Consider the following 72089-nt stretch of genomic DNA (forward strand, 5'->3'; position numbering starts at 1 on the left):
AACCCGTGCTATGCACGGATTTACGTTTAATATAATTATAATAGTAAATGAATTATTTATATTAGTTACATGAAAAAAGGTTAAAAAAATTAAAAGAGTGCTATTTTAGTATCTAATTTATATTGTATTTATGTACTTTATTTAAAACCTTAACGTATATTAAAAAATATGAATAAAGGTCAAAAATATCTAAAGAAATATTGAAAGTACAGCAACCACAAATTGTTACCCCTCCCTTCCATGTTCTCATTTTCTGCGCCACTTCTTGTTTACATTCCTCTACTCTTCATTATTCTCTTTCTTACCTTGCTAATCCAAACTTCCCACATCCCTCCAGGCTGCAACTCTTCTCTCTCACACAAATTCTATCTTTTCTTCACCCTACCCTACTTTTATCAAATTATGCGATCTCTTATCCAATTTTACAACTTATTTACCTTCTGTCCTGTTACTCTCCATATATAGTTGTAAATAATGACCAAATTTTCAATTTGTTCTTTAACAAATGAGTATGGGTATACAATTTTATTGACTTCAAATGGGTAATCCAATTAAAATTCATTAATAAGTGGCTATTAAATAGATAGATTGAGACTACCTATTTAGACTTAATTAAATTAGATGTAGATTCAAATTCATTAGTAAGTAAATTTAAATAACTACAAATTCAATAATTATATTCTACCTTTTGCAAAGGCATATTTAACATTATTTTCTTATTCTTTATTTTTTTTAATTTTTGTTAAATTTTATCCTATTTTCTCCCTCCCTTCCATTAAAGTTTTAATTAACTCATTAAGTGTTAATTAATTTCTTGCATTCACACCTAAATTATTTTGAGATTCTTAAATAGCGACAAAATTGAAACTCCTTTTGATCACCACTATTGGTTCTTTTGTGTAACTTTTTTTTTATGTTTTAGGTAAAAAATTATTCATTAATGCAATGTGTTCTTATTTTTTTTTATTACAATGATATCTTATTTTGTTATTCAAAGCATATCGGACGAAAAAAAATAAAATTTTGTAGTGGATTGTAAATGGATAAGATAACCAAAATCATGTAAAACTAATATCTATTTGATCCACATAAATAACCCATTTTGATAATTTCATCAATTTACAACTACAGCTTCCTTGACTTTACTCTCCCCAATCCTATACTCCTATCTTTATGCTCCTTTTACTATTTAGGATTTAATATCTTCTTTTACCCTTTCCAACCCTATAATCCAGTCTTTTTGTTCCTTTTATTATTTAGGATTCATTATCTCACTTTTCAAGTGTTTTTTTTTTTTTCAAATAAAGAGTTAGAATTATAGTCATCAAGGAAAAGTAATTGGGTGTAACTTTGGTGAAATACTACTATTTTTTGTGATAATCACCCAGGATAATTGTTTTATCAAATATTTGTTTTAAAATTTTTGATAAACATTCCAAAAAAATAACCATTTAAATGCCCCTTTTATTAATTTAAAATTCATATAAAAATTTTGTTTTATGTGCACTTTCTGATGTACGCGTTATATGCAAAGTATCCAAATGAAAGTCTGAGCATGTCAAAAATTATTTAGATGACATTGTATGTCAAAATGTTTATTTCATTAGTTGGAATAATAGTCTAATAGGATAAGTTTAAGGCTAAAAAAATTTAATTTAGTTGCAATAGATAAAATGGTTGAAGAATGGTTATAATTGGATATGTTATTTGAAATATTTGACAAATCTATTTATATACCTGGAAGGAAAGTGCTAAAAATGTTACTATATAAATGATTAAAAAATGGGACTAATCAGATTATTCCTTAGATTTGACAAATCAATATTTATTAATCAAGGAATAAAATGGGCTAAAGTGATAAAATTGTAATGGGGTGAATTAATATGGGACTAGTCAAATTATCCAAATTTATTTTCTTTACTTATGAAAGGAAAAAGTGGTCAAAATCTAAAAACAAACTATAAATGATTTATTAAGCACTCATTTGAAGTGGGAAAGAAAGTTTTAAATTTTAAATTTGAATTGTCATAGGAGTAGTTGTAAATAACACTATTTCAAACTTTTTAATTGAATTTATGTATTAAAATAAATGAAAAATCTAGAAAAAAGTATGGGAGATTTGGAAGCCATCCATGAGGCCTCCACTAAAACCTCCCCTGCAATACATATAGATCCGATGACAATTCAAATTTAAAATTTAAAACTTTCTTTCCTACTTAAAATGATTGCTTAATAAATCATTTATAGTTTGTTTTCAAACTTTAACCCCTTTTTCCTTCCATAAGTAAAGGAAATAATTTTGGATAATTTGATTAGTTTCATGTTAAAATCATTCACCCCTTTGCAACTTTATCACTTTGGCCCATTTTATTCCATGATTAATAAGATTGATTTGTCAAATCTAAGGAATAATGTGATTAGTTTCATTTTTTAATCATTTATATAATAATATTTTTAGCACTGTTCTTCCAGATATATATATAGATTTGTCAAACATTTAGATAACATACCCAATTATAGCCATTCTTTAACCATTTTACCTTCTGCAACTAAATTAATTTTTTTTAGCTTTAAACTTATCCTATTAGATAATGATTCCAACCAATGAAATAAGCATTCTGACATACAACGTTACCTAGATAATTTTTTACATGCGCAAATTTTCATTTGGATAATTTCACATATAACGCGTACATCAGAAAGTGCACATAAAACAAAATTTTGATATGAATTATAAATTAATAAAAGGGGCATTTAGATGGTTGTTTTTTGGAGTGTTTATCAAAAATTTTAAAACAAATATTTGTTTAAACGATTATCTTGGGTGATCATCACAAAAAATAGTAGTATTTCACCAAAGTTATGCCCAATTATTTTCCTTCATGACTATAATTCTAACTCTTTGTTTGAAAAAAAAATTGAAAAATGAGATAATGAATCCTAAATGGTAAAAGGAATAGAAAGATTGAAGTATAGGGCCGGAAAGGGTAAACATAAGGTAATGAATCCTAAATAGTAAAAGGAGTATAAAGGTAGGAGTATAGGATTGGGGAGGGTAAGAAGCTACAGTTGTGGGTTGGGATGAAACTATCAAAATGTATGATTTATATGGGTTAAATGGATATAATTTTACGTGATTTTGGTTATCTTACCCATTTACAATCCATTGTAAAATTTTATTTATTTTTTCTCCCATATTCTTTGAGCAACAAAATAATACATCATTGTAATCAACAAAAATAAGAACACATTGCATTAATAAATAAATTTTTATCTAAAAAATTACATAGAAAAACCCATAGTGGTGATCATAAGGAGTTTTAATTTTGTCACTCTATAAGAATCTCAAAATAATTTAAGTGTGAATGCAAAAAATCAATTTATACTTAATCAGTTAATTAAAACTTTGAAAGAAGGGAGGGAGGAAATACGTAACGGATCTTCTGTCCCACACCCTGTGCCATTCTCTGTCCCATTTTTTATTATATTGTCATTTCTCCTACATAAACACCATGTTTTTGTTTTGTTTTGTTTCCTTAAGATCCAATAACTATTAACTGAATAATATACAAAATTTAACAAACTCAAAAAATCAAAATGCATAAAAAAATTAGATTTTTTATGAATTTTCTGTTGTATTTTTTAATTTTCTATTATATATTACTTTTTTTGAAATTGTTGTATTTATTCTTTATTCAGTTAATAATTATTGGATCTTAAAAAAACAAAAAAAAAAACTAAAACATGGTGTTTATGTAGGAGAAATAGCAATATAATAAAAAATGGGACAGAGAATGGCATAGGGTATGGGACAGAAGATCCGTTGCGAAAGAAATAGGATAAAATTTAACAAAAATTAAAGAATAGGAAAAGAACATTAAGTATCCTTTGCAAAAAGTAGAATATAATTATTGAATTTGTTACTAATGAATTTGAATCTAAGTCTAATTTAATTAGGTCCAAATAGGTAGTCACAATCTATCCATTTAATAGCTACTAATTAATGAGTTTAATTGGATTGCCCATTTAAAGTTAATAAAATTGCATACCCATACTTATTTGTTGAAGAGAAAGTTGAAAAATTGGTTATATTTACAACTATATATGGAGAGTAACAGGATATAAGGTAAATAGGGTGCAAAATTCGGTAAGAGATTACATAATTTGATAGAAGCAAGGTAGAGTGAAAAAAAATGTAAAGTTTGTAGGAGAAAAAAGAGTTGAAGGGATATGAAAAGTTTGGGTTAAAAAGGTGAGGATGAGGGTAATGAAAAGTAGGGAAAAGTTAATGAGAAGTGGCACAAAAAAATGAGAACATGGTAGGGAGGGATAACATTTTTGGAAGAAATTATAATCGAAGGAGGAATTTAAAAAGAGTAAGAAATGTACGTAATTGTTTGTATAATTTAGGGCACATGAAAGTATAGTTAAAAAAAATGAGATTTTGTAGCAATAGTTCAATATATGATAAAAACTTCCTCTTTATTTATAAACTACCACATTGATGGAAGTTAAATCCTAAAAAAAAAAGTAGAAATCTATATCATAAATTGAGCGACACAAGGGTTCAATTAAATGTAACTGAATATTTAACTTGATAAGTAAATGAAATACTTACAAATATTTTGCCTTCGATTTGATAATCTTCTATGAAGGTGAGAATATTCTTCAAACCAATCAACTCCAAGTCCGAATACTAGTATTGGGGGTTTAATTAATTTTGTTGAATTTTGTGGAGTTTGTACTATAAGTGAGAATGCACGATTTTTACATAAATTAATGTGTTGGTCGAGCAATGTACCACTATATTCCTAACAATTAAGAGCATACGGAATTTAGAATTATCATTTGTTTTACAAAGTTTGTAAATAATATTTTATAAAAATATATATGTATAAATAATTTATACTTTCCCTTTTAAATCTCTACAATAAGAAGCATCATAATGAAATATGAATCGTGTATGCCTGTTGTAGACACCAAATTTTTTAAGGTATTTTGCTTACTATTATTTTTATTTTTGATTAATTTAATTTACTTTTAGTCTTTTATTTTTAAGTCATTTTTATCATTTAATTAAACTTTAATCATTTAATCATTTAACTTTTATTTTTGTTTGTTTCGATTCTAGGTTTTTGGAAAAGAAAAGGGAAAAGAAAAAGAAAAAGGGAAAAGAAGAAAAAGTCAATCAAGGGGACAAGAATAAGACACATAAGCCTATTAGGAGGAGAAAATCTTGGCCTTTCATCTTAGGTTTAGTCTCTTTGGGTGCCTTTAAAATGAAAACAGCCATAAGATAGAAAAAGGGGGTCGGATGAGGGAAGAGCAGAAAAAGAAAAGAAACTGAAAAAAAGAGAAAAGAAACAGAGGAAGCCGAGAGAGGTTTCAGCAAAAAATAAAACCAAAGAAAGACTGGGAATTTGAGGGAGACGACGGGGAGAAGGAAACAAACGGAAAACAGAGGAGGAGGGAAGGATCTAATTTTTTTTAGGAGAGCAATAGAGGGAGCTTCGGTGAGAGAAAAAGCCAAGGAAAACAGAGAGGGCCGCAACTGCAGTCAAAAACAGGGGAAAAGGGAAAACCGAGCAACAAGAAAAGGAAAAGGGGCGGCAGACGGCCACTCCCTTTCCAATAGCTCTTGAACAGACCATTGCCACCACCAGTCTTCATCCACCACCGCTGCTCGCCGCCATCTCGCCGGAATTCACCATCGTCGCCTGCGGATGCTCACCGAACGAAAGCACTGTAAGTTTCATTTCTCTCAAAAATTTTTCAGTTCTTGTCTAGCTTTTGAAATGGAACTGCCATGGCTTCCTCTAGTGTAATCTTTCTGCTAATTGGCCTCAATTCTGGAATATGCATGCTGTATATGTTGATTGAGCTGAATGTCTTGGTTTCTGATCATTTTTGGGGCTGGTTATTACTTTAATTTGAGCAAGAATCTGGTAAAATTTTTATGCCCATTTGCTGTTTGGCAAAATGCCTGATTGAAAACTTTAGTTGAAGGGGTGATTTGTCTGCATATTTGCGCATGAAGAAACTGGCCTAGTCGGCCAGTTCACTTCCTCGCATTCGAGAATTTTTGATGTGTCTGTTCCTTATGCTTTCGGTCGAGTGAATTCGAATTGATGTTATGAGAGGAGTGTTGTGAGTTTCATTGTTTGTTGGAATGGTCAAAATCGAAACCAAATTTCTGGTATTGCTAATCGAAAAAAAGCTGAAAAATATTAATTTATATGGTATATAATATTTATATAAATATATAAAAATATATTTTAAATAAAATAAAATATTTATAATATGTTTAAATAAATATATAAATATATAATATATATAATAAATTTTTGAGGGTGAGGGACTCAAAAATTCAAAATTTTTTTTTGAGGTTACCGGCGGCGCCGGAATAAGTGACCGGCACCGGGAGAGGTGGTGGAGGCGGTGTCTGGTGTGGTGGGTTGGGTGAGGGAGGAAGAAAAGTTTTTAAGAAATTTTTTGTGTATAGATTTTTGAAATGTGTAGGTAAAAAACTTTGAAAAGTTTTTTGGGGTTCCTGTAGCAAAAGTTGTTAAAAAACTAGTAGCTAAAAAACTTGGTAAAAGACTAGGGTGCCAAACAGGCCCGATATTAGCTCGTTGGAGAAGATGATCACTTGACCAAAATTGTGATTTCAGTCCCTCCATTTTCTTTTTGTTTTGTGATTTGGTCTTGGATTTTTTCTGAGCTTCATAATTTGCCCCCAACACCTTCATAAGTACTTCAATTAGGCCCCTGCCTGCGTTGCATTTTAACCTCTCAAGTCTTCCCCTTGTTCACCGTGGCCTCAAAATTTGGAAAAATTAGATCCATTTTGCCTTTCTTGAGCTTAATCCTATGTTTGTCTACTTTATGTGATTTTTTTGAAAATTTAATTCTGGGATTTAGATCATAGTTGTGGCTTAATAATCTTAGTTGATTTACCAATCTTGTTGGGTTTAGTTTTGGTTTAGGATGGGTAATAACTTTTGCTTGGATTTGTAAAAGTGGTTTAGTTTATTTTTGTTGGGTTTCTGACTTGGGCTTAGGAAGATAGAGCCCAACACTTTTGCTTGGGTTTTATTTGGGGTTTTAAAATTGAGTTTAATTGGCAAAAACAATTAGGCTAGCCCATCAATTTTGCTTGGGTTTCGATTGGGCCAAATGACTTATGGCCCAACAAATAAAAGAAAGGGCCCAATGGCCTGTTAAGTCAAGAAGCCTGATGATGAAATTTCATTCCAGTCCCCTGACTTTCGGATATTTTCACTAAGGCCTTAAAAACTTTTAACTTCTTCCAATTGGGTCCCTAATTTAATTGTAAATAGGCCCCTAAACTTTATTTTTCTTTAATTTTGGCCCTAAAATTTTATCAATCTTTGCAATCAGGTCCTTTCTTCTCTTGACTTCTTGAATGTAGGTTGTTTATATGATTTAATTGACCCAATTTCATGATTCATTTTTATCTTTGTGATTGTTTGGTTAATTAAAGTGATGTCTTGACCTTTTCTTTGTATTTTGGAGGGTAAATAAGTGACTTTACTTCATTAGAGCCCCAACTCAAGGGAGGTACACTCTATCCTTTATTTTTGACTTTATTTGACCTTATGTGCCTTATGTGACTTTATGTGCTCAATTGCATGCCATCTGAATGCTTTCATTTTAATTTATTTATTCGCTTTATTTGTTTTAATTTAGTATTTTTATTTTATTTTAGTTCAATTTTTGATCATTTGAAAGGCACTTGAATGCCACAATTGTAATAGTTAGGCTATTATATCATTTCATTTAATTCCTTCCCTCTTAGATTGTAGTAGGCTTCCCCCCCGAATGTAATAGTTAGGGCTTTATTTGTTTTGCTTGTCTTATGTGTGTTGCATGCCTATGTGCTATGTGTTACCGCTTTCTTAGGACGTGCATCTAGATATCATGCCTATGTGTTATATGTGTTATATGATTTATGTGCTTATTTGTTTTATTATGCTTTATCTGATTTTCTTAGACCGTAATAAATGCATGTTATCACACTAGTCCAATGCTAGCTGTGATTCCTTTCCCGTCACCACACTAGTTCAACGCTAGTTGTGGCTCTTTGTTCTGATTTCCCACTAGTCCAATGCTAGTGAGGATTCATAGACATGGGCTAGTCCAATGTTAGACTCTTAGGGACCTTTCTCGTTAGATCATGTTTGTATGATTACACTTCATGCATATTTTTCTCAATTTTAGGATCTTTTTCACATAATATTTCCTCTAATAAAATATCCCTTACCCCTATGTATACATAACATTTAGATTTGCATCTCATTTAGGAAATTAGGGGGTAGATTAGTGCATTTTGCCTGATTAGACTAGGGATAACCCCTTGAATATGGGATATGGACGAGTTTGGCTTTTCTAGTCTTAGCACGCTCGTATTCCCTCTATCAAAGGGAAAATTGGGTCACGAGTATTAGTTTTCCCCGTACCCGATATGATGCATTCCTTTAAGACATGTATATTTCTATAATTATTTTTATTCTTTTCCTTTTCTTTGAGTCTCATATTTGTGCATCATTCGTGACCTCTCCAAAAAGTCATTATTGGGCGTCACAACTAATGTGATTGGCACCACTCAAGCTTTGAAGAGAAATTTTACCCCCGATGCCCCCCTAGGTCTAGGATTTGCATTCATATAGTACATCCAAATGTAATAAATTTTTTGGTTAAAAACAAGAAAATCTTTGACTAAATCGCGCAACTAGCCTTGGCTAGGTCGAAGGGGTGCTTTGGATTTTTATCCTTGCCTTCCCCTTCGTCAAATGTGACTCCCGAACCTTTTTCGTTGGTTTACGTAGACTAGGAGTCGTTTAAAAGGGGTTTTTCTTACTTCATTTTTCTTTAAAAATTCATTTTAGGTGACTTGGTACACCTTAACTCTATACCAAGTGGCGACTCCGATTTTTATTCAAAAACCCTTTTTAAACTATATTTTGGGTCAAATCGTCGCATTTTCAAGTCCCATTTAGACCCGTACTTTGTATTCATTTTTTTTCAAATAAAAAATTCACTATTTATTCATTTTATTTTTCAAAAAATGGGGCGCGACAGCTGTCTTGGAGTGCAAGGTACAGGTTACCACTGGAATCTCTAACTTGTATGTTAACATTGTATTTGTTAAGAAGAAATTGTGATATACAATAAAAAATGCAATTAAAATTAAAGATATATAAAAATAATTACCTAACAATAGTGTCGACTACGTCATTACAATGGATACACACCATTTTTGAAGAATGAAATTGACATGGTTGTCCACAATTTTTACATAACTTATGGAACATATTGTCTATATTAATGCTTTGAATTTAAGCAAGTATCAGAAAATATTTAACTTAAAACAATTCAAAAAATGTATAGATTACAATTATTAATTCAAAATAATATGTAGATAATTGTTCATTAATTAATTAATTGAGAGAATTTTTAGCATAGGTGTGACTACAAATGTTTCCTCCTTTGTAATCTGACGAGTTTGAAATTTAGGCGCTGTTGAAATATTTGTAGGTGGGCATGGTTCATGGTGAAATTAAGTTGAGAGCTAAGATTGATACTAGAAAGAAATTGAAAGAGATTGATACCAAAAAGAAGTTGAAAGAGATGGTAAATTACGATTTTTTGTAAAATTATGTGGTTATCTCGTATTAATGGGGTTGGAGGAGTTTTAAATGGAATTGCTAATTGGAGGAGTATTAATTGAAGTGGGAAGGTGTGTGAAGGGAGAAGTGTTAGTTGGAGTAAAATTCTTATTTGATGGAAATGTGATAGTGTGTTTCAAACGTGGACATAATGTATTTTAGGAAATAAATTAAATGTAAAATACAAGAAAAATGGAATTGATAGTGGGAAGGTTTGTGGAAGTTTGTTGCTAAAAAATCCTCCTCAAATTTATATAGATATAGATGATTAGTTGAGTTAATAAGCAATATGATTGGTTCACTTCATAATAAACATAGAAGAGTCATCTATAAGGACTAGTGTGCAGCTATGTATGGTATTTGTTCATTGGCCTATCTGCGAATGATATTCAATAGGCACTCGTTAAGATGTACTTCAAGTGTTAAAATATTAAAAAAATAAAATTAATTAGAAAAAAGTAAATAAATGGAAAAGAGGTTAATAATTATTAGTGTATACATAAACATGGTAGGTTGAATGTGATTTAGATGTGTTAAGAGTATTTATTGAACACCGTTAGAAAAACCCTTTGATCTTTCTTGTGACTGATTGTTAGGGTGGTTGTCTAAATTTAACCTTTGGTGAAAACTATCACCTATTAAACTCAAAATCTATATGACGATTATTAAGAAATAAATTAACAAGGAAAAATTGCAGAAGCGTACTTTGATCCATGTTGACAAACTTGATACTTGAATCCCTAGAGATTTTGGGGTGGCTTTCCAGGCAATATTTTTTGACCGGTCGAACTGCGAACCGGCCATGGACACCGTTCGGTTCATATCTTAGTTTGACCTATCTCAAGAACTGGTCAAACTCGGAAAAAACCGTTAAAACCGTTAAAATCGTGAACCACAGTTTTTTATTTTTAAAACATTTAACTTCCTATTTCGGTTAGCCACCAAGTAGTAGTACCAATAAGGCAATAACCAATGGCTCTAACCCTAAGGCATAAACTAAAGAGTTTTCTCTCCAATTTGCAAATACGCCGCCTGGCTCTCTCTGTTTCCTTGTCTTGGTCAACTATCAAGACAAAAGCCAATTTCAATTCTCTTCTTCAATCTCCAAGAACTCCAATTTTATTTTGTTTTCATTTCAAAAGTTGATGCACCAATTGTTCTTGCATTGAAGTGCACAGCTTAGTTAGCCTCTAAAATTTCAAGCCATTACCAATTTACCAGGTTAGTTTACCTTTTCTTTGTTTTTTTTGTTGCTCTTAGTTGGTTACTTGATGTGCATATGCTTTTTATGGTTCGTATTTTTCCTATTTAACTTAGAATTATGGGTTAAATTAAATATTTTGAGTTGATTTTAAAATATATCAATTGTTGTTATATAAACTTTAAAGAAAAAAATTCAATTTTTACTCTATTTCTTGTGAAATTTCAACAATTGATGATGTCTTTGTTGGGTCTCTAGCCAGAAGCATTACATTTATTTAGTGAAATGTGGGTGTCTGAAGTTAGCTTGCCAGTTGTTTGATGAATTGCTTGAGAGGGAAGCGTTTTGATTTTATTAATTGTAGCATTTTGATTTTTATTTGGTGGACGCTACTTGCTACTTGGATAATATGGCATTAATTGACAGGGTCCTGAACCAGAATGGCACTCTGGCTCAAAAATTTTTTTTTTTTTTTTTTATCATTTGGGTGGCCTGAGTTTCAAAGGTGGCAGGACCATAATCTTTGGTCTGTCTAGCTAAAAAGCACAGCTTTTGACCAAAGCAAGTTTCATATCCCCATATTCTCCATTCCGTAATTGAAAATGTCAACCAACTCGTTGCAGACTTGGTATACCAATTGATTATGACCACGTAGAAGATATGTACGCTTAAATTACGAAGAGCTGAAATTATGATGAGTTAGATGAAGAACTTGAAGAAATTCCAGTTCATGATCAAGGTTCAAATTCTCAACCATTTGAAGGTTAGTTTCATGTATTAGTAAAAGCTGAAATTATAATTTTTTTATCATTTCCAACTGAAATTGGTTATTAGTTTGATGCAAAAGTAAAGTTAATATTGTATTTAATTGTTCAATGTGTGTATAATTAACTATGTTGATTTCTTTAGATAACGAAGATGAAGGGGAAGATGTTGATTTAGAAGCATTTCAACGTAGAAACTTTTTTAATGATGATGAAGATGATGATTAGCATTAAAGATTCAAATGGTAATTTGTATGAAATTTATTTGTGTTCTTTTTTTTCTATTTTTAAGATTTGGACTAGTTGGTGTGATAAAACTAACATAAATTTTGTATTTTTGTCAGTGGATCATATATGCTCTTGGACGATGATGAAGACTTGTCAAGATGGCTTTTTTTAAATACTTGTTGTCCAAGAATGATGAAAAAGATGATAAAAGCCTCAGAAATTAGATTTGCTTGGATTTTTCAATTGTTTTCTAGAATTAAATGAGTTTTTATATTGTTCTTTGTTATTTCTAATATTTAGACTATTGGACATGGGATAATATTGCTCTTATGTTGGTTGTGATTTTAGCATCTATAGTTCTATTGGACTTTATTTAATTTCAGAAGTTTCAATGACTTTTATTTTATTTCAAAATATGGTAGTGGTTTGTGAAAGGTCTAAAATTTTTTTAATGATAGGTATAATTGAGATGAATTTGTTTGGTTAAATTTATAGTTCTAAAAATTCGTGTGTGTTTGGAAATATGTAACTTTTTATCATGTGATATCTATGGAATATCTTAACCTATGCATAGGTGTTTGTGTGTTTATATATATATATATATATATATATATATATATATATATATAATTCATTGAACCGAGGTTGAACCGGTCCGATCGGTTGAATCTCGACACTTTCATTTCACCGGTTCAATTGATAGTCCGGATTTTAAAACATTGTTTCCAGGTCAACACGTATTCGTCAGTCCTTGAGAGAGTTCTTTAGTTTCTTTCTGGTATCTTTCCTGACGATGGGAAAGAGCTATTTTGTCAGCACTAGAAAATACGACAATAAGAATAATACGTGTGATTTGGGGACCATAACCCTATTTATAGATAACAATTCTGTTACCTTTTGAATTTTTATTTCAGTCCATCATAGAAATAGAAAATACCTTTAAATCTCAACACATTAAAAACCCGCATCCTATTAGATACATTAAATTCAAACCATATTTGATCACTTTAATTGAACTTAACCTTTTATTTGACAGTTTGCATCACATAATTATTCACATGTAAGTCCATTGTTGGATTAAGGATCCAACAATCTCCCACTTGGATTACATGTGTAACCTTATAATTATGTTTTGCAATATACTTATGTTTCAACCCATCATAGAAATAGAAAATACCCTTAAATCTCAACACATTAAAGACCTACATCCTATTAGATACATTAAGTCCAAACTATATTTGATCACTTTAATTGGACTTAACCTTATTTGACAATTTGCATCACATAATTATTCACATGTAAGTCTAATGTTGAATTAAAGATCCAACAATCTCCCACTTGGACTACATGTGTAACCTTATAATTATATTTTACAATAAATCGTATGAACTCAATTTTACTGTCATTACTAAAATGTATCTGTAGCCAATTCGATCTATCAATCACACCAATATAGGATCAAAGCGGATTTTGTTACAATTTCGTAATTCGACTCATCAATGGTCACATATATCGATACAATTGAATGACATGAATTATGATATGAATGTGTAGTATGAAAATTTCATGTAATATGATCGTAACATGCTTATTTTCAACTAATCCAGCTTAAATTTTTAGATATCAAACCTTACCAAAATCAGATTATAAATAAATGCAAACTTTATTTATGCATAAAATATTCTTAAATAATTAATAACCGAAAAGTATCATCAGAGTATTTAAAATAACAAATTCTCACTAAAACTGTACATCATTTAATAACATGACACCCATACGAGCAGTATGCTCATGAAACATTTTGGGTGGTAATCCCTTAGTAAGCGGATCTGCAATCATGTAGTTTGTCCCGATATACTCTATCGATAACTGTCCATTCTGTACTTTTTCTTTAACAGTCAGGAACTTGATATCTATATGTTTAGATTTCGTCGAGCTCCTGTTATTATTGAAATATAGGACTGCTGACTTATTATCACAAAATAATTTGATTGGTCTTTCAATACTATCCACTACACATAATCCTGTAATGAAATTTTGCAGCCAAATTTTATGATTGGATGCCTCATAATAAGTTGTAAACTTTGCAACCTTAATAGAAAATGTTATGAGAGACTATTTAGCACTCTTCCAAGATATGACACCTCCAGCCAACAAGTAGTACAGCTTGACGTTGACTTTATAGTATCTTGACATCCAGTACAATCGGAATCAGTATACTCAATGATTTCTAACTTATCTGACCTCCGATACTTGAGCATGTAATCTTTTATTTTCTGTAAATACCGTAAGACCCGTTTGATTGCTTTCCAATGATCTAATTCAGGATTACTTAAATATCTACCCAACATCCCAATAATGCACGCAATATCCGGACGCGTACAAATTTGAGCATACGTCAAACTCCCTACTGCTGACACATAAAGAATCTTTTGCATCTCTTTTTTTCTCCAAAACATTTTTCGTACACTGCTCAAGACTAAATTTGTCTCTTTTACCCACAGAGATATCATCTGATTTACAATTTTGCATGCCATATTTTTTAAAAACTTTTTCGATATAACCCTTTTATGATAGTTCTAAAATATCTCGAGAGTGATTCCGGTGTATTTGTATGCCTAACATAAAAGATGCATCACCAAAATCTTTCATTTCAAAGTTTTTAGTTAGAAATTTCTTGATTTCATGTAATAGATCCATATCGTTGCTGGCAAGTAAAATGTCATCAACGTACAATACTAGGAAAATATATTTGCTCCCACAGAACTTATGATATATACAATCATCTACTAAATTTATCTCAAAACCAAATGAAATGATCATTTGATGAAATTTGAAATATCATTATCGAGACGCTTGTTTGAACCCATAGATGAATTTTTTAAATTCACAAATCATATTTTTTTGATCTCTTGATACAAAGTTTTCTGATTGCACCATATAAATCGTCTCATCAATGTCACCATTGAGAACGTTGTCTCTACATCCATCTGATATAATTCAAGATCGAAATGCGTTACTAATGTCATGATAATTCTAAAAGAGTCATTTGAAAAGATCGAAGAGAAGGTTTCTTTGTAATCGATACTTTCTTTTTGTGTAAATTTCTTGGCGACAAGACGAGTTTTGTATTTTTCTACATTGTCTTTCGAATCTCTTTTGATTTTAAATATCCATTTACAACCAATGGATTTTGCTCCTTCTGGTAGTGGGACAAGATCCCAAAAATCATTGTCTTTCATGGATCGATCCATTTTTGAGAATTTAAACTTTTTTTGGTTTAACGAAAGTTGATTGGATCATCTTCCATCAATTCAGTGTCATCCTCATGTTCTTGGAGAAAAATAATGTAATCATCTGGCACTACACTTCTCCTTTCTCTAGTGGATCTTCTTAATGGTACTGGTTCTTGGAGAGAGAGAGTTTGTTCTTCTATAACAGTTTGTTCATCGATGTTGTCTTGATTTGTCATGTCATGATCAAGTTCAGGAATAGGATCCTGAACAAGATCAATGACATCTGTGAGAATATTAATATATATATATTTTAAAGACAATGTCCCTTACTGTATTTTCTCTCCCAAACTCGACATCCTCAAAGAACCGAGCATTTTCTGTTTCAAAAATTGATTTAGTCGTGAGATCATAAAACTTTTAACCCCTGGATCTTTCAGAGTATCCAATAAAATAACAACTAACTATTTTTGAATCCAATTTCTTTTCATTTGGCCTATAAGATCTTACCTCAACTGGATACCCCTAAACATGCGGATGCTTTAAACTGGACTTTTTCTCTGTCCAAAACTCATAAGAGATTTTGATAGTTACTTTAGTTGAAACTCTGTTAAGAATATATGTTGCAGTCTTAAGTGCTTTTTTTTAGAGTGACTTTGGTAAGATATAATGACATATCATACTCCTTACCATATCTTTAAGCATTCTATTTCGTCTTTTAGTTACACCATTCATAGTGGGTGATCCCGGCATAGTGTACTGTGGGACGATACCGCATTTCTATAAATATTTAGCAAATGGTCCTGAACGTTGTTTACCTGAACCGTTATATCTATCATAGTATTCATCACCACGATCAGATTTGACGCTTTTAATTCTTTTGTTGAGTTGATTCTTAACTTCAGTTTTAAAATTTTTGAACACGTCCACTGACTGTGACTTTTCAGAAATGAAATATATGTAATCATATTTTGAAAAATCGTTTATGAACGTTATAAAATATTGTTGACCATTCCAACCAGATGTAGAAAACGGTCCACAAATATCCGTGCATATAAGTTCTAAGACGTCTAAGGACCTATTGATTTTAAATCTCCTTTTGTTGATTTATTTTCTCTTTATACAATTAATACAATCATTAAAATCTATAAAATTCAAGGGATCGAGAATTTCATTGACACAAGTCTTTCCATTCTCCGTTAGGAGATATGTCCCAATTTTTTGTGCTATAATGTAGCCAAATTTTCGTTGATTAATTTTTTCTTTACTCCTCTAGTACTCAAATGCAGAGATTCATTAAATGAACCAATTGTATCAATTAAATATAGATTATAGTAATCCATTAAAGACCCAGAACTAACTAATTTTGAATCATGAAACGATTTAAACTTTTCATTTTCAAATGAACAAAAATAACCAAATTTGTTCAAAACAAAAATAGAAATCAAATTCCGTCGAAAAGACGGTACAACAAATGCCTCATTGAGATTCAAAGAAAATTCGATTTTTAACAATAATCTAAAAACTCCTATTGCCTCAACTTGAACTATTTTACCATCGCCCACGTAGATATATCTTTCATTATCATTAGACTTTCGGTAATTCAGGCAACCCTGCATAGACACACTGATGTGGGTTGTTGCACCAAAATCTAATCACCGTGTGTGTTTAGGTACCGAAGTTAAATTAATCTCAGAACAAATCAAATTAAGAAGCATACCTTTTTTAGCGCGTCAAGCATGATAGTTGGTGCAATGCTTCTTTTTGCCCTTCAACTCCACAGAAGAAACAACTATTTTTTTTCCCTTATCAACTGATTTCTTTTGTTGTTTCTTTTGTGGCGCTGTACCTGCAACTTCTTTATTTTTTTTTTCTCTTAAGTCCCTTGCTTTTATTATTAGTGGTTGATACCAGATGAGTACTTTCTGTCCGATCTTGCTTCAACCTTTCCTCTTCCTCCACATAGTGTGAGATGAGTTCATTTAGAAATCAAATCTCCTTTTGACAGTTGTAACTTACCTTAAACTGGCTAAATTGTGTAGGAAGAGATATTAAAATCAAATGCACTAGTAACTCTTCAGAGAGGTTCAATTTAAGTGCATTCAATTTTGAAGCAATATGAGACATCTCCATAATGTACTCTCTAATATTACCTTTACCATTATATTTCATTGAAACTAGGCGTATCAAGAGCATACTAACTTCAACTTTTTCGTTCTTGACAAACCTTTTTTCAATGTCAAGAAAGAACTCTTTAGCAGTTATTGTCGTTTCTGACATTGTTCCACTGAATACTTTTGGAACGACCTTTTTAATGATTATCAGATACAAGCGATTCGATCTCTCCCACCTTTCGTTATTTCTCTTTTCATTATAGGTACTCTGATCTGTAAGAGGTGGGGGAGAATCATCCCTTAACGCAAGGTCGAGATCCATTACTCCAAATACTATCAAGAGATTTTCTTTTCAGAACTTGAAGTTTGTGTCATTCAACATAAGAATGTTATTGATATTGGTAATAATATTTGTAAGATCATTTACAACTGAACAGAAAACATAAAATAATTAAAACTATACTCACATAAACCAAATAATAATAAATTCAAATAATGGTAGGCCCATCCCAAAATATCGATGTTCCATTAATATTTTATCTTTGGACAAAAATATTAATTTCTAAGTGATATTTTGGCACAGTAATAAATACTGACAATAATAACATGTCAAACAATAAATTTTTCTTTGGACCAATTTATAATTTACATGTAAAAAAAAAAAAACCAAATAATCATCACATATTTATTATCACAAGTGCACATGCAATTTTATTAGATATTGACCTTCCTTTGGTCCGATCAATATTCACAAAATCACAAGTACCCAACTAGTTATATTTTAAAATAAATTAATTTTCACAATAGAGGTCACTTTGGTGGCATATTATTTCAATTAATTTATTCCAAAATATATATAATCATACTAATATTCAAATTTAAAATTACACAAATCAAACAAAAATTTTTGATCAAAGTCAAATTTGATCAACTCTGGTCAAAACGTGGTCAAACATAATCAAACCGGTCAATTGGATTAAGACTTATTGGACTAAAAGTCCATATCCATAATTGAACCAATTTTATCATTTAAGTCCAATATTTTCTTGAAATCCATAATTGCTTTATAAAACTTTATATTTGTGGGCCTAATATATGGACTTTATAGGGTTTAAATGAATTATTAACTTTATTAGGGTTCACTTAAATTAAAGAAATCATAATTTTCTTAATATAAATATAGGCACATTAGCTCTATTGTCCAAGAAAATAGGTCAAAGAATTCAAATATTAATCAAATTAATTTTATGGACAGAACATTGAAACTCAAAATATTTTCTTATCAATTTTAATCCTTAAAGTGGGGAAAAGGACGAATGACTTCCCAACCTAGAAAACAAATTAGCTTACATCATTAAAAGCATGCGGATCCCACCAAACATCATGCTATCCGATTAAGAGTTTCACAGAATTGCATTCATGCATTCTTTCTTATCAATTTTGATCCTTAAAAAGAGGGAAATTAAAAGAAACCCCATGTCTGCCAACTAAAGTTTGATTAAAATGGGATTCACTTAAATTATATGAAACCAAAACAATGAATCAACGGAACTGCAGCAATAACCGAAACATATGACTAAAGATTGAAACCATGTAACATGTGGGCCCTGCCATGACTTTTGCAACATAATATATGAATTACCATGTTAACCAAACAATGAATTAGAGGTGTGCATTGAATTCAAATTCGGTAATTCAGAATTTTTTGGAATTTTGGTATATGAATTACCGATCGATTTCGATTTCGAATTCACCAGTTCCGATTTCGATTTCGATTCCGAATTCAATTCAGAATTCGGTAAATTCCGAATTCACCGAATTCGGAAACCTTTTTTTCTTTTTCGTTAGAGGTATTGTTATATAATATAAATTTTATATTGCATATATTATAAAAAATATTTATATATATATAAATATATATTAATATACATATTATAAAAAGAAATTGAAATAAAAAATATTATTATTATATATAAATAAATATTAATATATATATATTATAAAACGAAATTGAAATCGAAAATTCCGATTTCGATTTTCGATTTCAAAAACTCCATTACCGAATTCAAACCAAATTCACATAATTCGAAATCGGAAATTCCGATTTCAGTGCCGAATTTCGAATTACTGATTTCGAAAATTTCGAATTCAGTCGATAAATCAAAATTTTTCGATTTTGTACACCTCTACAGTGAATCGTGCAATTCATGAATTGCCTACTGTCATGAAAACTAGATTATAACATATGCAAATAATCATGGTTTCAATAATTGGCCGATTCTTTACAAATATCATACATAATTATTCTTAAAGATAAAAATTACTAAATCCAAATTATTTCCTAATAATCAACCATATGGGCTCTGATACCACTTGTTAGGGTAATTGTCTAAATTTAACCTTTGGTGAAAATTATCATCTATTAAACCCAAAATCTATATGGCGATTATTAAGAAATAAATTAACAAGGAAAAATTGCAGAAGCGTACCTTGATCCATGTTGACAAACTTGATACTTGAATCTCTAGAGATTTGGGGTGGTCTTCTAGATCAATACATATTCGCCAGTTCTTGAGAGAGTCCTTTAGTTTCGCTCTCTGGTATCTTTCCTAACGATGGAATATCAGGAAAGAGCTATTTTGTCGACACTGGAAAATACGATAATAAGAATAATATGTGTGACTTGGGGATCATAACCCTATTTATAGATAACATTCTTGTTACCTTTTGGATTTCTATTTTATCCCATCATAGAAATAGAAAATACCCTTAAGTCTCTACACATTAAAGGCCCACATCCTATTAGATACATTAAATCCAAACCATATTTGATCACTTTAATTGGATTTAACCTTATTTGACAGTTTGTATCACATAATTATTCACATATAAGTCCAATGTTAGATTAAGGATCCAACACTGATAACTTAAAAGTTCAGCATCAAAAGGGCTTTAAACTAAGTGACTAGTTGGCAAGGCTTATAGAAGGTTTTTTCTAGTGAATTGATGACAAACTTATCAATAAAACAAGAAGGAACTTTTGGAAAGCTTGAGAATTGTATCTGATATGCTTAATGACTGTAAATAATTAAGGGAGTTGCAAATCACTCTATTAAGTGCGTGAAGATTGGTACTACCATATAAAGGTGCATGCGAGTGATTTAACCTTCATGAGAGAAAGCAAAAGCAAGTTTAGAAAACAGAAAAAGAGGGTGCTGTATGTTCGTGGCTCATGGAATAGGAATTTGAATATAAAGGAGAGAATCATGCATTTTTGTTTGTTCTATATTTTTTAGCATGTTAGGAAATTATAGAAATAGGACTCTAGATTTGATCATTTCCAAGTTTTCTTATGGAAGTTTCTAGCTTGCTAGACTCTAACTTGCTTACTTTCCTATTGCACGTGTATGTAATTGTAGATCTAAACTTATATGATCAAGTTTTTTGCTTTTTTATTTTTTTTTAGCAGGGGAAGGAAGGATGTAAAAAGCAGGGAAGAGAACAGATATCTTTACTCATTTGGATTGCTATTTTTAGAAATTTTTAGAGAAAAATGTACTGTAGCAATTTGATATATGTGAAGTAAAAAGGTGATTGAAAAATATGTTAATGAAAAGCATAAAAATTTTCTACAGAAAATCACAATCCAAAGAGGCTAGCTAATCTAAATATTGAGACCTCAACCTTATATGATGGAGTTAATTAAATGATCCATTGACTTATTAGTTTCAAAGATGATGTTCAATACAAGGAATGGATCTTGTTGTGATCCAGTGGCTAAAAGATTTTGTGGGTACTGATCATAAATACTTTCTTTTTAGGTACCATGAAATCTCATTTTCTTTTATCGACATTTAATAAGGTTCTTACGATTATTTGCAGCCTTGTCCCAGAGGATGTTTATTTGATGAACATTTGTTATCTTGACATACCACATAAGTTTATGGCAATTTAGGATATGTACAAGACCTGGGAAAATTAAATAATTAATAATAATATTAAAGAAAGAAAATAACAAGGTCTTGCGGGAAAAAAACTTGTTAACAATAAGATGGCATGCGATTAAATAGTCTAAATCTCAGCTAAAACTTAACTATGACCTGGGTGAATTCCATTTTAGGTGTAGTTGAAGATTTATAATTTTAGAATTCATTAATTTGGATTAAGTAGGATGGTAGATGAACGGGGACGTCTCATGTTCTTTTGCAACCTGCAATCTGATAACTAATTGCTTTTTACGTCTAGTTTGGTGTATTGACCAATTGTATAAATGATTCTACAACGTTTAGTGTTTGAAGCAATGGATATTTTGGAACTTAAATAATTTTAATTACCTTTTTTCTTGTGCTTCCCATTGAATATTGTAGAAATTTTCATGAACCCAAATTGTATTTTGGGGAGAATGGGAGCTAAAAATAAATTTTGGAGAGAATCGACCCTTGTCAAGTGTTAGCTTAGGCCTTGGGAAAGTAGTGGACTGATAGATAATCCAAATCTACCTTGACGTGTATACCCCTACGCAAAGTTAGGAGGTTGGCTTCGATTATTTTGGGTACTTTGAGAGAATCTGAATTATTCTGCGCTACCTTAAGCCTATTGGTGTATTGAGTTTGAACAAGTCATGTACACAAATTTGTCAAGGAGAGATAAGGGTAGTATATCAATTTATTTGGCTCAATTTATCTGATTTAAGTTTGGATTATTGTTGAGCTTTTTTTTATTTGTTTAAATTTGAGTAAATATCATGAAAACTCTTGTAGTATTTGTACATATTTAGTTCAAATAAATGACTTGTTCTTGAATAGAAAATAATAATTTGAAACTACAAGTGCACACATGATTCTCATTGGATTTATTTGTTCACACATTTTTTTTCTTTTCTTTTAAAGAAAATAACAATTTCAGATGCATAGATGACTGAGTTCAACTGATTCAATTTGGTTCAACTGAGTTCATGTCGACAAAAGTTTCATTCATCAGTCATTGATGACTGGACATCGGGTCCAATCGTGCTAGGCCTTCAAGCACGGCATCCTGACCACCAACCAGATGGATAAACAAGATTTTTTTTTTTTGAGGGAACAAATAAGTTAAGATAATAGCAGCGTCTTGCAATTTTGCATGGTCTAGAGTTTAAAAATACGTTGGCTTTCTCTCTTAAACCTTTTGCTTTCGTTCTCTAATTTGCTCATGATGGTTGGTTAATAGCACCTCGCGGTAAAAGTATGTAATTAGCCATGAAAATTCGGTAGCCTATAAGGGTTTGTTAGAGTATCATTTTCCCACTTCACTATTCGATTTACACAATAAGAAAAATGGTTTTTCCCATTAATTGCATTTCTTTATCATCACGGTTAGAGTCTCCGCAGATCGTGACCCTCTCAGTCTCCTCACGAAAAAAGCCACATATGATGGATTAGCTTGACAACTCTTTCTTGTTCCTTTTTATCTTTGGGATTTGTCTAGCTTTTTCTTCAACAAATTTAACCTGGAAATTCTTTGTAAATTGAACCTGATACATGTGACTTGGCCATTTGGACATTTCCGACCCCTTTTTTTTTTTTGAAGATCGAAGATAAAAACAATAAAAAACCTTCTTCTTGAAAACCTTTCGGCTCCATGATTGAGTCTGAGATTCTTGTTACACGTGTAATTCACAAGCAGCAAGAGTATTATTATGCTGTGAAGTGAACTTTTCATTCTTGTCCTTCTTCTGAGATGTCTTTGAGCCTGGGACGAATCTGTTTTAAGCGACTTTTCTTCATCCTTATTGGATATAAACAATTAATTCGTTAGCTTTTCTGACAAACTTATCTTATATTAATTAAAATTTGGAGTTGCACCACTTTACCATGGATCACCAATATATGCTATTCTTTTCAGCACAAGGTTATTGAAATCAAAAAGTTCCAACTTCAATTTATTGCATATCCTTCTCATCCGGCACTGGACCACGATCAGGAGCTATTGGGCAGGCAACGGCGTGTTTATACGAATACTTTATTTGTATCATATAAATAGCTTTTTGCTTTTTCGAAACAAATGGAGTGAGAATTGCTGAATTGGCTTGCACGGAACTTTGGACATATTGTGTTTGGATTGCATTTTTCATGATTTTTCATGGAAAAAATACTGTAGCGATTTGATGTATGTGAGGGAAAAAGGTAATAGGGAAATGTGATTACGGAAAACGACGTAATTTTCCGACGGAAAACCGCAATCCAAACAAGGCAGCTTGCCGGCTACAGTGAAGTCATATGATCATATGTATAAAAGCATATACTAGATCATATACTTGGTTCTTTTTCTTTTTCTTTTTTTTTAAAAAAGGAACCATATGGCGATATCGATATTAAAAAAAAAAAAAGAACCATATGGCGATATGGATTTCTTTGTTACTATATGTGTTATGCGGCGTGTTCTTATTTGTCTGTCCATTTTTTTTTTTTTTTTGATAATAAAAGGGACTATATATTGAACAAACTTAAATTATAAGTACAAAATGAGGGAAGCAAATTCCCTTAAGATCTGCATCTACTAGATTTCTCAAAACATGAGGACTATATATTTGTCTGTCCGTCTTTAGGAATGCATCTAAACGCTGTGTCCTTCTGCAAAGTGTGTATCTATACAATTATGCAAGGCAATTCGTATTGTTGCTTTTGTTTGTTTTACATGTATTTAGTTATTATGTTAAAATTAGTTAGTTTTTTTTTCTTCCCCGTATATAAACTTAGGTAGGCTGATAGTTGATTTTCTAAAAGGAAAGGGTGTACATTTTCTTTCTTTATTTTCTGAAGGGCAATTGCAAGGTTATCTCGAATTTTTAATTATGATATAAGGTACCAAAGAAAAATATCCTTTTTAGTATCATACTATTTCTAGTAACATCACACGCGCCGAAAAGAAAAATGGTTGGGGGAGGGGAGTTAAGAGAAATACTGAGTGTGTTTGGATTGCAAATTTATTTCAAATAATATTTCGCTTGCATCATAAATATATTTTTCAATCCATTTTTTTATATTCCCAACTACTTTTTATCTCATATACATCAAATCACAAAAAGTGCTACAGTAATTATTCCAAATAATATTTCAGATAATACTCCATCCAAACTTATTAACTACTAGTTGAGTTTGTTTGTACAACGAGTTATTTGCACAATTTTATTTATTTATATTATCAATATATTTCTTAATTATTTTTTTTATTTCGATTAAAATAATAATAGTTAGTTGGTGGGGTGTTAATCATGCTGGGTAGCTTCTATCTTTCTCCGTTGAAAGCGACTTATCTCTGATGAAGCAATGACAACATGGTGGGACCCGAGGGGTGGGGTAGCGGTGCAGGAATATTAAATGAAAAAAGTTGGGCGTTGGAATTATCAACGACTTGGCAGACCCGCAGACAGACAGTCAAGCAGAAGACGACAAAAAGAACCTTTTGCAGTTTTACTTAGTAAAAAATTTACAATTACATGCGATAAAGTCATCGGATGATGGAACAACAGGGACACTAGCGCTGTAGACACCTCACCATGCTGATTGCTGACTGCTGAGAGAGAGGCCTTTTTTTTTCGAAAAAAAAAATATAACATGTGGTGGTGCCTGTCCTTTCTTCTGTTGGGTTTTGGCCTTCTTCCCAATTAGCTAAATCCATCCTTGACCAATTCCCGCCTCTTATATTTACCACTACGTCCTTTTTCAGTTTCTCATCCTCCTCATCTTCGATCATCTTTATGAGCATCCCATTCTCATGGACCACAATCAAAGTTGTCCAATTCAAATCATATTTGGACACCGCATATTCTTTTTACCTTCTTATTGAGGCCTACAAGAGTATTGAACTTGGCAGTATTAAAAATCAATAATAATTATTCACCACTAGAGAATATATAGTGCTGATTTTACACTTTTGGATGTGCTACTCGAAAATGCTAAAAGATACCCTTTTCAATATTAAGGAATTTTAAACTGAATTATACCAAATCTCTAATTCAGGAGAAGCTATTATCTGATATTGCAACTTAATTAGTTTTAAACAATGCGCGAAATGAGCGGGTTTGCTTGGATAATTTTTTTTTATTATTCATAAAACACTGTATCCTCTCTCCGTATCATTGCCAATTTTGCATACTTTTGGCCTTACTTGGATTGCTGTTTTCCGTAGAAAAATTTCGTCATTTTCCGTGAACACATTTCCCTATTACCTTTTTTCCTCACATACATCAAATCGCTACAGTAATTTTTCCATGAAAAATGACGGAAAATGCAATCCAAACGGGACCTTAAGTGTTTTTAGATGTTGATGTTGGGACAAACTAATATTATTGTTATAGTGAAATATTGGTTGGGCGAAAATATTTATTATTGGAATAGTTTGTTAAATGAAATGAGATTATTTGATGAAGTAAGACCTAAGGCTTTGGGGTACAATTGTACAAAGAATAAACTTGTACTAAATGTACAAGTGGATCTGTGGCAGAACTGACGCGAACAAAATTTGGATCAGATAAGTGGATTGCATTCAGGAATAAAAGACTTAGGGTGCATTTGATAAAATTGAAAATTGAAATCTAATATATAAAGTATGAATCAATTAACTTATTAAACTGTTAATTATTAAATTTAATATATTTAAATGCATATAACATTCAATGATAAGTGAATAGTTTATCACTTAATTTTGGGAGCAAGTTTTGTCTAAAAAATTCAGTATCGCTTAATTAATTCATATGTTAAATTTTTAATTATCAAATGATTTGAATATATTAATATCTGAATTTATTAAATCTAAATGTTGAATTAGATTATCAAACAGAATCTTAAGATCTGAGCGCCGATCTTGGTCTGATCCACTTTAATCATTGCAGATTGGTTTTTTTTTTTTTTTGTCAATACATTGCAGATTGGTATTCGGTAGCCATAAAACCAGAGACCTGGTATATATGAAAGTCCGGAAAACCTTTGGGGAAAAGAAGATGAATCTCAAAATTTTTTGGGGGTTAGGATAGGGACAGCCTTATAAAGGACGCGGTTCTCCTTAGCATGCCATTACTTTCTTTCGGAAGGTTTTCAAGTTTCAACTATATATCACCCTCAAAAAAAAAAAAAATCAACTATATATCCGAGGGGCCAAACACATTTAATGATCCCAACCGCCCAAAAATCCTTGTTCCTACAATTTTCAAGTATTAATCAGTCAAACCCAATTTATCCAACGCAGGCATTGTGGCGCAATTGTCTCCTTCGCATCTACATGAGCCAAAACCAGATAAAGTGAAATCGTTCGCTTGATTTACAATCATGAGTTTGACACAATTATGAGAAAAACATTTTTTTTTAAACTCAACATATTTATTGATTTGTTGCCCGACCTTTAAACTTTTTGTTTTTTTTTAATCTCAATTTATATTATTGTGGTTGATTCTTGACGAAATTTCATTAGGAACGTATCAGTTTTGTGGAAGGTTTCTTTTCCGTTTTCTTTTTTACTCTAAGGAGGGTCAATGACCCATTATACAATAACTGTCCTAGAACTTTTCCTTTTTTTTTTTTTGGATATAATGGAATCTATTCTACATTTACTCCTACTCTATACTAGAGGGAGGGGCATCTAAAGAGATCAAAGGGAATTCGAAGGAAATTGAACCACCACCAACCTAAACACAAACAGTGCCGCACTTGCTGGCAAAATTTTCAGAAAAATTTGGATTTTTGAATATAATCCAAATGATTTGGTTCCTTAACATACATTCAAATAAAATTTTAAAAACTCTTTTGGTGGCCAACTAATCTAGAAATAGTTAGTTCTTAAAACTTTTCCTCTCTCTCTTCTTTTTCCCCTCTCGAAACAAGATGGATCACGGAAAAAAATTTGTTAGTTTAACTCAAGAAAGATAAGCAATGAACAACAATAATATTATGCGGATGTCACACTAATAGTTGATCTTGTATGGCCTGTTTCTTCACAAAGTGCTTAACAAAAAACGTCAATAAATTAATGCTAACTAGACCATTATATATCCAGTGATAGAGCGTTAAGATTCTTAGAATCTTTTGTGAATTCATTCTTAAGAAAAGGGGGAAAAAGAAAGAGGGTGATGTGACTTTATAAAATAGGATTTTTCTAACAAATGCCCTCGTTAACCATGTAAACTCTATCTAGCCTATCAAACATATCTTGTATATACACATATCAGTAATTATTATATTTTTATGCATTTACATATTTTCCCTAATTAATGTTATCTTTAAAAAAATCTAATACTTGAAGAGTGCCCAATAACTATCCTACAAAATATTGTAGTTTAGTGATTTCCCAAAACTTTTTGAGTGAGGGGGAGAGATGATTTGGATGGTCCGAGAGAGAGAATATAAGTAGAGGTTTTGGGTTACGATATTATGTTAGTTTATCACCTTCTCAAAAAGTATTAGTTTGTCTTCCTCCAGAATAGTTAAGGATAAGTACAAAATCATCAATTACCCCAACAATGTTAATTTACGGCACTTTTTTTAAATTATTAGGGCTAAATGCTTTTGATTTATTTGTCCAAGACTCCTCCTGTTGCCTATATAAGACAGACAAAGGACTAGAAAAACATATACATTAACATTAGTAAACCCCATCATCTTAACCAAAAAAAAAAAAAGCATTCAAGACACTGTTCCATCAGCTTCTCTCCTTCTTCCCTAACCAATTCTACTACCTTTCCCCCTGCAAAAAGCTCAGAAAAGGCAGCATGGTCACGCCAAAATCTATGTTCACAGCCATGAACGCAAGACTAATTGGTTCTGGAAAAGAAACCATAATTCTTGCGCATGGCTACGGGGGAGACCATTCGGTCTGGGACAAAGTGGTGCCCTCGCTGGCTCAGTTACACCAAGTTTTGGTTTTTGACTGGAGTTTCTCAGGTGCCGTCAAAGATCTAAACCTCTTTGACGCAGTTAAGTATTCTTCATATGATGCTTTTGCCGATGATATAATAGCTCTCGTGGAAGAAATGAACTTAAAATCTTCAGTCTTTGTTGGACACTCCATGTCTGGGATGATTGGATGCATTGCTTCAGTCAAGAGGCCCGACTTATTCAGCAGGCTGGTACTTGTTGCATCTTCTCCAAGGTACTTCCAAGTTTCAGTAAATACAAACTACTACTGTTATTACATAGATATTACAGAGATAGCAAGACAGTGGTTGAACTTGAGGGTTTTGTTTATTGTCTTTTCAAGAATAGTTAAAGTTTTTTTTTTTTTATCGTTTCTTTTCTCTTTCCATTTCCTACGTCTGCGTCGTAGTCTCCTCTTCCGATGCATCCCCAGTCCCCCTGCTAGAAATTTTTTTTTTTTTTGGGTTAAAAAATAGCTTTTATTTCAATCATAAATGAATCATGTTCGATCGGTTAAAGTTGAACCTTTTCAAAAGTCTGATAATATAGTCACAAATTTCATAAAATCTAGTGCACGAGTAAGCTTTATCTATTTATTTATTTATTTATTTATTTTTGCGCTGGTACTTATTCTCCATATGCTTTTATTGATCTGCCCCCTTCCTGCAGAATTTTAATCTAGTTTCCTGAATATTCGGGTGCTTCCCATAAACTTTGATGTGGTTGTGCGTGCGTCCTATACTTCTTTTTGTCTTTGCTATGGAAGAGATTGGCCGGTTGTAGAGGGGCGTCAGTGGTCACAATTTGAGATTGTGATCAGGCACTTGGAAACCTACAAAACAGGACAACTTTCGGCCTTTTTAGAAAAAATTTTATATGGTGGCAAAAACAATAAAAAAACTGGTTTTATAAGATTTTTTGACAAAGGAAAAAGTTTTTTTCCCCTTTTTCTTCAAAGGAGATGAACAAATTGATTACAAAAACTTTTAGTATTTTGTTTGGATTGCACTTTTTAAAGAATTTTTAGAAAAAAAAGATTACTGTAGCATTTTTTAAGATGTGATGTATGTAGATAAAAATATAATTGAGAAATGTGCAAAAAAAATTCACAAAAAACATGTGATAATTTTTTCCCCTAAAAAATACAAAATCCAAACAGGGTTTGGACCGTATTTTTCTGTTGATGAATTTGTAATCCAAACAGGATTACTATAGATTGTGATGAATTTCCTGCTGACGAATTAGCTATATAATTTCCTCTCCGTAGACTAAAATCGTAGATTGTGATGTCATGGATTTATTTGGATTAAACATCCGCTTGATTTGACACCGTGTCAGTAAACCTTGAAAAATTTCTCTTCCCTTCCTTCCCTTTTGCATTTTTTTTTTCTTTTTTCTTTTAGTGTAAGCATGTGAATGGACATACACCTCTTTTTGTACTATAGCGAGCACCTTTTACCGAAATAGCATCACAAATCATGTCGGATCCTGGAATCATGCATAGTTTACTTCACTTTATTTTTAGAAATTTGTCCTCACCATATCCTCCTACCCTCTTCCTCAATCAACGAAGCATAATAAGGATAAGGTCTAGCCACTTGTATCACCTACACAAATTCTATATTTATTTGTACACAAAATTCTTTCACGTACATATGACACTCTACCTTGTTTTTTTCCCCCTTCCGTTTAAGGTTCATAAACTCAGAAGACTACGAAGGAGGATTCGAGATCTCCCACGTTGAACAGATCTTTGCTAGCATCGAGTCCAACTACGACCAGTGGGCAACCAGGTTCGCATCAATTGTGGTAGACAACAACGATCCTCCCTCGGTCGAAAAAATTGCAGGAACCTTGAAACGAATGGGATATAAAACCGCACTTCCCTTGGCCAAAACTGTTTTCCTCAGTGACCACAGGGCCATTCTTGAAAAGGTTACGGCGCCATGTACCATTATTCACACGGCAAGGGATCTCGTCGTCCCAGATTCTGTCCCAATCTTCATGCAGAACAAAATCAAAGGAACATCAACCATCGAGATTATCGCTACCACCGACGGCCATTTTCCTCAGCTCACTGCACATAAGCTCTTCCTTGATGTTCTTGATAAGGTCTTGATCGGTCACTAAGCCGTCCGTCATACATAATGCTTCATGAACTTTTTTTAATCTGGTCTTTGTGTACCTTTTTTTTCGGTTGGGGTGGATAGAGATAGAAAATTGCTAGGATAATAAATGCTTTCTTCGACATGTGACATTGTACTTTGGGGTTGTTTACATGGGATCCCTCCTGTACTAGGAAGTCTGCAGCGATTTACCAGTTTGCACTCGTGGTTACTGTAGCTTGAGTGGGTTTGTCGAGTGTTCAAAAAGTGTGGATTTGACGCTTCTTGTTACTTGGTGTTGTAAATTATTGCTCGATATTTTAAATGGCGTTATGAAAATTATACTACGTTATCGGTGGATACCTACAGCTGAAAAGCTGTTCTTTGTTTGTGGCCATTGTCGTTGATTTCGACCCTAAAAGTCAAAATTTTCGTTATCTTTCGCTTTACAATAATTTCTTTAGAATGGGTAAATCTTAATTATTATAAACTAATATAAAATAATATATGATGATATATGCGATGTAATGTGTGTGAGATAAAAAAATAATTGATTAGATAAAACAGTGTGTTAATTAAAACATATGTTTGTGATGATTCAAGCAAATAAATTTTTGACAAATAATTCTAATCCAGACACATCTGCACTCCAAATCATGGTGATATTGTCAAGATACTTCTACGTATTAACCCACTTATTTGTCGTCGTCGTCACTCCGATGGGGATACGGGGCAGGGACGGTCATCAGCATGACCGTCCCTGAACGGTCCCCTCACAAAACTGAAGAAGTGGCCATCATTAATCCACGTTGACAAAGCTCAAAACAGAGTCATTTTGATTAATGAGCAAGGAAAAAAATTTCTAAAAACTGTCTGAGCTTAACGCCTCCGTTACCAACCATTGAAACTCCCTTTCACAAAATCCCGCCTAATTGACTCGCTATGACTTCATTTCAATTCTTGGTACGAAAAATTTTTTTTAGTCTCCCTCCAAAAAGTTGTCAATATTCATCTACAATTTTAGAACTAAGGCAAAATACAATCAATGAATAGGAAAGTTGCAGACAAGGGGCAGAAGAAGAGCAGTCAAAATACACTTAGAAAAAGGAAGAACTACCTATTGAAGGAGAAAGTCTTGGAGGCCTAATCTCTATAAAGGGTCGGGGAAGGTTAGGACTGAACAATGAAGCTAAAGATGATGGAGTCCAAAACAGTGACACCCAATCGCATTTACATAAACCCTACAGGTAACAATATTGCAAACTAATGACATAATTTCTATTGTTTAGTGAATAGCATCACATGATTTTATATCATGGTTGTCGAAAATATATAGATGTTAGAAATTAGATCTGTTCATGGGCCATATGGGAGAGTAAAGTAGAGAGAAATTTTGAACACCAAGTGTTTGTCAAAAAGAAAAGGAGAACATCTAAACCAATTAGTAGAGGGAGTTGTTAGGAAGGGATAAATAGGGGTCATAACTCTCACATTAGTAGCAATAGTGTAGTCATTATATAACAGGGGTACTGGTTGTTTTTATGAATTTCTTATAGATTTTGTTGGTTAGCAGTGCCTGTGTGCAGATTATATGTTATGTGTGGTTTGTACATACTATTCATGGCGACATACAAAACAAAAAAAAAGTGTTACAAAGATAGTTCCCTTAAGAATGTCTCTTACAACATGTTGTATAAGAGACATTTCATATAAATATATAATGACGCGGAGTAAAATTGTTATGCGGAGTAAAATAACATAACACTTAGATTGGTAGACGCATTGCAGAGAAAAAGATTACAAGGTTTTTTAGCTAGTGAGGTTGGACATCATGTTGAATAAATGTTACATGTAGTGAGTTAGAAGTTACAGTAGCAAAACTGATATGTAATATTGCGTGAATATACTGTGAAATTGCTACCTATTGTTTGTTAGTTAACTCGTATTTGCATAATCATAGGATAAATAGAAAAAGAAATTGATTGTTTGAAACTTGATAATTAGGGCAGTAGATGACAATTTGAACAAGGTAGGCATAATAAATAATATAATTTTTAGTTTGGCATACTCAATGTGGAAAAAAGATTATAAGTTTTACTTTGGTAGTGTGCTTGGACTTGAAGTTGGATAACTGTAACACGCAATGAATTAGCAATTACAGTGTAAGAACTGCTCTGTAAAATTTCATCAACGTAACTATGAAATTGGTACCTCCGGATTATTACATTAACTCATATTTGTAGCGTAGGACAAGAAATAGAAGAAGAAGTATCCCATCAAACTTGATAAATGAGTGAGAGTAGATTGTAAATGGAATTGACCAAACAGAATAATTAACCTACAGTTAATTTTGGCAAACAGAATGTGGAAAATAGGTTACAAGTTTTCATAACTATTGTTACTAAGATTTGAAAGTGATATATTATATATGTTAGTACTTTATAATGCATTAAGAATAAGCGGGGAAAGTATAATGGAACTGAAATGCAATTGTCTGTGTAAAACTCCAGTTTAAATGGCAGGAAAAAAATTGAGAACTTCAGGTAAGAAAGGTGGCAGAGATGAAGCAACAGGAAAGCTTGATGGCAGACAACCTGAGGTTCCATCTAAATCACTTAATACGTAAAATGGCTAGTGTTTGTTTCCGCAACATCTATAGAACTTAATACGTGAGATTGATGATAATTACGCGCAACATGCAGTGGGAAGAAAGTTAGGGAAAAAAATTGAAGGTAAGACATCTTGTTCAGATTGCCTTTCTTAGTATGAAAAAATGGTTACCAGTTATCTTAATTAGTGTGCATATACATCTTGTTAGATAACTATTACATTCTGTGATAGAACAATCACAGTGAACAAATGCTTTGACATGGTTGTAAATGCACAATCAACTAGCATAATGATATTAAATCAAGTCCTAGAAATTGATAATGGAACCCTTGTGAGGAAAGAAATGCAGACAGAAGTTTACTCTTGTTGATAAGTTGAAACCCCAATTAATTGTAACAGATCAGTAATTGAAGCTTACAGTATGAAAGTTGATTGGCATGAATCTTGGTTCTAATGCCTATATGTTAGGCTGAATATGCTTGTTGTTCAAAATGTCTTGTGGATAATTGAATCTATTATATCATTACTTTATCTTGATTTGGGAATGTCAGGAGAAAACCTTATCAACATGAAAACAACCACATAGCTATACCTCCACAGAAAAATGCAAATATCAACTATACCAAAGTTCTAGAATACTTTCCAACTCACATAGCTATTTTTTGCTGTGCTATTTTCAATCTATGTTTTTATAAATATGTACAGTCAAGTAACTAATACCTCATTGATTATACCTCATAGATCATGTATATTTTCGTAAGCTAATTAATGCAGATATTAATAAACATTAGTAATTGTTTACTCTTGTTCATAAGTTGAAAACCCAACTAACTGTAACAATCTAGTAATTGAAGCCTACAGTATGAAAATTGATTGGCATGAGTTTTGGTTCTAATGTCTATATGTTAGGTTGAATGTACTTGTTATTCAAAATGTCTTACTCATAATTGAATCTACTATATCATTCTTAGAACTACTATCTTGATTTTAAAATATTGGGAGAAAATCTTATGTAATTGTTTATCAAAAAGTTGGTCCAAATGGCATGAAGGAGATTAAGAAGTTTGACTAAAAAAGCAGCTAGAAAAGAAAAAAGTGAAAAATTAGGTAGTAGCGAACTTGAAGTGCCATCAAAATCCTTGAATATGTAAGTTTGTCAATACTTTTATGTTGCACCAGTATATTGGCAAGATAGTGAGATGTGATTGTTTGATTCATTGCAATTACAAGTTCTTAAATTGGTCTCACTTTGTTTTAATTTGTATAGATAAGAGTATATAAAACCTTAGCCAAACTGATATGTGTTGAACAAAGTAAATAACCTTTACAATTTGCTTGAGCGGTGGCAAGATGGCACGGAAAAGGATAAAGAAAAATCGACGTTAAAAGAAAGAGTGTGCAATGTATCTGGAGAGATATTCGACAAATGAAAACCTTCTTGACGATTTTGGTTTCGATCACCCTGCTGCTGCTAATAATAGCAATTTTTCGTTGACCCCATGTTAGCTAGGCTGGAAGACATATGAAGCGGACTTCGCTGGTAGGTAGTCGTAGATGTAAGCTCATTCGCACAATCTATGACTTTTGCGTGTACTGTTGAATAAAGACACACAAATTTTTTTTTGACCCAAGTTATTGGGAACTATTAAGTGTGTTACTTACATCTGAATTCACTTGCGCTACTCAATTGTTCTGTGTTATTAACATCAGCAAGCCTGCCATTATTATGTTTATTGAGCTAAACGAGATTGTATGGTTACCTTAATACACAAATTTCATATTTCATGGTGGAACTACAATAACTCACTATGATGGTCAACACCAAAGTGCATATCTAGTCTCTTACTTACAGCTTTGTTCGTTCTTATTTACAATAATGTAAATTAATTAAGTGTTTGAGACAACCCTCACTGCAAATTACTACATGCCTGTGGAGGAAAAAGACATTCCAAAGGCCAGACAGAGTGTTGAAAGGTTGGATCATAAACTGATCAAGGGCATAGAGTGTTACAATGCAAAATGTTAGGCCACCCAACAAATAGAAGAAGGTAAAGTGCAAACAGTGTATTTAGAGAATTACTGTGTATGCAGACGATGAAACTTATCGGCAATAATGTGTAACTCTATATGCACATAACCCCCAATGTTAGTGTACAAGTTCTTTCAGGATAAAAGCTGCCAAAAATTATGCTAAAGTCTGTAACTGATTAGCAACAACTCGTAACACGTAGCAAGACTCTCGGTACAACAAATTTCACGCTTTGTACATAAGGAAGCTTATCCGATATGGTTCAGGCGCTGCATGTGAGTCTACAGCTTCCACTCCCGTGATATACTAGTTGGCCTCATATGCGTTGGGGTCTGATGTTTTACCATATTAGAGGGTATTGCGGACTATAAAAGACTGATGTTGCAGTTGTATATCCCTTACACAGACTCCAGTTTGTTCGTCCCCCTTTCATTTTTGCCCGCATTATTATTCAACTTCATACTTTCAATTTTTCTTCATATTAAAGTGGCAATGGGCTCGTGTACTCGATTCATTTTTTGTTATCTTCAACCTCCCTACAACAGGGATTACAGTCTTATCAATATAGTGTTCAGTTTTAAAAGAAGTTCTTGGGAGCCAAATAATTTCCTCAACTTTGCTTGATATTCGGGAAGATCTAGCTATTTGAATGAGATGTTCGAGAAGGCCTCGCTACATCAAATGTTTTGGAGTTCGAAATGATCATCTCTATATTTTCAATAGACAGTTAATAAAGTGTCTAAGAAATTTAATGTGTCGGGGGAAGGAATTATTATTTGTGCCAAGGGCAATAGCACAAACAAGAGAAGAGGAAAGGTTCATCGGATATTAACTAGTTGTAATATCACTAGTTTTAACTAGAGAAGACGAAAAGCTACCAATTGCAAATTCATTAGTTGTAATGAATTGTAACATACACTTAACTGGTTGTAACTCAATCTGTACATGTTGTTATGACTATTTGTTGCATTTTAAATATTAGTTACCCCATTTTCAAATTAGTTGTCCCAACGAAATACCATGTTCTTCTGTGAAACTGTTACTTATTATGTGGTCGTGTGGAACCAAACTGAGCCGCCAATTGTAACTTCATTTCCGTACTAAAGGAGTAATACCTATTGAAGTGCCTGTAATACTATCTGTAATACTCATCGTTAATACAATTGTAAACTACTTGTCTAAATTTTAACATAGAGGAATATGACAAAGTGCCTGTACAAGCACATCAATATATTGTAACAGCTTATTAACTTCTTGTAACGTACATATGCGGCATTCCCTGGTAGGGACGACATGGCTGCATTTAGTAAATATTCGTCCAAAAATACCGTAAATCTGGTGCTAGACACCTAATGTCTGAAAAATATGGTGCTAGACACCGCAAATCTGGTGCTAGACACCTAATGTTTGGTGCAAGTACTAATTCATTGAGAGATTGTAGATTAAAACAAGCTTACAATACGGAATCGATCGAAACTGAGCAATATCATCTCTGGACAAGTACGAACATCAGTAAATACAGTGAACTTTGGGGACGGATATTCGGAACTCAATTGTTTGGAACAACCAATTGGTTTGTATTCATAAAAATTGTAGGTGCACAACATTTATCAATCTGCACACTGAGGGGAGTTGACGTCAGCAGTTAGTTGCAATTCTTGGGTGTTATTTCTTTCCTGAAATGCGTAACGATGGCAAATCAGCAAATACAGATAATGGAACATACGGTTAATAATATACGCTGTCGAAGTATCCAATTAACAAGACTACATAAATATGTGATGTAATGATAAAAGTTTGTTACCTGAGTGATGGTGAAAATACATGATATGCATCCTTATCACAGTGTGTTGAAATTGCCGCACACTCCGCCTACATTGTACAATATAACTATTCAACTATCAACAACTCATTAGCAATGCCTATATTGCTCAGTTACAAAGTTAAATTGGACTAGACATTATAACAAAAACGATATTTCAGACCATTAAGATATTTCAGACGGAGTTATGCTTGAAAAATATAGAAAATTTGAAGTGCATCCATTCTGTAGGGACACTTCCATGAGACCCCTGATTAGCCAATTGGTGAACTTTCAGATAATAAAAAATAATATGTCATTAAAACATTATATGTTAACTACAAAATATGCTTGCTTTGATAGCGTTCGAGTGCCCACCATTACTATTAAAGAAAAAGTAGCTCTATGATATGAAAAAAAGGACTTTATTTTATCTATTAAATATATACATACCGTTTGACTTTTCTCGATTTCGGGAAACAACAGCGTTAGGAGGGTCATTCACTGACTGACTCATTGAATGCGTCTACGAGTTGTATATAGGCCAAATAATTGTATAAGACAAACAAAAAGGGTATATCAGGAGGGATGTTGGCCGTAACAAAATCATCACACAACGTAACATCATCATAACTAATTGTGCTATTAGAAACATCCAAATAAAAGTTAAAGCCATGCTCATGTGCGAACATTAATTGATATCCATTGATTTGTCAAAAGAAACTATCTTTGCCCATGACACACCGCAAAATAAGATCAATAAGATATAATGTGTTAACAATTATATACAGGGTATAGTTAATCAGATCCCAATTTATACGTCAATATGAACTTTATGAACCAATAAACAACTATATAGTAAATTTATTCTTATATTATGTGTATATATGTGATAGTGTGTATGGGCTAACAATCAATTATAAATTCAAACAATAGACTAATTTCTGTAAATTCATAGTCATAGAAGCATACATAAGATATAGCATTACTCCATACCTACTAACAACGTGTACACTCTACAGAAAAATGCTAATATCAACTATACCAAAGTTTGTAAAATACATTCCAACTCATGTAACTACTTTTTGTTGCGCTATATCTAATCTCCCTTTTACAAATATACATAGTCAAGTAATTAACACCTAACATGATATACAGTTTTATGCATCGTACTTGGTCAGTAACAAAGTGTACATTATTTCAACTAGATTGTACATTCACTAAGTATTTATATATATACATGCTACTTATTGAAGTAAACTACCTATCTACTAAATATTTAATGCATTCTCATAAGCACTAATGGTCAATTTAATAGGTGATTGGAATAAATAACCATCTAGTAAAAACTTTTGATATAATGTTATTGTGAATAACATACCATACATTATGATAAACAAGGTGTATATCACACACCTTATCTAGACAAAATCCTACAAGTTATCAAAAGTTATGCCATACTTTAAAAGTAATTACAAGTAACAAAATTTATACATGTACAGTCATATCAATAGATTGTAACTTTTAACTCACTTTCTGTATAGTCATAATTTTCGAAGAATCCTTCTTTAGAGATACATGAAAGTATTTCTCAACTATCAGTAATTTATCCAAAAAAATACTATCAAAAAGTATAAATAGCGACAATCGCTCAAATACCTTGTAATTCTCGTAGAATTTTGTTATACTCCTTATTTCATTCGTGTAATTTACAATGACTCACTTTACTTATCTTTTACCTTTATATGTGTTAGTTTACTATGATGTAAACGTCCATCCACAGGCAGTAATATATTCTAAATTGTATGGTATCACTGCTATCCTACAACAAGAATGAAAAAAGCAAGTAATTATTACCTTCATACTCTTCTTGTTATTTTATATGCCGATAAACTTTCCAAATCATTTAATTCGTCTACTAAGTCAAATTTACAAACACTTGGCATGCATAAGTATTCTATGAAAAATACCATAATCATAAATAAGCATGTTTAATCGTATTGTAAAAATGTTACTCTAATTTTCAGTCAACTTTATAATTTCTTAACAACTTTATACAATCCATTACAGAATAATTGATGACTACTAACACTGGGCATGATTATAATTGTAATCCACTGGTCTAAGTTTAAATAGAGTGAAACATTGAATGTGCCTGACAATAGGGAAGCGATAAATGTATATAAACGACAGCATAAATGTATATTAACATTCATAATGTGTTATGAATCACACATTACTTGTACACCAAATCCTATTATTACGCTTATCAATATGATTAATGATTCACATCACTTTACTTTGACTCTAAGACAACGACATTATCTATGTACAAATATAACTCCATGTACATTAAATTATACGGACTGTAATGTGTTGGTCACACGATGTAAGTCTTTTTTAACTGTATGTACATCCACTCTGGTGATTATATTTAGGTTCTAGGTTCCTTAGCTCACTAGACCTTATGTCATTCGTTAATGACATAAGTCTAAGCCAACTCTGCATTTTATACTATTTCTACATTTTGAGGTTCAAACAAGTATTTTCTACTCATTGTAATATATTTCTTATATCATGTAATTTATTTACAACACCAAGTACACCAATTTATTATTCACATCTATTTGCCTCTTTTCTTCTACTTCACCTCATTCAACTCTACACCTCCATTTTATACACATTGCATGCTCCGGAGAGGGGCAAACTAAGATTGCATGATGAGCATGGACCAACTACTGGATGCACAATTATTCATACCAATTGTAATGTGATGGCTATAACCTGTAACTTATTTACAACAGGATGTACATTCATTCACTTGTTAAATGTGACTTTGTTTCTCTCATCTTTCCCTAATTTCTCTCAACGCTTTACTTCAATACATACCCTGGGTTATCGGATAACTACTATCCCGTTATAGTCCATCAATGAAAAGCTGAATGCTCACATGCACACATATACGGTACAAATTGACTATTCTTCACAACCAATATTATGTTTTTAGTGACTCTAATTTCATCTCTAAACCCTGAACCGATGTGCATTGGGTGACAAATGATTGGCCACATTTGAAGACGATAGTTCAGTCACGTTACCTTGATATGATAATACGCTTTAAGTTTCATCGAACTCGGAGAGCGTAGTTGCTTCTGCTATTAAGTTGCATGACTGAACCAAGTTCGTCAGATGATGAATTTTCTCTGTTTCCTTCTACCTTCACTTTGCTTCCTGTTTGCTTCTAATAGTTTGCTTCAGTTTGCTTTATAATACTTTGCTTCCCACCCTTCAGATTGCTTCACGACCTTCACTTTCAACCATGTTTGCTTCAATTTCCTCACTGTTTGCTTTCTCTGTTAGCAAACAGTTCAGTCCTGCAACCACTCTCCAGTCGTTTGCTTCCTTGGTCTAGTCGTTTGCTTCTGCTATTAGGGACTCGGAGAGCACCCTTTTCGGTCAATTTTGTTTTGTGCAGCTATTTCAAATTTTCAACTTTCAAAATTTCAACTCTTCCGTTTGCTCCGTCTATTACCGTTTGGACTAGTGCAATTTTTTTTTGGAGCACCCATCATTTTTTAGCCTTCCTGACGTGGTTATTTCTAGTCCTCACGGTTGTGTTTGTGAGGGGACCGTTCAGGGACGGTCATGCTGATGCAGCATGACCGTCCCTGCCCCGTATCCCTCAGATGGATAACATGTCAGGAAACAAAAGTTGAAATTTGTCCTTTTTCTACACATTCCAAATTTCATTAATTGGGAATCAACTAATGAAACAATGCTGCGAGCACTTTTCTCTTCTATATGCTTCAAAAAGGAAAAATCTTCTTCTTCTTTTTGTTGTTTTAACTTTCTTTTCTTTTGTTTCTAATCAACATTACATGGAGTCATGTGCATACAACTAATATGTGGGGTCATTTTGAGATCATAATCTACTAATTAAGTCATGCTAAAGGGCAAATCATTTCATTAGGAGTAGGTGAACTTAGACTATACACGGTCCATCCACATGTTTCAAAATCCAAATAACGACTCTAATAAAGACTTTTTCATTACAGTACTAGGAGCATAATTTACAAGAAGAATTTGTCTGTTCTTTTCTTCTCTATTTTTTTCTTGCAATGCGTGTGTGAGAGTTTTCTTGTACAAAAATTCCAAATTGGGTTTTGGCATGACTTCAAGCTCATCCTTTTCAAGTCTCATTAGAGAATCGGTGTCCAATAAATTGGAGGAAAATTGGCCCACTCCCCTATTCGTTACTCTCAGTTTTGCTTATATAGAATTAGAATTATTTGCTGCCGCGCCTCAGTTTACCTACCGAGAGCTTTAGAAAAAGCCCAACAAGCTCTCCTGTTTGTTTGTTAGAGCATGATTAATTTTCATCCCATTGGCTTAAAGGCGCTGAAATTCTTGCAAAATAATGGGAACAAAGGAGAGGCTTAGATTAGGTGGTAAGATAAAAGGATTATAAGTAAGAGGTTTTGAATCCAAAACCTGTCACTTATGCCAAAAAAGGGTGTTTTTTTTTTGTTTTTGGGGGGGGGGGTGGGGGAAGGAGACTCCAGTTTAAATTTTAGAACAAGAAAATAGGACTTTGTTCTATTCTAAAGTCGTGTCTACAGGAGGAGAAATGATTAAGCAGCATGTATTGGCGTTGGATTAACATAACAACTACTTCTCACTAGTCGTAGCATTTCCTTATATATATATATTTCTTTTCATCAGAAAATAACTAGCTAAGATTCCAATTACGGTTATTGATCGACTCTTCTGCGACTTTGCTGCTAAGCACATTCGAAGAAAAGAGAATGAACCACCGTGCCAAGAATGCTCCAATTGTTGAGACATTATTGGGTATTTACCCAATAGCTCCGTTGTTACTTGTGAGTTACTATAAAATTAAGTGAGTTTCTTTGCACAAGTGTCCCCCAAGCTTCCGAAAATGTGATAGCTAAGGACATAATTATGGTCAGCTTCTCTTAATTAGTTTAGCATGTGTTGATGGTCAAGAACTCCTCACTTGGCCAACTCAATATATGTAGTATTATTTTCTTACTTCCGATGAATTATCCAATTGTTTCTGTATTTTAACAACCTCAGTTTTCTAAGGATGAAAGTTTTAAATGACCGCGACTTCAAGTTCCCAACCACATGAACATTACCATGCTTGTTCTAACCCTCACAATTAAAAGTACGTAGCTCACTCCATTTTTTTTTCCTCTCCTCGTCGGAGTCATGGCGACCGTTGATCAATACATTAACAGAACATAGTGTATATAGCATAGCATTTGATATCCTTCAAAAATTTGCTTTGTGTATTTGATTGTTCATTTGGATGGACAATTGCATGATTAAGATAAGCTGGAAACACTTTTCGCTACTGTTTTGGTGCTTATAGTCAATATATTTTTGACTAAAAACCTGGTGGTCCCAATTCCTAAAAAAATTACATCTCTCATGCCGCGCTGGTGCTTCTTTACTGGTAGTGGTAGGTACGTACTATTTATAATAATTATTATTAAAAAAAAAAAAAAAAAGAGAGCAAAGGGAAGCTACAAGCCAAAAGGCAATGCGTGATTATTCAGCCATGTCTCCTGCAAAGTCCTATCGATTCTTTTTCCTAAATCTTACGCGATCTTATCTTCCCAAGAATTTTAAACACGTCTCAAGTGATGGTGGAAAACTTTGTCCACAATCTGTTCAAAAACGAAAATGGGAATCCGGTCAATAAAGACATCATCTCAAGTCTGTAATCCTTTTACTGTACCGCAGATTTTCCCTGTTTTTTTCTTTAAAAAAAAATATTTTGTGGTTGTGGACTTGTGGTTGTAGTAATATCACCATTCTGGTACCTGGTGTATCATGCGCTGTACCTTAGGACAAAATTAGATATTGGCGTCTGCTGATAGCTTTGCTTGTGACTAGGGTATTATGGTTGCTACTTTGAAATCCTCCGCCCGAATTAAAGTGTGTTTTTTTAACTTGTCAGATGATCTTGATTACTCGTTACAATTTTGTACTATTAGGGTCTAGAGTAGTCCTACTACAATGGTGAGTTAAGCGATCTACTATATGTTTTATTGGTTCGAGAGAGAATAAAAAGGAATTGAAAATCGAATTAGAAAGTTTCATGATTGTCAAAGAAAAAAATCTAGTAAGTTGACATAAACCACTTGAGAGCTGGTTCAAACTGAATGTAGATGGAGCTGTGAGTGAGAATCTGAGAGTAGTTGGATATGGAGGGTTAATCAAAGATATAGGCTGTTGGCAAGGGTACGATTAGAGTCTAGAATAGTCCTACTATAGTCTTGAGTCGAGCGATCTACTGTATCTTTTATTGGTGCGAGAGAGAATGAAAAGAAGTTGATAATCGAATTAGAAGTTTCATGGTTGTCACAAACTTCACCATTGGCTAATCAAAGACACATTTTTTTTCCTCATTGGTCAGAGAGAGAGAGAAGAATTTGAGAATTGAACTAGAAACTTTACCATCATCTAGCACGGCAAAAGTTTAGATTAAAAATGTCAAAATTTCGTGTTTTTATTTTGTGTTAGTAATCAAGTTCTTGTTTTGGAAATGTATTCCTAGGTTTGATTTTAGAAATAAATTTAAGATTTCTAAAGATTTATTCTTATTATATATTGCAAAAATACAATTATATTAGATTTTAGTAGTCATTATAACTTAATTAAAATAGATATTCATTCTCCGGTACAAGAGAATGACTCATAAAATAAAGATTTGAAATTATTTTTGTTTTACTAATTATAATGTTATCAAACATGAAGTTCCAACTATGTAAAAAAAAAAAAATCAACATTAATTTTTTTGGTCAGTGTTAGTTCTTTGTTGGTTCAATTTTTGATAAATCTTCTTCTTTTTTAATACTTTTTCTACTTTTATTACACGAGAAAAAAATGAAATTAGAAATAATCCAAATATTTTTATATGTATACATCACCCAACAAAATTATAAATTTATCCCTAAACGTTGCATGATATTTGTACAAGAGTGTCGAAATGGGTAGATACGGGTTCACGACTTTTTGACCTAAATTATATCAATATTTTACGGATATTGGTCCCAATAAAAACACAACCAAACGAATGAGAAGGTAACAATAATACTGAGATCAAAATGGAGAATATAAACCAATATTTGGTCAAGAAAATTTATATGAACAAAGGTATTAATTGGAAATATTGAGAGTAATCACTTAAATATGTAAACAAAACGGAAAAAGCAAAAGTGGCTTTAAATAGAATATAGCATGATGCATGCTAAACAATGTAAACTTAGTGAAGTATAACATTGGTAATATTTCATACATTACATGGAGTATTGAACGACCATATAATAAAGTTATTAGAAATAATGTGATTTAGGTGATTAATGAATGTGTATTTATAGAAGCAATTCTTAATTAATATCTATTAATAGGAAAATGTAATGCTTTAATAATTTTGCAACTTAACATGCATAATGTAACAAATGCAACTTTTTGGTTATAAAACATTTAGCATACGTGTACTGTTTTTGGCATGCATGAAAAGCAAGTAGATGTCAAATACTTATACAACACTTTTGTACTCCTACATATTCTTATCCTTAAATAATTTATCAATATGCACAAACAAATAGATATAGTAATAGCTTTGTAGAAAACAAACATATATTTTAAGAAAATACAGCAATATATTTGTGCCCTATTTCTTACAAAATTAATAAATTTTTACTTCGAAAATGTTCTTAGGCCATTGCCAAAATATTGCATTATAAGAAAAGTTCTCGTGCCAACTTTCTTACAAAATTAAGAAGGTTTTTCTTAAAAAATTAGATGTGATAAACACATTAAAAGATTGCATTATAAGGAAAGTGTGGGATATAGAGCTTTCGTAGTATAAATTGGGACTTGGTGGAGGTCGTAATAGAAAATAGAAAAAAAAATTTCAACGGCCACTAAACTATTAGTCAGATCATGTTTTGACCATCAAACTATTTTTCGTCAGTAATTGACCACTAAACAACTTAATCAGTAAAATCGTGACCATTTAGTCGATAATTCATCTTAATCTGTAAAATTAGCAATTAATCTGTGAAATAGGGTCGCGTAGTTATTGGATAAAATTACTCCGCACTTTGCCATGTATATAGCTAATTTCACAGATTAAAAGCAATTATTGACTAAATGGTCACGGATTTACTGATTAAGTTGTTTAGTGGCTAATTACTGACGAAAAATAGTTTGATAGCCAAAACATGATCTGACCAATAGTTTAGTGGCCGCTGAGGTTTTTTGCCCGAAAAAAAAAAGAGTAGATTCTCTACGGAATTTTCTCAAACACTCAATACACATATTGGGACGGTATTTACCACTTATAGCCACATAGGAATCTATATCTATATGTATTGCAGGGAGGTTTTAGTGGAGGCCACATGGATGGCTTCCAATAAAAATAGGAAGATTTTAGGGTCACAATAAAAATACTCAAAAAGTAAGGGCCAAATTGCAAATCATTTCTCATTTCACCAGAAAAATGGCATTGGGCTGTATCTATTATTATATTTTTTGGGCCATAAACCCCTCGGCCCAAGGCAAAAACAACCTGATTATTTCTGTTAAAAAATGGATCAGCCTACTTATTTTACTAAACTAAATCTGATAAAAACGATGGGTTTAAATCTCTAAAGCCCATGCACAAACCCAACATGAAATAAATTCATTGTCCAATTCTTTAGTTCACAAACATATTTCATTAAACATTTACAATTCAAATGGATCTAACACAACAAAACAAAACAAAAATACTAGGAGCATAAATGGAGAGAAAATCATCAAGAAATTTTCGGCAGGTCGATCCGCCAAAATTTGGAAAAATTTCGACTAACATGGCTGGAATTTCGTTGGAATCCATTTTTACAGGCTTTTAAAGCCGGATTTCAACATAAACGAGTTTTCTGCAATCTTGTGAACCAATTTAAATATCAAACAAATGCTTTAACATCATAAATCATGAGGAAAAGTGAGATCTAATGTTCATGGACTTGGAACTATCAAATGGTCCATTGAAATCTCACATAAACTTTAAAACCTTAAAGAAAAAGGGTTAGAGATTACCTCTGATGATTGAGCACTTGAACTAATGTGGAGAAACTCGAGAAAAACACTCTGAAACACTGAAAATGAAGCAACAGGTTGCAGTCGCAGAGGTTCAAGTGCTGACGAAGCTGAAATTTCAAGCTTGAACTTGAGATGTTTAATGATATTTTTTCAGGAAGTTTGCAAAACAAAAGTTGTTCCCCTACAACTAGAGATAGTGCAGAAAAAATAATCTCCTCAAAAGAAAGTCGGAATTGGTTGAAATCAGGCGACGAACAGGGCTGTTCGGTCAACCCTGGCTCAGTTTTTTGCAGAAAAATTTTCAAGGAGCGAAGTTTGGGCTGTGATTTGATGAATTTCTGATGGTTTTTTAACAAAACACTTCAACACGAAAGTTATTCCCCTCTGTCTTACGAAAATGCAGAAAGAAAAATCATTCGAATTCGATCTATAATGAAGGAGAAAAGCCCCTTCGAACTAGGCTGGTTCACCAAGAATTTTTGCAGGTGAAATTTTTTCCTTTTTTTTTCACTCTCCCCCTGATCCTAAGGCGGTTGGCCTTCACTCCTTTTTCCTCTCTCCTACCCTAGAGACTCTCCCTTAGCCTTTTAAATGAAACAAATTCGATTAAAACCCTAAGAATAATGGCTGAGAATGGTTGAGTCGAAACTAGGGTTTTGTGGCCATATTTGATCCATTTGATCTTGTTTTCCAAACTGTTGCTTGAGAGATTTTGGGATAGTGATGTGTCCCGTACTAGTCAATCTTGGATGGAAAGAAATTGGAAGGAAAATCAGATTTTAATTGCATCAAAAAGTCCAGCTGCATTTTATGTGATATTGCAGCTTCGTTGCTGCAATTTCCTGAAGAAGAAACGCACGCGTGCAACAACGTTTTTTTTTTTTTTTGGGAATTTGATTGGCTTTGAAACAAAAGAAAATCTCTACTTTTTCTTTCAATTTTGAAATCCCATTTTCTTTTCCTCTTTTCCTACAAAACAACACAAAAACAAAAAACAAAAATGATTACTTAAACAATAAAAATAAAAATAAAGATATGCATTTTTTGTGAAAAAAAATGTGGAAAAAAGATCGAAATATACATGGATTTATTTACATCACCCGTCACGTCAGACGTATTCTAAATACGATGTTGAACAAAATTCATGCTAGAAACAAAATGAAATTAAAAAAATCATAGAAAGCGAATAAGTAGAACAAACAATAAGAAGATACATGTTAGAGTTGACATCCATTGGGATAAATGAACTAATCTCAAGTCTAGATAACTTGGGGGATTAGACCCAAACCCGCTATTAGTGGAAAAGTTTGAAAAATTATTTTAAAACTAGATTGATCGATGGGATAAAACTCAAGTCCAAATAACCAGTAAATTGGTGAGATTAAACCCGAATCCAATTAAATAACATATTGGTGGGGTAAAACTTGAATCCAATTAAATGACAGATTGGTGGGATAAAATTCGAACCCAATTAAATGACAGATTAGTGGGATAAAAAATTTGAATCCAATTAAATGATAAATTGACAGGATAAAATCTGAATCCAATTAAATGACAAATTGGTGGGATAAAACGCAAATCCAATTAAATGACAAATTGGTGGGATAAAATTTGAACCCAATTAAATAATAGATTGTTGGGATAAAACTTGATCCCAATTAAATGACAGATTGATGGGATAAAATTTGAACCCAATTAATTCACAGATTGATGGAATAAAATTTGAATCCAATTAAATAACAAATTGGTGGGATAAAATTCGAATCCAATTAAATAATAAATTGGTAGGATAAAATCCAAATCCAATTAAATAACATGAGAAATGAAAATGCGTCCCAATTAAATGAAAAGGTGTGGAGCGTTTTTGCTATTTTTCTAAACAAGTATTGAGAATCAGCTATTACCTTTATAAAATTTGCTCCAATGTAGATCGGGTTCCGCTAAAACAAGTGCTTTTCTTTTCCTCCTTTCGAGAAGACATAAATAATGGTCACGTAATCCAACTTGCAAAAGAAAGTGAAAACAATTGTGGCAAAATATGATGCCACCACCGTGTGGTTTCTCGAATCTTGAGAACTATATAAACATGAGCTTTTAGATGTCGAGAAACTGTCCTGTTTAGAATTGTTCTACAATCTATTTCAAATATTCTAATATCTATACTTAACCAATCATACTATATACCATGAGACATACACATCTATACACCCATTACGATAAATTACAAGGGTTGTCTCTTGGCAAAATTCAATGAAAAGCATATAAAAGTTTTAAACAAGATTATTTCATGCAATGACACAAAAATAGAGTAAAAATGATTTTCAACAAGAAAACAATCTTTATTAAGTTTATGAAAAACGACTTATAGACTGTAAATGAATAGGATACAAATTTGAATGGCCAGTTTGCGATGAGAAAAATATCACATTTAACCCCTTATGATATCATCTTCTTGGAATTTAGTGTTGCCGAAACAACCACAGTGCGAAGAAAAACTCAAATAAACATAGTCACCAGCTATTCAATAACCGATCTTTTGTTTTTCATTCATGGCTCTCTTTGTGTTTTAAAATACTATCTTAGCGCCCTTTCGGATTTTCAATAAGATTGCCCCTACTCATTTTCATTTTTTTCTCTTTTTTTTTCCTTTTTTTTTCCTCTTATTTTTGTTTGATTTTTCTTCTTTCTTCTCTCTTTTTTTTTTGTAAAGGCACCCTTTCGAATTTTCACCAAATGAACAACTTTAATCAACAGCCTCTATTCAATTCAGAAATATATTTTAGTATTGATGGCATAGTAAAACTTTTCTTCCTTTGCAAAATTGGTGAAGGCGTATATATATCATTTGTCATTTGATTCAAAAATTTTCTATTAGAAATACTGCAAAAAGCGAAAGTCGGGAGCTTTTCGGCTTTTGTAATGGGGTTAGGTGAGGTATTAAAAAAACGTTAAGATTTGAAAGCAGATATTTTAAGGGGTTTAAAATAATCCTAAATCATATCCTACAAAATTTGCCCCAATGTAAGGCCATTAAAACTAAAAAAAATTGCCCCAATTTAATCTTTGATTGAGTTTTCTCCTCTTTTCTTTATTTTGTATATATTTTTGCTCTTTTCTTTTTCTTTTTTTTTTCAAAAAATCAAATGAAAAATAAAACCTACCTCAGTGTGGGGTTTGCGATCCTCAAGGGGCAGCCAAACAAAAGAATAGGTCATTTCGGAGGTTCAAAAGGAAAAATTAGGGATGGAGTGTTTAATTGAAAAGGAAGAAGACCCATGTCTAAATCCACCTTATGCAGTAGTTCAAGAAAAAAATTTACATAATCATATATAAATTTTTTTGCATATATCTGAATTGATTGGTTGAGAAAAAATTTGTTTGTTCATCTCCATAAGAATGAGTGTTCCTTCGGACAATACCTTCTTAACAATGAATGGTCCCTGCTAATTTGGGGCAAATTTTCCTTTAATTTCATTTTGAATTAGAATACTTTATTTCAAGACTTATCTCGTATTTCGAATAGACGAGATTTGACTTCCTTATTATAAGCACGAGCCATTCGCCTTTGATAATATTATCCACGATAAATAGCATTTAACCGCTTTTCGTCAATCAGATATAATTGCTCATGCCATCGTTTAACCCATTCAATTTCCTCTAATTGGGTTTCCATCAGAATGTGCAAGGATGAGATCTCAACCTTTGCGGGTAATACCACTTTCATTCCATACATGAGAGAGTAAGGCATTGTCTAAGTAGAAGTCCTGATTGCAGTCTGCTATGCTATAAATGTAGAAGGTAGTTTTTATGTCGATCTCGGTATTTTTCAGTTATCTTGCAAATAATCTTCTTCAAGTTTTTATTTGCAACTTCCAGAACTCCATTCATCTAAGGCCTGTAGATAGTAAAATTTCGGTGTTTGATCTTGAATTGTTCACATAGTCCATCTACCATGTTATTATTGAGATTTTTTGCATTGTTAGTGATTAGTATTTTTGGCACCCCAAAATGACAGATAATATTGTTTCTCAGAAAATCTACTGCTACCTTCTTGATTATATGCTTGTAAGATACTGCTTCAATCTATCTGATAAAATACTCAATCGCCACCAGGATGAATCGATACCCATTTAAAGCAGGAGAATCAATAACTCTAACCACGTCCATTCCCCACATTAGTATGACCAAAAAGCAATCATACTACTCCCTCCGTCCCGTTTTCTTAGTCTTGGTTTTTTTTTCACACAGATTAAGAAAGTGTAATTAATTTGGTTGGAAACATAAATTTAGATTAGTAATTTCCTAAAATACCCTTATGCTAATAACGAAGAGTGCCAATTAATATCAATTACAATTAATATCAGTTACAGCTGTTACCACCAATAGTGTACCCTGATTGTTTCAATTACCGCCAATAGTGCCAATATATATCAGTTGCCGCTAATACTCCATTTCATAATCCATTTCAGGCGCCTAATACTCCATTTCATTTTCAATCATCCGCCAATAGTGGATTCAAGTTCTTCCCACCAAAATTATCTTCAATTTTTACACTAAACTCTATAAATATGGCAACTAATTAAGCTTAAGCAAAGGCAATTAAAAATGGAAAATTCATCCATAATTAGTGCTATCGATTTGAATATTTTGCCAGAAAACGTCTCCTCAACTTTGCAAAAAAATACTTTCATTGATTTAAATCATCTTCCAGAAGATGATGTTTTTCTTGCCGATATCTCAACTGATGCTATTCCTATTAACTCATTTTCACCACAATATACTATCCGCCATACTTCCATCGATTTGAATCAAGTTCCTGAAGATGCTAACTCTCCCGGAAGTTACATTGCAGCATCAGAAAACACACGTCAACCAATGAAAAAGAAAAATTTCACTACTGCCCTGAAGAGAGCCATTTACGAAATGCTACTCAAAGAATGCGAAAATGGGAAGTTATCAAAGGGGGTTATTTCAAGAGTTGCTGAATGTTTCGATATTTCTACTAGATCAGTTTCTCGAATATGGCATGAAGGAAAATGTACTGCTACTGCATATGGTCATCTACCAAATTTATCTCCAAAACTTGTGAAGAGGGTTGGTCGTAAGAAAATTCAAGTCAATTTGGAAGATATAAAGGACATCCCTTTTCGCCGTCGAACAAATATAAGATCTCTAGCAAAGGCTCTGGATGTATCAAAATCAAGCTTGCATAGAAGAATCAAAGAAGAATCGCTTCGACCACACTCAAATCCGGTAAAACCATATTTGTCTACTGACAGTAAGAAAGCAAGGCTGCAGTTCTGCTTGTCAATGATTAGTGAAGGTACACTTGCATCTAAATTTTCATTTGATAATATGCATGATCGTATCCACATTGATGAGAAATGGTTTTACATGTCCAAGACATCACAGAGATACTACCTTCACCCATTAGAACATGAGCCTTATCGCACTTGCAAAAGCAAAAGATTTGTTCCAAAACTCATGTTTTTGGCAGCTGTTGCTCGTCCAAGATATGATATCACCCTCAATAAGCAATTCAATGGGAAAATTGGGATTTGGCCATTCGTGTTCAAGGAACCAGCCAAGCGAAATAGCAAGAATCGTACTGCAGGGACTTTGGAAACAAAGCCAATTTTGTCAATTACGAAAGATGTTATTCGATCATGTCTGATTGAAAAATTATTGCCTGCGATTAGAGAAAAATGGCCCTGTTCTAGCTCTAAGATGATCTTCATTCAACAAGATAATGCAAAGCCACATTTAGGTATCAATGATGATGAGTTCGTTGAAGCTGCAAAAATAGATGGATTCGACATTCGTTTGTGTTGTCAACCCGCAAATAGTCCTGATATGAATGTCTTGGATCTTGGTTTCTTTAGAGCAATTGATTCGCTTCAACATCAAAAGGCTCCGTCCACAATTGATGAATTTGTTTCTGCTGTGGAGAAAGCTTTTGATATGTTCCCGAGTGAAGATTTAAACAAGGTGTTTTTGACACTACAATTATGCATGGTTGAAGTAATTAAAATTTGTGGTGGAAATAACTATAAAATTCCACATATGAACAAAGAAAAGTATGTTAGAAATGGGCAATTGCCAGATTGTATTGAGTGTGAGTCTCAAGTTGTCAACGAGGCAAAAATAGCTCTTTCTAAAATGGATTAGAATGAAATTGTGCAATTGATCACTTAATTTCTCTTCCGCTATTGTTTCTGACCTTGTGGTCATTTTCTTTCATCTCATCTTCATGCCTAAAAAATGACCAGTACTGATTTTCCTATTGCCGTTTATACTTGCTGAAAAAAGAACTGCTTTTAGAAATGTTTAGATAACCTTCCAAAAGAAACATAAGAAAACAAGCTAGACAAAGTATACATATTGGATCTGAGCGCTGTTGTGGTTGCAGTTCATTACTTTTTAACAGTTTCGTGAAGTTGCATGCAAATAAACCTTTATATTGGCTGATTGTGTTTTAACGTCAATGAGTGATCATGGAGCCAGGAAGGCACTGGCAATTTAAAACTATGCAACCTGTCAAAACATACACTAGTTCTAGGAACACAATGCTATGGAGACAGTTTCAAATGGCAAGGTTTATGCATTCAGCTCCTGATTGTCAGACTGTGGAATTGTTGTCCAAGAATCTTTCTCAAAAAAAGAAAAAAGAAAATGGTCCCTGAGAAACAAAAAACAAAGACTAAAAAAATTTAGATAAAAATATTCTCAACATTTGAGAAACAACACGCTCACGTTCTTGAGAAGCAGATACATAGCCATCTTCTTTTGGTAGAGTATTTAAATCCAATATTGGTCTTACCGATTTGAACTTGGGCTGAAAATATTCTTGCACTTGAGAAAAAGTAGATTCATGCTCTTCAGTTGTAGGAGCAAAACTATCTTCTTGTGATGGAACATTTACGTCAATTGATGGCTTCACCGATTTCAACTTGGGCAAAAAAATCCTCTGCATTTCAAAGACAACTTGTGCACATTCTTGACTCGTTGAGATGAGATCATATTCTTTTGTTGGTGTTTCATCAGAAAAATTGTGAGAATATGGATGGTTTTTCAAATTTTCACTCATGATTTTGTAAATAATTATGGCATTATTTGGTTCCCTCCTGATATAAATAAATTTCAAAGAATAACAAAGATAGACTTTTCATTTATCTATGTATTGGAAAAGCTCAATGTATTTAATATAGTGGGTTAGTATTTAATGACAATGTATTAATAACAAGACATTTAATAAGGGTATTTTAGGCAATTTGAAAGATTACTACATTCCTTAATGGGAAAATGGACTACAATTTGGGACAGACGAAAAAGGAAAACAAGACTAACAAAACGGGACGGAGGGAGTATGTAATTTTGTAGGAGGAGCACATTTAACATCGGCATGTATTTGACACTTGACATATTTTCTGACAAAATTTATGCAGTCATGCTCCATAGTGAACTAAAAATGCTCCATTTTCATGATTTTCTTAGCCAAAAAATATTTATTCATGTGTGGTCCACATACATTGCTGTGCATTTCTTTCATCATGTAATCAACTTTTTTCTTCATTAATACACCTCAGAAAGCCTAAATCAGAAGCTTTTTTATACAACACTTCTCCAATCAAAAAGAATCTTGACGACATTCTACACAAGAAACTTTTGACAGTCAAATCGACACCTGGAGGATATGATTCCGTCTTTATGAATTCTTTGATATCACTATACCAAGGACGACCATCAAAAACTTTTTTCACAATCAAATAATGCACCGGATTTTTCTGAAGTTGAATCTATATATGTTCAATTACCAACTTATCCGGATGTCGAATCATGGAAGACAATGTGGCTAAAGTATCAGTGAAAACATTGCGAGTGCGAGTAATATGCCTGAATTCTAAATTTCTAAACTTATCAGTCAAACTAAGCAAACTACAATGATATGGCATAATCTTTTGAATCTATAGTTACTCACTGAATATTTGATGTACAAGTAAATTAGAATCACATAATATTATTAAATCTTGGATAAAAAACAAAAAAGCCCCCTGTGATAAACCTAATACACAGAAAAGCCTCCCATGGTTTCAAAATATACAACACGACCTCTCATGCTTTGAACTAAATTGTAAAGGTGACGGAATCCGTTAAACTTAACGGAAATGAACAAAATGACCAAAATGCCCTGATATAATAAAGCAAAAGACAACTCAAAAAAATCATTTGTTTTATTCTCTAAATAGATAGAATTAAGGGTTAAGGGGTAAAATAGGTATATTTGATAAAAATTAGGTATAAAATTTTTTTTTTAGGTTCCAATAAATCATTTCCGTTAAATTTAACGGATTCCGTCACCTTTACAATTTAGTTCAAAACATGAGGTGTCGTGTTGTATATTTTGAAACCATAAGGGGCTTTTCTGTGTATTAGGCTTACCACATGGAGCTTTTTTGTTTTTTACCCTTAAATCTTTGATCTCCATTTTCAATGTCATTTTTAATCCAAAAATCTAAATTTCATATTCAGCCATACTGTTAGTGTAAGAAAATCGCAACTTAGTAGCGGTAGGATAGTGCTTTTCCTCTGGTGAAACACGAACAGTTCTGATTTCAGCCCCAAAAGAATTCGAAACACCATCAAAGAACAGCCTCCATTCAAGATATTGTTCATTCATATCTTTCAATGTGCCAACGAATAAGATCTCTTCATCAAAGAAATAGGTGTGTAATGGCTGATAATCATCTTTACTTGGATTCTCTGCCAAGTGATCCACTATAGCTTATCCTTTGATTGTCTTTTGAGTTGTGAAAATAATATCGAATTCAAAGAGAATCATCTGCCACTTTGCCATACGTCCTGTAGGCATTAATTTTCCTAATAAATATTTTAATGGGTCGGAATGAAAAATAAGATAAGTAATGTGACTGAACAAGTAATATCTCAACTTTTGAGCTGTCCAAACTAAAGCACAACAACTTCTCTCAAGAAAAGAGTAATTGGCCTCATAAAATGTAAACTTCTTACTAAGATAATAAATGACTTATTCTTTCTTTTTAGAATCATCATATTGTTCTAAAATACATCCCACGGCCTCATCAAGTACAAATAGAAACATAATTAGGGGTCGTCCCAACTTGGGCGGTACTAAGATCGGAGGGTTCAACAAATAACTTTTTATTTTATTAAAAACCTGTTGATGTTCTTCATTCCAGTACATCGGCACATTCTTTTTTAATAATTTGAATAGAGACTCACATGTAGAACTCGATTACTCAATAAATCTATCAATAAAATTGATCGTTCTAAAAAACTCTTCACATCTTTCTGAGTTTTCGGAACGGACATTTCTCAAATTACCTTAATTTTTGCAGGATCTATTTCTATGTTCTTTTTGGTGACAATAAACCTTAACAATTTATCAGCAGGAGCTCTAAAAGCACATTTTCTAGGATTTAATTTTAAAATATATTTTCTCAACCTTTCAAACAATTTCTTTAAATCGACCAAATGATCTTCAACTTTTTTGGATTTGATTATAATATCATTCACATAAACCTCCATCTTCTTGTGATTCAAATCATGAAATATAGTGGTAATGGTCCGTTGATAAGTGGTTCCAACATTTTTCAAACCAAAATCCATTACTCGATAGTAAAATGTTCCCCAAGGTGTAATAAAAGTGATTTTCTCTCTATCTTCTTCTGCCATTAGAATCTGATGATATCCGATGAAACAGTCACCAAAGGATTCAATTTTATGTCCCGCATATTGTTCAAAAGGATGTGAATGTTCGGTAAAGAAAAATCGTCTTTCGAGTTTACCTTATTAAGATCACTATAGTCAACACATACTCGCACTTCTCCACTCTTTTTCGAAACAAGTACTGGATTTGAAAATTAAATATGGTAATGAGACACCATGATAATCTTAGCATGGAGCTGTTTCTCAATCTGCTCCTTTATATTGAAACTTATATCTAGTTTGAATTTACGAGGCATCTACTTTACTGGTAAAAAATTTGGATTAATTGGCAATTTATGGACCACTATATCTGTAGAAATTTCGGGTATATTATCATACGACCATGCAAATACATCTTGAAATATAGTTAAGAATTCAATCATCTCCTTTCTCTGCTTATTATTCAAATGAACACTGATTTTGATTTTTTAACCTCTATTTTAGTGCCAATATTAATGATTTCTGTCTCTTCTAAGTTTGGTTTGGATTTCTCCTCATATTGTTCAAAAATCTTTGAAATAAACTCATGTTCTTTCTTGCTATCACTCTCATTTTGAATTTCACATTCCATAATTTTAAATTCATGAGAGATATCGAGATTGAAATCATTAAATTCCAGAATGATGATATCCGAATGGTCAAAAGGTTTTATTTTTCGCCATCTAAAAATAAAGTAAGCAAGCACAATGAACAAATAAAAAATAATAAAAAGATAAACAGAGGTCTTCCATTTCATTGAATTTAAGAGAGCAGATAGATACTGAACAAGGATAACTATTTCACAAAGTAAAACGTTAGTTAAAAACGCATCCTCACCAGAACTGTGTAGTGGAAATGAAACTCACTTAAATACATATTCACATAATACTTGAAAGGAAATAAATAATTTAAAGACAAAAGTAGTTCTTATCTAAAATTTTATCTAGACAAGGTTCCAACCAAAGACAATTCCTTGAATTTATCAAAATTTCTTTCAAGAGAGAAGATGATCAGCAGTTCAGTTTTGCATAACTCCTTCTAAAATTGTTGGAAACTCCAAATTTTTCGACGATTCATCCTTATAAATAGTTCCAACGAACAATTGGGGTAGACTTTACTCAATCTCATCGATCGGATTTTCTTTATCTAATTCAAATAGAATTATCCCTGACGGACGAGAAAAAGTGTAGTACTATGATGGGATACTCATGACAATTTATTTTCCTTCCTTTTCTGTTATCTTGCGAGTTTGCATCTCTCTTTTATCCTTAGCAGTTGGTTGAAATCCTATCCAAAATGTGTTCTTTTGCATCGAAAGATTTATCGGCTCCAAAATCTCTTGCAGATTCTGCCCAAATCATATTTCTATTTCATATCCTCCTTGGATCATTTTCTTGGTCATCATAACGCTAGTTTCAGGTGCATCTATCCTTTTTTTGAAAATTCATCTGATTGACACGATATCGGCAACATGATGAAAAGAATTGATACTTTTTCTACTACTTTCTTTATTTGAGTCTGAGTTGACGATCATGGTGCAATTATCTTCAGCGAACACGGTGATTAGTTAATCATTTACAATAAACTTCAGCATTTGGTGGAGCAAAAAGGGAACAGAATTAGATATATAAATCCAAGGTCGCCCAAGTAGGACGTTGTAGACACTTGAGAAGTCTATGATTTGGCAGGCAATTTGAAACTGAGCAGATCCTATTTCTAATACTAGGTCAATTTCACTCATTGACTCTCTTCTTGCACCATCAAGTCCTCTTACTATAGTCACTGATGAGTGAATCTAGCACCATGAAATCCAAATTTTGCAAGTGTATTTCATGGGTAGATGTTCAGAGCATATCTATTGTCAATCAGAACTTTGGGTAGCAACTTTTCATTGCATTGCACTAAGATGTATAATATCTTGTTATGTCCAATGCCTTCCAAAATCAAGTGATCGTCAGAAAAATTATATGATTAGAAATCAAAATATTCTCCACGACGTGAGCGAACTTATCAACTGAAATATTTTTCGATTTTTGAACTCCACTTAAGATTTTGAGCAACGCCTTTCTATGTAGCTAAAAGTTAAAAGCAAATCTAGGATAGAGATTTGAGCAATCATTTCTCCCAATTGTTCCACAATCCTATACTCGCTTTTTTTTCAATAATTTCAAAAAATCTAACGTCTTTTTCTCAGTCACAATCGATCTTGATGATAGGATGTTCTCCTTAATTTTTTATTGAATACGAACCTTAGGATCGCTCACGCCGTTTCCAAATCTTGTCACAGTAGTCATCTTCTCCTTCGGCATCTCCTTATCTCCAATCAATATAGTGGACTTCCTATAGTTCTACAGCACTTCTTGTAAATTATGAACATGAGATTGCTTTAAAAATTCAAATATAACATGTTCAAAAGGTGACAAGTTTATGATAAAAGGTTCTCTAATGTCCCCAACTTTAAAGGATTCTTTTTCTAGTACGAACGACTTTTCAACTATCCCAACTATTTCAGTTTCATCTACAATATATTAAGTAGGCTCTTCAAACTCCTCATCAAGGGTGATAACTCCAACAGTATCCTTATGCTTAGGAAGAGAATTTTTACTGTCGTTCGTTCTTTGTTCACCTCTTCTTCTTAAAATATATTTTCAGCATCAATCATGTTTTGAATTTTATGTTTCAATACCCAACAATTGGCGGTTGAGTGATCGAAACTTTCGAATTGGTAAGCACAAATGGTCTAGGTATCATAACCAATAGAAAAACCCTTACGATAAATCTTGGGAGGTACAACACCAATTTTGCCAGTAGTCTTGAGTTGTTTGTACAATTGGTTAATGGAGTGGCCTAAATTAGTGAAGGTTCGAAATTGATTTGGGTTTGGAATCCACTGATTTGAAAATAATTTTGAATTGGATTACTTGGTGTAGCAGGTCTTGGATTACGGATAAGGCGAGGACGACTTTATAAGATAGGTTGAGAAATTTGGAACGGTGCAAGTGTAGTCGTGTAGTTTGAGCGGGGGCAAGGAGGGTTGACAATGTTGTGATGAACAGGTCGGGAGTTTGAGTAGTATGGATACGGAGGTGAGTATATAGAGTGGTTTTGAAATCTTGACCTAAAAGAGGGGCTTTGGTCCCGCACAAAAGAAGTTTCTCCTTTTTTCTTAAATTGGGGTTTCTTTCTGCTATTGCTTTGGCTTTGCAGGGTCTCTAACTGTATTTTAAAGCCAATAGATTAATAATTTTTCTATTTTCACAAACTCATCATATTTTTTAAATTTGTTAACGATAGCCGCAAATGAACTTCTAGTCATGCGAAAAATCTCTTCAAAATATAGTGAATCATGGGTTTTTGATAAATGTGCAGACAATCTCCTCTTCAATCAGAGGGGACTCCACCTTAGCAGCCAAACTCCTCCATCGTTTTACATTTGTCTTGTGATCCTTTAAGAGTTTTCTCTTGATTCCTTCAAGTATTGTTCAAGTAGATACAAACTAGCAGTTATATTCATCTTGCCTCACAAAAACTATAAACAAGTCCAACCAAGCTTCATTTCTTCAGGTTTCAAATTAGAATACCAATCCAGATTATCTCCCTCCAGATTTTCAGGAATCAATCGCATTGGTAAACTTTCATCACAGGTTTAGAAAGTTTGTTAGCAAATATTTTAAGATGTATTTTAGGATTTTCGGTTCCATCATATTTGCTAAATTTTGGAGTTTTGAAACCCAAAGGCAGTTGCATATCAGGAAAGAGACACAGTTCATCATAGTCCAAACTCCATGCTTGCTTAACCCTTGATTTTTCTTTATGAACTCATCAAATCGGTCTAATTCTTTAGCAAATTCTTGTCAATAGAGGTAGTGTGTTTATCCATTCCTATCTTCCCCTGAAAAGTGGTGTTCAACATGAACGATTCTGTAGTGGGGGGCTGGGTTCCTTGAGAATTAGATGGAATATTTGAATTGATCTGTGGATAATCTTGAGAAATTGTTTGGATGCATGTGTAAGAAACTAGAATTGAAGTAGGTGAAGGTACCCTCTTGGGGATTTGTAAAAAGTGACAGATGGGGTCTGAATGTTGGACATGTGAGTTGGTTGGTTATCAGACTTAGGTTGATTGTCATCATTAGGTATATGATTAGTTTGAACACCACCGTGGTTGCTTGAAACCAATTGATCAATCATGCGCCTTTGCGCCACCATTTCTACACTTAATTCATTAACTTTGTTCAACACTTCACTTAATTGGACCCCTAAAGACGCGGCATCCGATGAGGTAATCATTGCAAATTTTTTCGACGATTTCGAGTGCGAATTCATGCTTACATGGTTTCTCAAAACTTTACTGCAGAACCTTATAATGATAGGGTTTCTACGTATAACTATGTTTGGTAGTACCTGAAAGTGGAAAAGAAATCCGCTTAAAAGTTCATTTTCTATTAAATTGTTGCAATTTATTCAAAAAAAAAAAGACATGAGTTAGTAAATGTTTAAATAAACTGGATGCATGTCCTATGGGGGTACCCTTTTACACTAAGAGTTGGTCTAATATGATGCAATACCTTTGAAGTGGGACCCGTTCATCAAACCTGTTTATCAATAATAATTTTGCAAATGATGAAACTCATTTCATTGCTACTTTTGTAAAACTTATGTACATCATGTACATCATTTCTCGAAGGCTATTTCGTACAAAGTTATTAAATTTCTTCAACCTATCTATTACAATATCTTTTGGCTCTCTAGAATAAGGATTCCTCATACGCTCAGTTCGATTGTACAATTCTCCATATTTTCTCTTCAACTCTTTCTCATATAACTTTTTGTTTTTTTCCACCAAATCTTTGTTGACTTCTACGGATTATTTCAATTGCACATTCTCTTTGTCTTTTGTATCAATGATAGCCATTAGCCTTTTGACTTCTTCGGATTGCTTTTCTTGCGACCTTTAGCCACCGAAATCTCTGAGCCAATCTTCGTATTGTGGAGTGATCAAAACCATACGTTTAGAGTCCGAAATGTAGGCAATATTCTCCTCATTGGATAACATGTCCCAAGTTTCAATAATTGGTATCTTCATTGAAATTTCATTCGGACAAATTCCCTTATCAAAACTGATGATAAATTTGGTCAAATCGGGTGTAGGTGGTGATTCTTGAACACGTCCTAACTACCTTAGAAACCTTTTTGGAGTATAAACCATGATGCCTTGAGTTCGTAGTAATGAAATAAAATTTGATGATGTGGTGCGAAGAGTGGATTTGATACAACCAGTCTAATCCAAAACTCACATAATCCTTTGATCTGGTAATATTCTTAAGAAATTCAAGTACTCTAATGCACTTCTTGATAGACTATTTCTGTTAACTCTTTTATGATGAGTCACTATTCAATTGTACTTAATCAATGGTAAAATATTAGAACTAGGTAATTGTCTTCTAAAATGCTTCATAGCCCATATATGCAAAATTAGATTCGAACCATAAAAGAATTTTGCCTCTCTCTGGTAATTGGTACAAATAACAAATATTTTTGAACACGTCCTAACTACCTTAGAAACCTTTTTGGAGTATAAACCATGATGCCTTGAGTTCGTAGCAATGAAATAAAATCTGATGATGTGGTGCGAAGAGTGGATTTGATACAATTAGTCTAATCCAAAACTCACATAATCCTTTGATCTGGTAATATTCTTAAGAAATTCAAGTACTCTAATGCACTTCTTGATAGACTATTTCTATTAACTCTTTTATGATGAGTCACTATTTAATTGTACTTAATCAATGGTAAAATATTAGAACTAGGTAATTGTCTTCTAAAATGCTTCATAACCTATATATGCAGAATTAGATTCGAACCATAAAAGAATTTTGCCTCTCTCTGGTAATTGGTACAAATAACAAATATATCGGCTAATATGGTCAGCACTATAGAACACTGTCAATTTTTTATCTCAAGAAAGAGGTCAAACATGAATTTAGTTATTTTGAAAGCGATCCTCTTATCTCTTTTCAAAAAGAGGTAAATCCCAACCATGACGAGTCCATATACCCACGGTTTCTTGCACTCCCACATTGTCTTAGACATAAATGAAAAGTCCTGAAAATGCATCTCGAACCATCTTTTAGTACAAATTTGTCAAATAAAAATTTTAGATCTATGCTCTGATCTGACCCTTGTATTACATACTCTTTTAACCCAATGAAGTGACAAAACTCAATTTCTCATGAGGCGAACGGGAATATTACTGCTGTGTCGTTTACTGACAAGTTAAGAAGGTCAACTATTTTTTAATTGTCACAGTCATTTCTCTGTTTCCTATTCTACATGCTGAACAACTAAGATCCCATAATTGTATCAAAACCTCTACTCAATAATCGTCTGATTCAATGTCCCTAAAATCTTTGATCGGTTTTAAACGAGATGCCACTTGATGAATTTCACTAGACGTGAGAAGTGCGGGCCACCTTTGAACCTCAATCGGAATTACCAACAATTGTTTGTTTCGTTAAGGATTGTCCATCTCTGAAGCATAAAATTCGGATCAAATACCTTACTTACAAGCCCCACTTCAATTTTTTGACAAAAATTAAACGTGAAAATCCCATAGAGGGTTAGATACCGAAGGGAGGAAAGGTTGGCATAATCCTAAAAAATGAGATTCCCTAAATGACATTCCCTCTAAGGTTAATATATAATGCCAATTTATTGAAACAAGTAAGTATGTAATACCGAAAATTCAATGTTAGGATGGAAAGGAACCCTTTTATATGTTAGGATGGATCCGATAATGATGTGCAATTACTAGAGCACTAATGTAATAAACTGTAATTTAAATGTGTAATAATCAATCTATTAAGGTAGGCTCTTAAAAGAGCATCATGTCAAGATTTTTTCTTCTAAGGTTTGTGAATGCGAGAGAAAATAAAACAAAGAAATAGTTCAATTGATACATAACACATAGCACATGGAACAATAAAACTATACAGAAATAAAAGATAAAGAAAAGGGGTAGCATTCCTCCCCTCGTGTCTAGTGTTCTTAATAGGATAATATTGACTCTATCTTAGACGATCCCTAACATGAATGCATGAGATTGGACTCACTAATACATCTAAAACTCGATAAGGTTTCAGACTCCAAAACCTTCAGACCAAAGGGCAAAGGGTTATTAATCCCAAAATCCTTAGTCAGCGGTTCGAGTGATCCCTCAGATATTGTTATGCGCATGTCGTGCCACGGCACATATCTAAGTGGATTGATCCTACTTTTAATAGGGAGAAATGGTGTGACAACCACTAAAAGAGAATAAAATGAAACGCTAAAAGGAATAGTGTATACACTTATGAAGTGCTCCTTTAAGGGGAGGGATTAATATTATTAAAAACGCGTGAAGATTCTAGGGTGACATTCCCCCACCCTAAATGCAAAACGCGATACAAACAAATAAATAAAAATAAACAAACCATTCATCACATCTGAGGGACAAATACGAGTGTGAGATGCAAGAGAGCCGACAAAAAAAATGCAACCTACAGCATTCAAATGTGATATGTAAAAAAGTTAGAAAAGGAAAAAAGTTGACTAAACTAAGTGGTCGAACTCACTAAATCTCCAGTGAAGTCGCCAAACTGTCGCGCCCCATTTTTGAAAATAAAAATGAAAGTGTGTTAAAAATGAGTTTTTGATTTTATTTTAGAAAATAAATAAAAAGGGCCCAAAATGGGACATAGAAAATGCAATAATTTGGGCCAAAAAATGGTCTAAAACGGATTTTTAGAAAAAAGTAGAGTCGCGACTTGATATCGAATTTAGATGTACCGAGTTACCCAAAATATATTTTAAATAAAAAAATTAATAAAACCCTTTTAGATACTCCAGATCTTTGAAAACAAGATAAAAGAGTTCGGGAGTCATGATTGAAAAGAGGGAAGACAAAGATTTTGATCTAAGACACCCTTTCAAACTAACCAAATCTAGTTGTAAGATTTAGTCAAAATTCTTTCCTAATCTAACTTTTAAAAATTATTACATTTGAATGTTTCTATATGGATGTAAACCTAAATTTAGGGGGGCATCGAGAGGGACAAATGTCTTTTCAAAATTTAATTGGTGCAAATCACATTAATTGTAAAGTCCAAAAATGATTTTTTGAAAAAATCACGAATATGCAAAAGATGAGATTCAAAAAAGGGAAACTATAATATATAAATAAATATGCATGATCTAAAAAGAGGGGAATGCAATATAACCGGTACAGGAGATTAAAATTCATGACTCAATTTTTCTTCTTATAGAGGGATAATAGCGTGTTAAGACTAAAAGTCATACTTGCCCATTTTCTATATTCGAAGGACGACTCTTCTAAACTAGTCAAACAAATGAATTAACTTACTTCTAAATTCCTAAGATGAGATACAATTCTAAATGATATGGTTCAAACATATAGAGGGTGAGGGAATAATAGTAGGAAAACATCATGTAAATGAAAATAACCTAAAAAAGGAAAAAATGCATGAGATGCAATAAATGTTACACCAAAACATGAATCTAACGTATCGATGGTCTAAAGACTCTAGCGTTAGATTAATCCATTTCTACAAGTCCTCACTAACGTTGAACTAGTGAGAAATCGGGAAGAAAGATCACAACTAGCATTGAACTAGCATGGCAACATCATGCACTCATTATAAATAAATAAAACATGTAAAACGTAATTAAAACGAATAAACACATAAAACACATAGAGCATGCAGAGCACATAGTACATACGCATAATATTTAGATACAAAACTCTAAAAAATGTGAATAAACACATAAGCACACAAGCATGCAAGCAAATAAAAACTAATTATTATATTGGGGTTCTAATTACAATCTAAAAGGGGAATTTTTGGAAATAATAAACTATCCATTACATTTGTCTGTCTAAATATATTTTTCTTGAGCAAAAGGGAAAAAACTATCTATTACAATTTGGCATTTAAATGCCTCCCAAATAAACATGAAAATTAAATAAATGAAAGCTCAAAATGAATAAAATGAGTAAAGTAAATAAAAGAAAAATTATTTAAAACATGTAATTATACATAAAAACACATAGGAGCACATAAAAAAATTAAAAAATAATAGAGGGTACCTCTCTTGAAGTAATGGCTAAATGAGGTAGAGTTTTGCCCTATTTATACTCCAAAACCAACAAAATGGTCAAGATATCAATTTAATTGATAACACTTTGAAAGAAAATGTAAACATATATCAAATTCACCTTATTATTTTAAATAAATATGAATAAATATCAAATTTCTAAAATTTACTAATTAAATACATTTAAATGAAACATGATTAACCATTTAAAGAAGATGAATAATTGTAATTAAGAAATGATAAGATTAGGGACCTAATTGTAAAATTTGAAAAATTTTTAGGGTCAAATTAAAATTTTTAAAAAATGTAAGGGTCAAAATTGAATAGAAAATTAAATTTAGGAACCAAAATACAATTAAATTAAGGACCGGAATCAAATAAATCAAAATATTTAGGGCCACAATGAAAATACTCAAACAATTAGGGGTCAAATTGCAAAATCATTTCTAATTTCACCAAAAAAATGGCATTGGGCCATTTCTATTTTTGTTTTTTTGGGCCATAAACCCCTCGGCTCAAGGCAAAAATAACTGGACTATTTCTGTTAAAAAATGGATCAGCCCACTTATTTTTACTAAACTAAATCTGATAAAAACGATGGGTTTGAATTTCTAAAGCCCATGCACAAACCCAACATGAAATATATTCTTGACTCAATTCTTTAGTCCACAAACATGTTTCATTAAACATTTACAACCCAAATGGATCTAACATAACAAAGCAAAACAAAAATAATAGGAGAACAAATGGAGAGAAAATCGTCAAGAAATTTCCGACGCGGTTCGCCGGAATCTGGAAAAATTCCGGCTAACATGGCCTGAATTTCGTCGGAATACATTTTCACTGGCTTTTAAAGTTGGATTTCAACATAAACGAGTTCTCTACAATCTTGTGAACCAGTTTAAACACCAAACAAATGCTTTAACATCATAAATCATGAGGAAAAGTGAGATCTCAAGTTCATGAACTTGGAACTATCATATGGTCCATTTAAATCTCACATAAACTTTGAAACCTCAAAGAGAAAGGGTTAGAGATTACCTCTGATGCTTGAGGACTCGAACCAACGTGGACAAACTCGAGAAAAACACTCCCAAACACTGAAAAGGAAGCCAATAGGTTGCAGTCTCAGAGGTTCAAGTGCTGACAAAGCTACAATTTCAAGCTTGAATTTGAGATGTTTAATGATGTTTTTTTTAGGAAGTTTGCAAAACAAAAGTTGTTCCCCTACAACTAGAGATAGTGCATAAAAAATAATTGCCTCAAAAGAAGGTTGAATTGGTCGAAATCAAGTGACAAACAGGGCTGTTCGGTCAGGCTTAATTTTCTGCAGAAAAATTTTCGAGAAGCGAAGTTTGGGCTGCGATTTGATGAATTTCTTATGGTTTTCAACAAAACTCTTCAACATGAAAGTTATTCCTCTCTGTCTCACGAAAATGCAAAAAGAAAAATCACTCGAATCCGATCTATAACGAAGGAAAAAAGCCCCTTCGAACTAGGCCAGTTCACCAGCTTTTTTTTTCCAGAATTTTTGCAGGAGAAATTTTTCCCTTTTTTCCTTGCTTGCCCTCTCCCCCAGATCCTATGGTGGCTACCTTTCGCTCTTTTTCCTCCCTCTTGTCCTAGAGACTCTCTCTTAGCCTTTTACATGAAACAAAATCGATTAAAATCCTAAGAATAATGGCTGAGATGAAACCAGGGTTTTGTGGCCATATTTGGTCCATTTGATCTTGTTTTCCAAGTTGTTGCTTGAGAGATTTTTGGGGTAGTGACGTGTCCTGAACTAGCCAATCTTGGATGGAAAGAAATTGGAAGCAAAACCTGATTTTAATTGCATCAAAAAATCCAGCTGCATTTTATGTGATATTGTAGCTTCGTTTTTCTGAAGAAGAATGTACGCGCGCGGGACAATTTTTTTTTTTTTTTTTGCAATTTGATTGGGTTTGAAACAAAAGAAAATCTCTACTTTTTCTTTCAATTTTGAAATTTCATTTTCTTTTCCTCTTTTCCTACAAAATAACAAAAAATAAAAAATAAAAATGATTACTTAAACAATAAAAATAAAAATAAAGATATGCATTTTTTTTTGTGAAAAAATGTGGGAAAACTTTTGGAAAAAATTTGGTGTCTACAATGATAATAAAGGGAGAGATGTGCCAATTGAGATAAACATTTTGTGTCATTTTTGAACTTCCAATTTTACACTTAAAAAAATTTAAATTTTACCCTAACCACCTAAGTATATTTGCTAATATAATCTTCTATAACTTCCTTAAATTTTGTAACTACCAAATTAACTATAATTGTATTAAAGAAAAATACTAATAAAATTGCAATTTTTTATGAAGAATTTATATAAAGTTTAATTTCATAAAAAATTAATATATTCATAAAAATCTGTACAATAATAAAGGGAAAGAGGAGACAGTTGAAGTAAACATTTTATGTCAATTTTTAAATTTTAAATTTTACCTTTAAAAAAACTAAATTTTACTCTAACCACCTAATCACATTTGCTAATATAATCTCCCATGACTCACTTAAATTTTGTAACTACCAAATTAACTACAACTATAATTAAAGAAAAAATACTAATAAATTACAATTATTTTTGTGAAGAATCTATATAAAATTTAATTTTGTAAAAATAAAATAAATATATTCATAAAAATTAATAATTATTTCTAAACTGCATATACATTGGGTGTGTCCTTAACACTGATATAAATAAAATCCTTTGCCAATCGCATCTCCAGCTTTGTCTCGTTGAATGCGTCTCTTTCTTTTTTGTTGTCAATAAATCAATTCATTTCTCTCCCCAAACTCCAAACCTAATAGTCAAGGTGTTGGCTAGGGTTTCATGGAGCTTCAACTTCACCACAAGTTCACAAATTTTGACGATCAAATGCTAGTAGATTTCAATGGTGGTGAAAACTAGAATGATAGCAATTGTAACAGCGGCGGAGAAATGGTGGAGTTGTTTTAGCTTTTCTAAAACTCGGATTAGTTGAGGAGATGGCAAAGAGCTTTATTTATTCACACCCATCATTCATGAGGTAATCTCGATGATTCTAATAAAAACCAGTATTGTATTTCTTAGAATCTTTGTTTCTATTTGAAGCATAAAGGTTACATACAATTGTTTTCCTTGAATTTTTCATGTGCATTTGTTGCTCGAGGATAGCAGTGATAAGTTTCTTTTAGGGAATTTTGTTAGTTTACAAATAATTGAAAGATCGCATTTTTTTCTGTAATTTTGTTGTTAACGATTAATATAGAGAGTTTTTGAATATTAGCTAGGCCATGTTTCATTTGATGTATATTTTATTGGGCAAATTACACTTTATCTCCCTGTGATTTAGTATTTTTTATATAACCTCCTATGGTTTCAAAAGGTATATGGATAACCCTCTCATGGTTTGGATTAAAGTATCAAAGTGACAGAATTTACATTCCATAGCGGAGTAAACTAAAATATTAAAAATACCCCTATATAAAGTTGAAAATTATTTATTAACACGTGGGGTTATGTATATATTTTGAAAACCATAAGGGGATTATATGGTAAAACACTAAACCATAAGGGGGTTATATTATAAAATATAAAATTATATGGGGTTAGAGTATCATACATATTATGTTTATATATTTTGGTCACTTTAGCCATTTTAGTTTTTAAACAAGGGTAATTTCAACATTTTTATAGGTTCCGTTACGAATAATCATTTTTGTTACTTTGATACTTTAATCCAAACTATGAGAGGATTATGTATAGATTTTCTATAAGGAGTTATGTAAAAAATAACTAAATCATAAGAGGATAAAGTGTATTTTGCCCTATTTTATTTGAAAAGAAAAATAATTTAATTGTAATATGAGATTTCAGTTGAATTCTGCGTTTTGGCTCCAAGCGCCACATAATGTAGGAAAATTAGTTAATTTGAGCTAGGCTTTGTTTAGCATAGCGCACATATTGATCTTTTTGGCCTATGTTCTGGAGTTGTTCATGATTTCTATCAGAATTATAAAATTAATTTGGAAAAATTGAGTAGGCTTCTATTTTGGGTTTTAATTAGTATCTGTTTACTCTTCTAATTGGTAAATTTCTTTCATCACTTTGATTTTATTTTTCCTTTCAGCTGCATATTTCTTCGCATCCTTCATCACTCTTGTATAATAGTTAGGAAAAAAGAAGCTCAATTTTTGTTATAAAAAGGTAAATGTTATAAAACTAATAAAATGAACTACTATAATAGGAATTGAAATATTAGAGAAAGAAGTAGAGAAATGGAGAATGATCTTCTTAGTATTCCAACTAATCAAAGGTCATCCCAAAAGGTGCCAAAGTACCTTTATATATAGATACTACAAAATTAAAGGTACATCAATTCTATTAAACACTCATTACTACAAGAACATGAATAGTCTATGAAACGGTTCTTCCAATACATGAATGAGTTTATGGATTGAAACCGTTCATCCATTGTAATTCCTTTATATAATGTAGCAATGAATTATGAATTAATCCCTTTGCGATCAATGAATTATGAATTAGTCATCTTGAGAATACAAATGGACATCCACACTTTTAATTATTTCATAACACTTCCCTTTGGATGTCTATTATATAAAGAATATGCCTCGTTAAAACCTTACTAGGGAAAAATTCATTGGAACAAAAACCCTAGTGAAGGAAAAAGAGTACACTATTCCTGTGTATTAATTTCTCCCCCTGATGCAAACATCATTTGAGATCTTTTAATCGTCGCATTCCAATATTTTTCACCAATTTCTCAAATGTTGCAATCGACAATATCTTGGTAAATAAATCTGCCAAATTATTATCTGATTGGATTTGTTACACATCAATTTTACCATTCTTTTACAAATCATGAGTAAAAAAGAGTTTTGGTGAAATATGTTTCGTTCTATCTCCTTTAATATATCCTCCTTTCAATTGAGCTATACAAGCTGCATTATCTTCATATAATATAGTTGGAGGATTTTCTTTTTCGGAGGATAACCCACAACTCTTCCAGATGTAGTGGGTCATTGATCTTAACGAAACACATTCTCGATTGGCCTCATGAATTTCTATAATTTCATCATGATTCGATGAAGTGGCGGTTAGTGATTGCTTTGTAGATCGCTAAGAAATGGTTGTACCTCCATATGTAAATTGATAACCAATCTAAAATCTTGCTTTATGCGGGTCAGATAAATATCCAGCATCAGCATAACCAAGCAATTCAGGCTTAGATTTATTTGAATAAAATAAGTCAAGATCAATTGTTTCTTGGAGATAACGAAAAATATTTTTAATACCATTCCAATGTTGTCTTGTGGGTTAGGAACTAAATCTTGCTAACAAATTCATTACAAATTATATATCAGGTCTTGTACAATTAGCAAGATACATTAGTACCCCAATTGCACTGAAATATGGCACTTTAGGACCAAGTATCTCTTTATCTTTCTCTCGCGGTCTAAAAGGATCCTTATTAGGATTTAATGATCTGATGACCATTGGGGTACTTAATGTACGTGCCTTATCCATATAAAATCGCTTTAATACGTTTCAGGTATAAGCAGTTTGGTGGACAAAAATTTCACTTTTCAAATGTTCAATTTGTAAACCAAGGCAGAATTTTGTTTTTCCAAAATCTTTGATCTCAAATTCCTGTTTCAAATATTCAACACTATTTTGAATCTCTTCAAGAGTTCCAATCAAATTTAGATCATCAACATATACAGTAATTATCACAAAATTTGATCCATTTTTCTTGATAAAAATACATGGACAGTTTGGATCATTTATATAACCTTCTTTAGTTAAACATTCATTGAGGCGGTTATACCACATACGTCCAGATTGTTTGAACCCATACAAAGACTTTTGTAATTTAATATAATAAATATCTTTAGGATTTGATTTGTATGTTTCAGGCATGTTGAATTCTTCCAGAATTCTCATATAAATATCATTTTCAAAATTTTCATATAAATATGCAGTAACGACGTCCATTAGACGCATATCTAATTTTTCATGTATTGCAGATTGTTTGAACCCATACAAAGATCTTTGTAATTTAATAAAATAAATATCTTTAGGATTTGATTTGTATGCTTCAGGCATGTTGAATCCTTCCGAAATTCTCATATAAATATCATTTTCAAAATTTTCATATAAATATGCAGTAACGACATCCATTAGACGCATATCTAATTTTTCATATATTGCAAAATTTATAAGATATCTAAATATGATAGCATCCACTACAGGTAAATATGTTTCATCATAATCAAATCCAAATCTTTGTGAAAATCTTTGGGTTACAAGTCTTGCTTTATACCTCACAATTTCATTTTTCTCATTTCTTTTCCTCACAAATACCCATTTATATCCTACTGGCTTTACACCTTCAGGTGCTTGGACTATAGGTCCAAAAACTTTTCTTTTAACCAGTGAGTCTAATTCAGATTGGATGGCATCTTTTCATTTTGGCCAATCATTTATATACCGACATTCATCAACCGATCTAAATTCATGATTCTTATCAACTTCTATAATATCAAGTGCTACATTTCATTAGATTCCAATTAAATTTTCTATGATTTCATTTTTTTCAAGAGTAAACTCTTCAAGAGTTAGCTCTTCAGAAGTGACCTCTTCAGGAGATTAATTTTGTCGTGACATTTATTAATCTCCGGAGATATTTAAAATCAATTTATACCTTATTTAGGTAGGCCGGCTTTAAATTTATTTGTTGCACTTGTACATGTCCTTCGGGAACATCAATTTTAACCAAAGTATTTCCTGCAAGAATAGTTGATTTAATGACTCTTCTAGAGTCGATAAGTATATCTGACAATTGATTTGCAGCTTTCTGCAAATGAATAATCTCTTAAACTTCCAGTTCACATTATTTTATATGAGGATCGAGGAAATCCAATTTTTCAAATGATTTCCTTTCGGTTGATCTTTTTCTCCTCTTAATGTCGGGAATCGTAACTCATCAGAATAAATAATCATTCAATAAATCACCATCAATATTTTATGATATTTAATCGCAAAAAGTGATTCATACCCAATATAAATTTAAATTTTTTTTGGGAGTCATATATAATATAAAGGAGATATGTATAAATACTTGTCGACTCTCAAATATTTTCTCTTTTGCCAAATCATATATTTATTGGGATCAGTAAACTTCTGATTTACTGCAAGTGATGATTATAAATCATATGAGAATGAAAACAACTATATCGATAATCATTTCTCTCTCAAATGATTATTATGATATAATCAACCTTTATCTCACTTGATTTCTAAATATGATCTTTATTATTGTCTCATTTGGTGTCTCAATTTGATATCTATTTCGACGAATATTCAAATTCAATAAATTCTTCGAGACATGATAAAAAATAGT

At 32.3% G+C, this 72089-nt stretch overlaps 2 protein-coding genes and 1 long non-coding RNA gene across 4 annotated transcripts; all 3 read left to right on the forward strand.

Moving 5' to 3' along the window:
- The first annotated feature begins 5306 nt into the window (after positions 1-5306).
- LOC113701235 (uncharacterized) lies at positions 5307-12267 on the forward strand. 2 transcript variants are annotated; one of them, XR_003450871.2, is made up of 5 exons: positions 5362-5745; positions 7537-7581; positions 11514-11653; positions 11800-11899; positions 11999-12267. It is a non-coding gene; the product is annotated as an uncharacterized lncRNA (long non-coding RNA). The 2 variants fall into 2 exon arrangements; XR_003450869.2 differs by lacking the exon at positions 7537-7581 and having other exon boundaries at positions 5307-5745.
- Positions 12268-27859: 15592 nt separating this feature from the next.
- LOC113701639 (strigolactone esterase D14-like) lies at positions 27860-30580 on the forward strand. Its single transcript, XM_027222392.2, has 2 exons — positions 27860-28350; positions 29810-30580. Exons 1-2 carry the CDS (start codon positions 27971-27973, stop codon positions 30243-30245), a joined length of 816 nt encoding a protein of 271 aa, XP_027078193.1. The 5' UTR covers positions 27860-27970; the 3' UTR covers positions 30246-30580.
- A 19805-nt stretch (positions 30581-50385) lies between these two features.
- LOC113700698 (uncharacterized) lies at positions 50386-51948 on the forward strand. The gene has a single exon (XM_027221158.2). It carries the CDS (start codon positions 50386-50388, stop codon positions 51946-51948), a length of 1563 nt encoding a protein of 520 aa, XP_027076959.1.
- The last annotated feature ends 20141 nt before the right edge of the window (positions 51949-72089 follow it).

Source organism: Coffea arabica, chromosome 7e, assembly GCF_036785885.1.
Source record: "Coffea arabica cultivar ET-39 chromosome 7e, Coffea Arabica ET-39 HiFi, whole genome shotgun sequence".
Taxonomy (NCBI): Eukaryota; Viridiplantae; Streptophyta; class Magnoliopsida; order Gentianales; family Rubiaceae; genus Coffea; species Coffea arabica.

Coding starts and splice junctions, on each gene's coding strand:
- LOC113701639 (XM_027222392.2), top strand. CDS start 27,971: ATGGTCACGCCAAAATCTATGTTCACAGCCATGAACGCAAGACTAATT. Junction 28,351..29,809: donor CTTGTTGCATCTTCTCCAAG/GTACTTCCAAGT, acceptor CTTCCGTTTAAG/GTTCATAAACTCAGAAGACT.
- LOC113700698 (XM_027221158.2), top strand. CDS start 50,386: ATGGAAAATTCATCCATAATTAGTGCTATCGATTTGAATATTTTGCCA.